Below are 72,089 nucleotides of genomic sequence, written 5' to 3' on the forward strand. Positions count from 1 at the left end.
CATGGCTGGGAAAGTTAAGGAAATAAATGATAGCAAGGTAATATATGTGTCACCAGTGCTATTTGCAGACTTTAAAAAGCAGGCAGAAGAGATGACTTTGTTGGTGTTTTGCCCATTTGCTTAGAAATATTAGAGATGCTGGAGATCCAAGGCTAAGGGCAGCTGAAATGGGTGGACCAGACCCTTAAGCATATGGGATCATCAGAAGTGATAGTGAAAATAGCAATTCTACTATGATTTGTTTAGCCTGATAAAAAAAGCACTGTGAAACTCTTATTAAAAGACTAAAAACACAGGCATGTTTTTCTGTTAGCCGAATAAGTCTTGTCCCTGCGTGGGTAGATATGTCAGATTACATCTAATATGCGATAATATCTTCAAGTTTTGCTTTGATTTGCTGTTTCCAACTTGCTTTGCCTTCTGCTGCCTTAATAGTGTCTCCACTGAGATTTCATTCTAAGTCTTTGGGCAGGGCTAACAGCTTTAAACACGAAGCATCCAGTTTATACCAACTCATTAGTGCTACGTCACATAAATGTGCAAATAATTGATTTGGCAAGTTTCAAAGAGAAGGGTTTTCAACCCTAAAATCAACCTTTAAAACTTCTAAAATCACTATAGGGGTTTCTACAGCCTTAATAAGAAAAGCCCAAACTATTTCTTCTTCTTCTGGAATTGTCTTGCCTTCCACCACCTCTGAAATTATAGAAATTAGATGTTGCTACATGTATGGCTCTGGCCTCCAAGTAATAATGCCAGTCTTTTTCTGTTATGTTTTTAACTCATGAGTTGCATTCAGGCATCATGCTGGATGGAATGGTGGTTTTATCCTGCAATAAGTAGTCAAGAGATGCTTCCTCTGATGTCCAACAAATAATTAAATTCAATCTTGGTCTCATCTTTGCACATGCTTTCAGATATCATGAAAATAAGAGAAAGAGCCAGGCACATGTCCTTTTGTCACCTCTTGCTTTGCTCATTCCTTTCTCTCCTTGCTCACCTCTTGCTTCTTAATTTCCAAATGTCCATAACAGGCAGGGAACCAAAGGTAGGGCCACTGGGGAGCCATGTCTCTTCTAGTGTGTTTCTGGATGTGGGGTCCAGTCTGAAATATCTGGATCTTGTACCTTCAGCATAATAGCTGAAGTTATTTTCCATCAGTAGACATAAATCAGCTCACCTTAAGCTATGTTTTCACCCCCTCTATTCCTCTCCAGGAACTCCAGGACCTAGGGGCTGAATGTAACCCTCCAGGCATCTCTGACTAACCCCTGTGGCTTGCATTATACTCATTGGTTCTGCTCTGCACCCTCCCAAGTACTTTTACCCAGCTAGAATGTGTGTATACTATGAAAACACTGCTTGCTTGCCTGGATGGATGGAGGTGTATGTTTGTGTTTCATGCTCCTATGTAACAACCCAGTTTTCCCATCAAGTGTATGATCACCAGAGAACCATTACTAATCCAAGCTTTGGATGATGTTACACTTGCCTGCCACATTCACACTTTGCATCGTTAGGTGTGCACTTTAATTAAAACACACACACTTAACCGTGCTATTAAAAATGTAATGTGCAACTGAAGAGGCCTTAAGTAGGGGATGGTAAACTATATTTTTTACAACAAGCTTTAATTGCCTTTTTTCCTTTACAACATACAAATGCAATCATGAAGCATGCACTGACAAAAATGTACATGCTGTTTTTGTTCTATCTTGCATCAAGAACATTCACTCATGGTACAAGTAGCACAGCAGAGGTACAAAGATGTTTGGTGTTTAATGTGAAAACAGCATCAGTTTTGTCAGCACTGTGGAATTCTCTTTTATTTAAAATTACTTCCCACCAGAAGTGGCAAAGTGGATTGGCTCTTTTGTCACATTTTCCTCTCCAATGAAATGAATTTGGGAATCAACACAGGGGTCCAGACCAGTGGCTGAAAGTCGCTGTACTAGTCTCCATGTTGTTTAGTGATTAAACATAGCTGTACTTGGGGCTAGGCTGAAATGCCTGGTAGTAAGATAGATGAACAGCTGGCTAGAGCAATTAAAGTCAGAGCAGATATAGACCTTGACATCTTCATGTCTGCGGTACTGGATATATTACTGACTTTTCCACTGGGAGGCTGAAAAGAAGCCCTTATCTTCTTCCTCATCTGATAGTCTGAGCACGTTCACTTGGAAGCAAGTCCCCAGAATTCATAGAATTGGAAGGGACTCCAAGGGTCATCAAGTCCAACCCCCTGCAATGCAGGAATCTGAAAACCTGGTTTGAATCAACACGTACATTGTGCATTGTGTTGCAACTAGCCCCTTGTCCCCTTCCCGTCAGCATACTCTTTCGAAGGCTAAACGTATTTCTTCAGATTTACCCACTGGTTCCCAGTGGCTTTTGCTTTGTATATCTCGAGGTTTGCCTCTAGTTCGCCTATTGCTCATGATCAGCAAAATCACAAACCATCCCCCCTCTTCCCCGTTCCATTAATCCGCCAAGGACAATGCTCTCTTCCTGCCTAAGGTTCTTTGGCGACAAGGCTCGTCCTGCTACAGCCACAGATATTGCACGTCGCCCTGTCTAACGCCGGAGCCGTGCCCGTTTGCAAATGACATCATACCAGGCAGACGACGATGCCCGCCCACTTGTCGGAGACGCGCATGCGATGCCGGGCCAGAAATCCAGCCGCGGGTTTCTCCGAGCTGCCTGTAGGCGTCGCGGTGGGTAAATGCCTCGCTTTCTGGGCGAGCTCTTGCGGCTCCGCTCTGCAGGCGGCAGGTGGCGCCAGATCCCGCCTAGAAGCCGCCGCCCCAGCTTGCGAGCGTTTGCGTTCCCGCAGGCTCGAGCTCCTTTCTCTTGCGCACTCGGTCCCAGCTTCGCCTTCAGTAGCATTTGCAAGCAGCCGGGCTGAGGAGCGAAGCGCTGTCCGTTCAGCACCACCTAGGCGAGAGCGCGGGGGGAGAGCAGAGCCAGCCCTTTTGCGCAATCCGGACAGAACCTCCTTCTGAGCGCGCGGTGTGCCCTGCAGTAAGTAGCCAGCGCGGGAGACTGGCGGGCTCCGAGGTGGGTGGGCTGGGCTGGGCTGGGGGTCTTGCGTGGGCGTTTAGATCGGTCCTTCCGCTGGTGAAGCGCCCGTTCGCTTGCGTCTCTCCCGCCCAGCACTCCTGGCGCAGATTTATCTCCGGAGAAAACGAGGGCTTTCCGATTCCCTTCCTGTTCAAAATGCAGCCCCAGACGCAAGCGTGTCCATCCTCGAACGGCAGGCTCAGAACAGGGGGGTGGCTAAAATAATGATTCTGATTAAACACCACACCCCAAGGGGTTAATGCAGCAGTCGTGATTAAAACAACAAGGCACAGCGCAACACACACACGCACACACAAAAGCCCCAGGCCAGAACCACCCTTTCCTTGTGCAAGTCTCCTGGTTTCCTTGGATTTCGAACAAAGCAGCAAGGCGGGGTTCGCTCATCTGACATGATCGTGATTTATCGCTTTGCTTATTATGTTTGGATCTAAGCAAGGGGAGGCTTGATCTGGGCTCTCTTGGAAGGTGGCTCAAGAAGCATGCTTGGTAATGATGTTCTGTTGTTTTAAATGGTGCCCAGAGATTGCTACCAAATGTGAGATGCTTCCCCCGCACCCACCAGTAACTTCCCCCAGCGATCTAGCAGAGACATTCAAATGGAAAGGAAGGGGTGATAGGCAAGGTTGATGGAACCAAGGCAAAGCCACATCTCTCTTCCTTAATTTCCAGTTTCCTCCCTCTCTCTTAACACTAGTCGTCTCTATATGTTTTTAGGTCTGGAAAGTGAGGTCTAAGGATGGTGAAACTTGGGAGCAATTTGAATGACAAGAACAAGCAGCAGCCGTCCAATGAGGATGGCTTTCAGACGGTTCCATTGATAACACCCTTGGAAGTAAATCATTTGCAGTTCCCAGCTCCGGAAAAGGTAAATGGAACAGAACAGAACAGAACAAAACAGGAGCAGGCAACACTGTCTTCCCACTAGTTTGTTCTGTTGTCCCTTGGAAGCAATTTTTTTTTAAAGCACAGCTATGGTTCCAATTAAATGCTACCTTATAAAAAGGGATTGACTGTTTCCTGTGTGTTTGTGTGTGTGTGAGAGAGATTTAAAGCCCAGCAGACACACCACCTAAACCTGGGAAATGGTTCGTGACTGAAGTCTGCAAAATGGCAGAGTCTGTTCAACAGATTCTTCACTCAAATTTAGTGGGGGAAGAAATAAAGCTGCGTCTGATCCGCTAAAATGCTTTTATGAATCATTGGCGTTCTGTGCCTGCTCTGAGATTGTGATGATTTGGGGTGTTTTATTTTACAATTCTCAGGAGTGTGGTTAATATCTGTAATCCATATTGGTTATTCAATATTACACTAACCTTCTATAGATGAGCAGGTAAAATAATGCAGAGAGGGTCATTCAGTGCCTTCATCTCCTCCCTCCCCCATAAATGGGCTTCTGGGAAGTGATCACTTTTGTGAAACTCATAATCAAACCTTGTAGCTTTCGACTGGCATGCTGAAAAGTGGGCATCATTGATTAGCTTTGCATCGACCTGTTATCTTTATATAGCCTGTTTTGTATTCCATACACATTGTTAACTCCCAACTGTACTGTATTTGGAGAGATAATGCAATGCCATCAACACATCTCACCATAATACTATGTGCCCAGAGCATCTATGTAGCATTAATCCTTACTGGAAAAAGAGAGCCACTGCAGTGCTGCGTCTTTGTATTTTAATGAAGTATATACAATACAAAGAAGGTGTTGCCCTCATGCAGTAATGACAGTGTAAATACATTTGATTCTCAAATTGCACATGTCATAAATGTTCAGAAAAACATGTTGATATGGGTGATGTAATGCTAATATATCTGTTGGCAAATAGAAAAGGGGAAAGGTGCAAGCGACTGGGCTCGATTACTTCAGTAGAATCAGACTTGTGGCAAAAGCCTGTAATATGCCTAGTGAATCATTATAACAATATAGAGGAACTCCGTTAATGCAACCTGGGACTATGCTATGGTAACTGAGGGAGGACTGAGTTTGGTATAAGCAAGGAGAGATGAAGACAAGCTGAGCACCCACAATTTTGGTTGCAAGAAGGTATAATCCAAACTGATTTCTCAGAAGCAAAGAACACACAGTTTGCAAGATGAGTGTTTGTAGTGTGGTGTTAAACTTCTGGAAGCAGGTCTGACATTGGGGTTTAGAATGGAATATTTCTTTTCTTTTCTTATATTTTTTCAAAAAATAAGGAAGAGGGTTGCTTCCTAAGTGCTAGTTTTTGGGAGTTGTTCCTTTCCTGTTGTCGCTGCAAAATAAGACTGCGATTTTTTCTCCATCCTCTACCTCCCAAATCGTATAAACCAAGGCACACATTTTGCCAAGTAGATTAAACATTTCAACAAAAATAAAATAAAAATGTAGAAATGCAAATCTGCCCCTCCCCCCATTCTTTCCTTTTCTAAATGAAAACAGTTCCTCTGAATCCACAGGAGTAGCCTAGTGACTTACACATCAGTTGTAGCATGTAGGCAAGAGCCTGTCTGCTTCATCAGGGGCATGCAGTGGACTGTCTCCCTGTCCACTTCAGATATATGATATGAATAAAACCCTTGCCTATGAAATCTATTTGCTGCAGTTTTGCATGAACCTAAATGGTTGGTTCACCAAAAAGCATGTTTTGCCTGGGACTTCAAGGTCCAGTGAGTAGCATTAGCTAATCATTTCATCACCCTCATCACTCCATATCTCAAAATGGGAAGAGGAGGCAACTGCTGCTGGCCTGGCTCTATTTAGGCAAAAGCTCTTGGACCAAGTGGATGAACCAGATCTCAGAACTGCAGCCTGTTGTAGGTTGTGCAGCCCCAAGATCTGGCAGGCAAGCGCTTAAGTAGGTATACACAGGGGGACGGAAAGCTGTAAGGTCAGCATGGACGGCAGCAGCTTAAGTAGAGTCTAGGGAGCTAGGCTAAAATAAGTTGTTGCACAAGCAACTGCTGGGTTCACACTGACCACCTTCATAATGCTGCAGCTCAGCTGTGTGATTGATGACAGTGTGAGTCAAGAGCTGAATCAGAGTCTTCATTTAACATTTGCTGCCTCATGGGTGGGTCAGATTAATTTGGCCTCCAGGGCGTGTAAGGCATAACATCCTGGTTGTTGCTGTTGTGGTGGTGATGCTTTTTGGAGGAGTGAGAAGGATCTCGTGGTTTTGGGATGCAGAACCAAGAGGTTTGGGGCGGGGATGCTGTTCGAGGGAGATGCACTCCACAGTGCAACTAAATCCTTATGGTGTGAGGACTCGGTATCTGTTGAGGAACCAGCAAGCTAAATAGTATGGAAGGCTGTTTTGGAAACACGACTAATGTCTCAGATAAAGGCAATTGTTTTATCATTACTTTCCCAAACCCTTTTGTCTCATTCCAACAATTTCTTCCGGTCCTGAACGCATCAACTCATGTAAGGGCAGCTCACCTTCTATTTGATTGGCAAGGTGGACAGCAAAAAAAATCACACTTGAAGCTGGCCCACCTACTAGGATGGAAAGAGAGCTTAAATTACCTTGAAGCTCCACATGCATCTTTGAACACATGTGGAGCTTTCGACCGAGGACTGAATAATAATGAACAGTCATGATGATGATGCTAATAACAACCAGCATTACGTTGTTGTTATACTTTAAACTTTCATATCAAACAACTAAGAAGCTTTTAGTGAAAAAAACCTTTCTCTCCTTTAGTGACAGCACAAGGCAAAACAAAGTGTTAGATGTATCACATTTTATTATTTTAAACAAATTAGCAGGTGTTTCTTCTTGAAAATGCAAGAAAACTTTCCATTATGTGCAGCCAGGCCACTGAATTTTTTTATACTGAAAAAGAATACTGTTGTACTGAAGTACTGAAGAAGAATACTACTGAAAAATCACTTGAACAGTATGGATCTGTTGTCTGGTTCCCCACTCAATGTGACTTCTGAGAATAAATGTGCTGTTCTCATGCAACCATTCCATGGATGTGTAGTTAATAAGTAAATATTTCTTACAGCCAGTTGACAGAGCTTTCATATGTAGGAGCTATAAGAAAGAGGTCAGCTCTTAAAAATACTGAGTATTTCAAAGTAGGTTGTGGGATGCTCTGGCCCACACTATAACTTACTTAAAATGGATTAAATTGATCATAGGCACTTGAATGGTGAATAGCCAAAGAATAGTAACTGAAAAAAATGATGATGGAATCACCATTGTACATTCTAATTGTTTCCTTTTCTTTTGATAGATCTGAAATTGGTCAGTGTTGGAAACATGTTAGTAGGTGAGATAGACTTAGCTAAGTGTAGCTCTTATCTATGGGAGCTCTGGAGCTGATTGGAAGCACATTGGTTTGTTTTATATTGAGTGTGGATTGGTATCAGTTGCCCAGGAGACAGATCCTTAAGAAGTTCCTATTAATTAAATGAGGCTTTGTTTGAGAAGAGGTTAAGTAAGGAAGGAAATTTCCCCCAACTAGAAAATCAGCATGTCCTCCAGCAACCTGTTGATGCCCATGAGGGTTTTCCTGTAGCTGAACTACAATGGCCTTTCCAAATTCTCCATGCTATTTGTGTGTGGCAAAATTGTATGCATGTGGTTAGGGGCATCTTTCCCTCAGAAAACTCTTACAAGACATTTCCCTCAGGGGTAGTGCACATCTGCTTGGGATGCAGAAGGTTCCAGGTTCAGTGTGTGCCATCTCTCAGGACCAGTGGCGGGAAAACCCTTCTCCCAAGACCCTGAGGAGCCATTCCTAGTCCCAGCAGGACCAGATGGGCTAATTCTTGGACCTGATCATAGTCTTGCCTCTGTTCCTGTAACCACGCTCCTGTTCTGCAGAACTCCTAATTCATCTGTTTTCCAAAATCCATCCCTCTTGTTCTGACACATCATTGTGTACTTTTTAGATAACCTGGGTTTCAAGTACAGAATATATTAAATAATAATAATAATAGCAAAGCAGAGATGTGTATGTTTGCTTAATTTCCACAAAGGACAGTAGTGGCTGATGCAAAATGTTTGTATTTTTGAAGGAGCTCTGTGTGCAAGCCAAGGTGGGGTGGGGCCTCTCTCACCAAGGCCTCCCTTTTCTAAGCTGAGTGCTTCTTTCTCCTCCGTGTGTCACTGAGCAGCAGCCTTTGGTGGACATTTTGTGAGCATTTGCACATGAATATGTGAACAAAAATGTGGCAGCCACAGAAGGAGTAGAGAAGAGAAAATGTGTGCATGAATGTGAGAAAAGAAAAGGGGGTGGTGGTAAATGAGAGAAAGGCAGTGGTTTGTTAGGGCTGCAGGGTTTTTGCTTTTGTTTCCCCAGTGATAAGTGTTTTCTCTTTTCAGTTTTCCCAAACAGCCTCCTTAAAATGGTACTTTCAGGTTTCAGTTCTATATCTGCTTTCCTGGGAGTAAGCACCTTTGAACTCAATGGGGTTTACTTCTGAGTAGACTTGTGCTCTTAGAATGTGCTGTTAAAGCACTTGTTGAGGTTTCATAATCTCGCTATCTATCCTGACGATGTGCTTTGTAAGCTTTTCTTTCTTAGAAGCCCAGTGTTCTCCCAGGCTACTAGCCTATTGTAAATGTGTGCAATAAATTGGGTTGAGCATTATCCCCATGGCATTTCTGAATGTGGATTTTAGCTGATGAATCCATTTTTCATCTTGTCTTAATGGGGATTTTTACTGTATCCTTCTTTAGCTCTCCCAGTGCAATTGTGACAATCCAAAAGGCATTTAAACCACTTCAAGAATTTTGTTGTAGAGCCAGAGCCAGTTGATACCGTTTGTTAGAGGCTGTTATCTAGTGGGTTTGTTTATGGATTTTTCTGCTAGGCTTATTTATGGGTTAATGCAGGTGCGGGAAACCTCCAGTCTGTGGGCCAAATTTGGCTTGACACAGTCCCCAGTTCAGATTGTGAGGCTGATTAATGCAAACCATGGCCACTTGTCCCACACCTGGTGTCATATATGATTGTCAGATGCAGGGCAGGTGGTAGAGACCCAGCTGATCTCAGCAGAAAGCAGGGTTGAAGTCACCACCCATAAGCATCTGGGTTATGAGTTTGAGCCTACTGGCTTGTCTGCATGACTGAGTTTCCTGCAGCTGATTCAACCAGAAAGCAGCTTTGCCAACCCTATGGGAAGTACTAAGTATCAGTCTAGTGAAGGGTTTCGCAAATGGGTCTCCAGCTGTTTTTAGACTACAATTCCCATCATCCCTGACTACTGGGCTTGCTAGTTAGAGATGTTGGGAGTTGTAGTCCAAAAACAGCTGGAGACCCAAGTTTGGGAAACACCAGTCTAGTGGTTCAAGTGTTGGGACCTGGAAGACCAGTGTTCAAATCCCAGCTCAATCACGAAACTTCCTGGGTGATATTAGGACTGTCATTTCTTAGCCTAACCTGCCTCATGTGGCCATTGGCAGGATAAAGTGGGGGGGGGGGAGAGAGAAACTATGTATGTCACCCAAAACTCATTGGAGGAAAAGTTGGGATTGAAATGAAATAAATCATAGGGAAAGTTGCCAACAACTGAGTCCACCACAGATTTGTTTTTAATGGAGAATTAATGAGAGCAGTGCTCCATGAATTTTGTGTTCCGGTTGTGTGTCCTTTGCTTTGGTGGCATTAAATGCCAATACGTTGTGATGATAAATGACCAATTCCCAGCTGATTTGCAACATACACAGGCAAGCAGTTTTCTGACACTGGTGGGTCACATGTGGAGCATGGGTAAATGCATGACAGATTGTAGAACAGAACAAATGGGCCTGCCCTCAAAAGCTCCGTAGACCTACCAGTGTTCAGTTCCAGGTTTTGATGGAGAGGCAATGTGCTCTTACTCATTGGGCCCCATTCCCCGAGTGTCCCAGCTCCTTATCTTCACCCCTGCTGCTGCGGTGGCACCCATTCACTTGCCTCCCATGTGTGCAGCATGTGTGCTCAGATATTTCCATTCAACTGGAGTTGGTCTGAAGGAGAAGGTGCACAGTGTACTCAATGTGGCTCTGTGACTGATGGAACATGCAGCACATGACACCAGTTCCTACTTGAATGTCCTAGGAGACAAGGAATCTGCACTTTGACTTCAAAGTATTGCTTTTTATATCCCCTGTTTGTTTAAGATATAGGAGCATTATTATTATGTTTTATTCAAAAGGATAGTGCCAATCTGGTGGTGTTCTCTGCAGGTTCAAATGCACTACACCCCATATAGACTTTAGGTTTCATATTGCTTTCTGTCAGATTAGGAAGGCTCTCTGCACATGCCTGGAGGTATTCCGAGCTTCATTTCATTTTTAATAGAACCTGGGGCTGGATTCATCTAATGAGATCCACCAGCATAAATGTTCTGCTAGTGAACTAGGGCTTTTTTTCCTCTTCTCTTTGTCTCACATGCCCCCTGCCCCCCAATTGGCTTTGGGGTGTGTGTATCAAGGAAACCCTCAGAAGAGTGCATGGGAGGAGGAGAGGAGAGATAATTCCATCTGGGAAAATGAAACGCTTGCATTGATGGAACAATCTCCTTAGTGCTCTGCTGAATTCCTTCTGGTGTTCCTTCACAATGGAGCAACATTCTGTTCATGTTCAGAGGAACTTTGCTCTCCTAGTGTGTGTGTGTGTGTGTGTGTGTGTGTGTACAGACACACACACACACACACACACACACAGTTCCGTATGGGGGAAATATTTTGTTTGTGCCCAGAGGCATTCAGCTCGATATACTGAGTTGGCAAACTCCCTATTCATAATAGCAGCCAGAGGCACATGCATACTTATTATGAGAAATAGATGTGTGCTTGGTTCCCTTGAAAGCAAGAAATTGCTTTCTCTGAGGGCCAGGTGAGATGTTAATTAGGTTGGATTCATTCCAACTAGAGAGGGCTCCATTCCATCCCCTGCCCCAACCCTAGCACATGCTCCCGATAGTGTGGGTACTTCAGGACTGCAGTTGATGGAAGAGTAGGCCTCAAAATGGCCAATAATGCCCGTGCTAAAAAGTACACAGTGACGTAACTTGTGAAAAAAAGAAAAAGAAAACCGGTATCCTAGTTACATATCAATGATGACTGCTTATACATGAGTTGCTACCCCTCAAAAAGAAACCTTGAATAACTTACTGAATGTGATAGCTCAATGTGTTGCAGTCGCCAGAAACCTGAACAAGCTGTTAGGAAGAACTGGGGGGGGGGAATGTCATAAAAATAATCAAAAGGTGCTTCTGCTATAAACTGCTAAGGTATCTTTAACATGAAGTAGGAATGGGGGACCCTGGTGTGCTACAGATACTGGACTACAACTCCCATCATCTCTGACTGGCTAAGGCTAATGAGAGTTGGAGTCCAACAACATCTGGAGGGACAGAGTTTCCTCATCCCTGACCTAGAGCCATCCAGTTTAAAGAGGAGATAATAAAAATGAGAAATACTGACATACTGGGGGATAAAAGTGAATAGAAACTAGCACTTTCCTCTTTCACAATACAAGCGTTAGAGGGCCAGTGCTAATAACATACAACAAAAATACTCCCACACAGGTTAATAGCATGCATAGCATGTATAGCTCATTCACCCAGGGTGCAACCTATAGCAAAGTGGAGCGGGGGGTGGTGGTGGCGGAAATAAGTCTGAATAAATCCATAGGAAAGAGGAATAGTTAACAGGGGTGGATATTCTTGTGCTTAAAGTATCTCTGCATGTTAGAAAATCCTATCAGAGTGTCCTCCTGTGGTTCCTCTATCCTTTCTTTCTTATGTCTGTCAGCACTTCCTGTCAGACTCTAACAGCCGATTGTGGGCGCAGGCAAAAACGGCTCGCTTGATGTTATAGTGATGGCAGGTGAATGACAAGTGGATGGCCCTATGGTGTGTGGGGGAGACAAGGAGCCTGCCCACTGGCCGTATCCAGTTCCCTGACACTGTGTTAGGGAATTGATGGACCAATAGGTGCTTCACCTGACTCTGCGGTGCTGTCTGTACATTGCTGTGCAGACAGAAAACGTTTTCTTTAAAAAATGGAGATCCTCCCCGCAGCAAACAAAGCATGGAGTCATGTTTCAGGATATGGACTGTGGATTTGGAAATTGAAGTACTGCGTGAGGCAATGCCTTTTCATACCAAGAACTTCAAACTAGAGGTGATGGGATTGTCTGCGGCCAGCTTTAGATATGCAGCAGAAGGACTTGGTAGGATTCTGAGATGACAGGGTGGACTGTACCACTTCTGGCTGCAAAAGGTAAAGGTAAAGGGACCCCTGACCATTAGGTCCAGTCGCGGATGACTCTGGGGTTGCAGCGCTCATCTCGCTTTATTGGCCGAGGGAGCCGGCGTACAGCTTCTGGGACATGTGGCCAGTATGACTAAGGTGCTTCTGGCAAACTAGAGCAGCACACAGAAACACTGTTTACCTTCCCACCAGAGCTGTACCTATTTATCTACTTGCACTTTGATGTGCTTTCGAACTGCTAGGTTGGCAGGAGCAGGGACTGAAGAACGGGAGCTCACCCTGTTGCGGGGATTCAAACCGCCGACCTTCTGATCGGCAAGTCCTATGCTCTGTGGTTTAACCCACAGCGCCACCTGTGTCCCTCTGGCTGCAAAAGGGGGTGCAATTTTGTAATACTTCCCTGACATCAAACACATGCACCCATCCTCCTCCCTGCACATAGCATATCAGGGAGAAGGAGTCTAGCATAGCCACCTCCTTTCTGTGTGTATCTCCTTGCGGGATTCAAAGCCTTGATTTCAACTCCACTAGCCGTTCGAAAGGAATATGGTCCATCCTCTCAGGACTCCACCACCTCATCCTCTTGTGCATTTAGATCAGGCCTGAGACTCTCTAGGAATAGTAACAGAGCCATTTTGAAAACAACTCGTATGTTCTGTCACTCAGACCTACCTAAGGAAGTTGCCTTGTACGGAATCAGACTATTGGTCCATTCAGCTCAGTATTGTCTATACTGACAGGCAGGCTTTCAGACAATGACATCTCCCAGTCGTACCTGGAGATGCCAGAGACTGAGCTGGGGATCTTCTGCGTGCAAAGCAGGGGCCATGAAGCTATTTTGGGGCTAATGATGTGGGTAGGACTGCTTTTGTATTAGTCTCCCTTCCCTTGAAGGACAAATGTCTTTCAGTAAAACCATAAGGGAATAATTCAGCATTCCACTAAGGAGATCTTCCGCCCGTGCAAGCATTTCAGCTTTCGGCTGTGCTGGAGATTCTCCCAATCCCCTCAGCGCCAATTCCAGAGGTGCGGGAGGGGTGCAGTGTAGGGAAGCCCCATTGTGCAGGTGGAGGTCCTGGTGCAGGGCTTTTGCTGATGGGGCTCATTAGGTGTGTCCCATCCTAAGGTTGGGTATGTTTAGCCTGTAAAAGAGGAGGCTGAGAGGAGATATGATAGCCATCTTCAAATAGCTTAAGGACCATCTCATGTAAGGTAGAGCAAACTTGTTTTCTCCTGCTCCAGAGGGTTGGACCCAAACCAATGGCTTCGTTACAAGAAAGGAGATTCTGACTAAACATCAAGAGGAACCTTCTGACATTAAGAGCTGTTTGACAGTGGAATAGACTCTCACAGGAGGTGGTGGAGTCTCCTTCCTTGGAGGTTTTTAAGCAGAGGTTGGATGGCCGTCTGTCATGGACACTTCTGCTTTGGAGAGGGTTGGACTAGATGACCCTTGGGCCCCTTCCAACTCTATGATTCTTTGCTTCTTCATCAAACACCAGATGCAGCAAACACATAGCATTCTACTTAATAGAGAGTTTAAAAAAGCAGCATGGAATTAGGTCCAAAGAAGACCACACTATCTGAAGTCACATATTAGGTCTCACTTCTATTTGCTGCAATACTAAGCTGCTTATAAGGAGTTTCTATATGTCCACGGGCTCTTTCTAGTGCTACTGTAATATAATTCGTGTCCCAGGCCCAAAGGGTTGGATTATTCTGAGGCTTCTGCAATTCACGATAATTCGGGGACGCGTGGCTTGCCCCATCCCCTGCAATGAGGCAAACCCTGCTAGACCTGAAGATGCAGTGTCTGGAAAATAATGAGTCGTCTTTTTCTGAAATAAGCCTCCTCCAGCAGTTAAGACTGCAGCTTCTGTAGGCACTAGCCAATTGCTGATATCGGTTGTAGTCTTGTGTGCAGTTCAGTCTCTGTCAATCCACTACTTTCATTTTAAACTGAACTTCTTGGTGTGTAGCTCAGTTGCACACTGCAGTCATGGGCCATGAGCAACGGATACATGAGTGTGTGCTTAACTTTCTCCTGTTGAAACTTTGCTGGATTATGCTTATAGTTAGGAAGACACTTCCTGCAGTTTAAACCCATTGCATCTTGTCCCTGGCAACAGAGAGGACAAAATGATGCCTCCATCCTGCCAAGGAGATCCATGTGTGGAGCAAGCATCTGCCTGCCTGACTGCCACATCTTGCATTATGATCTGTGGGTGTGAACAAGCTGTGCATCATAATATACATCTGATTGTGCATTGGGCATGCATGCTTACTCCCCACATGCCATAGCTTTCAATGGGATGTGCATTTTGAAACCATAGTCCCCCAGTACATATTCAGGTACATATTCAGTCATGTATCAAAATACCCTTTTACCTCATGGTTAGATCAAAGTTGTTTATTCTATGAGGTTTTCAGTGTTCGCAGATTGTCGATGCTTGACTTAAGAGATAGCAAACATATAACATCATGAAATGGTATTACTTCCCCTACCTCGGAGGGGATGCATTTCTGATAATGTGTTCTGATAACAGTATTTTTCTTACTGGCAGCAACAGTTCAGTTTTTTGTCCAATAGAATCCTCCTCCCCCTCAAAAAAATAACACAAAAACCTATTTTGTTGTGTTATCCCTTTGGTTTGTGGTGGAAAGCTTAATTCACCCTTACCCATCCACACCGGTTCTCTCACAGTCTGTGTTTGCATTTGTTTTTTTGCTGATTTCTATATATTGTTTGGATCCAAAGTTTCCAGTTTGCCTTCATAGAATTGTAGAGTTGGAAGGGACCCTGAGCGTCATCTAGCCCAGCCCCCTGCAATGCAGGAATCTCAACTGAAGCATCCATGACAGACGGCCATCCAGCCTCTGCTTAAGAACCTCCAAGGAAGGAGAGTCCACAACCTGTTGTTCAAAACGTCAGCCAATCTTCCCATCACCAGTCCTGATGGGCTTTCTGTGGTTTTTAAAAACGTATGTGGTTCATAAAGATGAGCTGTGCAAGGAAATAGATTGCCTTTTAAATTTACATATAATGACATCCGTTCTTGGGAAGAGTTGTAGCTCGGTGGGAGAGCACTTGCCTTGCAGGCAGAAGGTCCTTGGTTCAATCCTCAGCATCTCTGGGTAGGGCTGGGAAAAAGCCCTTTCTGATACTCCAGAGAGCTGCTGCCAGTCAACTGTTCAGATCTGGGTGGACCAACAGACCGAGTCACTGGAACGCTGCTTCCTATGTAAGCTGAGTATGTACATGAATCCATGAGGGCATGTTGGTCAGGGGATGTTTGTGCTGTGTGCCTCAGTAAATCTGACTTTGGCTCAGATGGAGGATTGATTCATGGACTCACTTTTCTCCGATCATAAGGCTTTTTTTTTGTAACCACCCCTTCATGAGTTCCATGTGGGACTGGGTGTTGTGAAGAGTTCAGCATACACTCGGTTTTTCCAGACATCATGCATTATCAGAGGGATAAGAAACTCCCGTTGCTTCCTGCCGCTGAGGAAATGCATTAATAAAAGGGCTTTGAATTATTTTATTTTGGGGGGTGGGTAAGTGAATTACTTGAGTATGAGAAATGGAAGGGATGAAAGCAGAGCTTTATAAAGTAGTGTCATCTAGATATTCTAGATGTCAACATAGCACCAAGCATTGATGGGCTCTTCATAACATGGAAATGTCCACTGTCTCTGCCTAGTAAGCACATCTGCATTGGATGGAGAAGACTGAAGGAGAGATCAAGGTCAGGGAACATCACATGGCAAAGAGAAGGCAGGCAAGATGAGGCTAGGATAATCCAGGCAGGGATTTGTTGTTAGAGAAGTGGGTTTCTAGAGAAGTAACATGGAGGAGAAAAAGGAGAGTGAGCAAAAGAGATCAAGCCTGATGGAGAGAGAAGAAGAGGCTGTTCTAGGCAGAGGAAGTGCAGCCTGGCAGATGACATGGAGACTCAGGGGATCAGAGAGATGACAGAGGGGTGACTTAGAAAGGCAGGGCCACCCCAATATATTTTGTTGCCTGAAGTGGAAAAACCCCCACTCTCTCTAATTTAGATACCTAGTACCCAATGTCAGCCAAGATATTCTGGCATCCAACAAGTACCACTCATACTTCCGGACAATAAAAATAAAATAGCAACAACATTATTTGCTGCTCTTTCATGACACCCCAGATTGGTTGTTTGAGGTGCCTGTCTCACTCTGTCTAATGATAGAGCTGGCCTGAGAGAAGGGGTGTAAAAAGAAGTGGGGAAAGGGATGCAGAGCTGACCCACAATGCTGATTCAGACTGCAGATTGTCTACTACTATAAATTTGAATGCTCTCTTCTTACAAAAACGTACTGCCTGTGAAAAGCTCACATGCCAAGGGTCAAGTCTTTCTACAGGCAAGAACAGCTTGATGTAGGAAAGCATGTCAAACACTCTGTGTGAAGTGATGTAGACTCCGGAGGGGCAGTACTGTGTGACACTCTTGAATGTATAGTTCAGCCCATAGCAAGGGCTTGAGAAGGGGAATGTTATAGGGCTCAAACTTTCATGTCAAGTGTTACAAAAATATAGTGAAAAGACTTAAGGAGCTGAATGACATGGTCATAGTAACTGGAGAGAAAAAAGCCTAATAGTGACTTTCTGAACCAAACTGGAGTAGAGATATTTGGCAGGAGGGAAGGACAGTTAGGAATATACCCCAGGAGGTTTGGTAGGCAACCACAGCTTGGACACAGGCTTTATTGGCCAACAGTAAAAGAGAAGTGTAGGTATTGGAGATGCGTGAAACTATAAATTTGGTGACTGAATGGACATGGGAGAAGGAAAGTGGGAGGTCATTCATTGATGAATCTCAGGTTGTTTGACTCAAGTGGTAGATAGATGACTATCTTATTCATTGAGAAGGGAGGGATTGGTTGAGGAAAACCATAAGTCCTGTTTTGACCTTCTTCAACTGTTGACATTGATGGAATATCTAAAAAGAAATCTCTAGAAATTTCTTTGCATACCATGTGAAATATTCTCAGAACTTCCAAATGTTACTCAGAATCAGGGATCCAAATTTCCTGCTTCTTGAGCTTCTGGTGCAGTATGTCACGTTGGACCTCATGCGTCTCCCATGCACTCACATCAGATAGGAGATGCAGGAGTTTCACCTTCAGATGTCACACTAGGAACATATGAAGAGGAAGACTGAGACATTTGAGAACATAAAGAGAAGCCACTCAGTTTGGCTAGAGGAAAGTCACTGGAAACAACAAGCAAGTGAGAATGGCAAAAACTAGACAGAAGAGGGTCAAGGTTCACGTTGGAAGATAATATATGATGGCCATGGTTTTGGATAGGATGTATGAAGGATTTAAAGGTGAAACGAAAGATGATGTTGGTTTGTTTGTGTACTTCTTTTCAGCCCAAAGTGGTAAAGATGGGGACAGCATGGCAGCAGCAGAGAGAGTCTGTTGTTTCTTTATTCCAGATGGAGGAAGACAGAAGCAGAGAGGAAGGAGCCAGCAAGCAGGAGGAGAGAAAAGATGAGGGCGAGATGGGGGTGGAGACAGAGGCAAAGAGAAAGGACATTGCATTTTAATACAGCATTTTACTATTTTATGCTTCTGAGTTGCCCATTGGATGGCTTATCATTGGATGGCTTATATAAATGCCACAAATTAAATAAATAATAAATGCAAGCTTCGGGGCGAAACTTAACTATGTATCTAAAAGAGGGGTGCAATCCTATACATGCTTTCTCAGAAGTAATTCCCCCTGTGCTCAGCCGAGCTTTTCTTCAGGAAAGTTTGTGTGTAGGATTGCAACCTTGAGGGAAAAGTTATGTAGGCTGTCTCTTGACATCCTTCTGTGGGATTCTGAAGGTGAAATTCAGGTGACCTCTCCCTCATTACCCCCAAGCTGGGCACATTAAAACCTAGAGTCCAGTTTGGCCACAATGACTGTCCTTGCCACAGAGATTGCAGCTGGAGAACAACAGAAACATGCAGCCCTTTGCGAAAGCAACATGAGCTTTGAATATAGAGTTAGATGAGTCAGAATTCACCAACAAAATGTATGAAAACCCTTAGTTTGCTTTTCTCGTTCCTGCTCGGGGAATGCCCTGACCGTGAGCCTTGGAACAGTGCACAGGCCAATCCTGAACCTGGAAGCAATCAATCTCCTTGGCAGGAACAATGTGTTTTATTTATCAGTCTTGCCAATCCCCGGGACTCCTGCAGCGAGCGAGACTTTCTATTATTAATAATCCCGAGGAGCAGTATTTTAAAATTTCATGATCTGCACTTTTTTTTGCACCACCTGACCTACAACATATTATATACTCCTTGGCGGCAAAGCGAGAATTACATCAGGGCTACATATCCTTTCCTGAAATGAATAATTTAGGAGCATTCACGATGCCCAGCTCTGTTAAATGTTATCGCTCTATCCTGGGCAAAGAAGGAAAGGAAGAGTTTTAAGTGCAAGCATAAATGATCCTGGATTTCCTCAAGTGATGGAAGGATTCTGAATAATTACAAATCAGAGTGCTGGGTCTTCTTATTCTTCAACATGGAAAGCAAGCTATTGTAATCCTTTTTAAAGGTCTCCTATCTTCTTTCACTCATTTGGGTTTCCATCAAAGGGCTATCAAAGGAACGTCCTTGTTTTGACCTTGTTCATTGGTCCATTAGTACTGTTGCTTTTTAATTGGGAGACTTCTCCAAGGCCCCAGAGCTCTTTCCAAGCCCTGCTAGCTGAGAGCTTTCAAGTGGAGAATACGAGAAAGCCTTATCCCTTCCCCGGGGAAATGGAGTTGCGGGCTGGACACGATCCTGCCCCGTGCGCAGGGGTGTGGCTAGCCCCTGCATCATAGGGAGCCCCCCCCTCCATGACATATCCTAGGCCAACCAATCCGGTTGGCCAGGGGGCGTGGTGTGCAGCATTTAAAGCAGCCCGCGGGTGGGAACTTGCCTCCTTTTTCTGGTTCGAGTTGGTTTCCATCGACGGGGCTCTCCCTACTGGTGTTAACCTTTTTGAGACTTCCTGCAGGTGGGCAGGAGTCAGATATAGTCGGTTCGGTTCCAGTGCCTAAGCCAATACCACTCACCTTCTGTACCCAATAAAGTTGCGGCCCTTTTTAGCCCATTAACCTAAAATATTGGTGTCAAGTGTCTTTATTCCAACATAGGGGGAGGGTTCGGGGCCTTGCCATGCAATTGAGCTCATTGCTACAAAGCTGGTTATCTGTTGCTAGTCGTGGGGCAAACTGCTCCCCCAGTCAGAACTAAGCTCAGAAAACTCAAATATCTACCCTCCACAAAGCTGGAAAATAAAATCTGAGCCAAACACTCTTAACCACCCCCTGCTCCAGACTGCTGTTCTATTGTGGGTGTACAAAGTAATACGTTGTGGTCCTAGTTACAGTGCCCCCCTACTTCTATGTGAGGTGTGGAAACCATGTGCTGCCAGCCTTTTAAGCCTTGCTGCCAGACTGGGCAGGGCAACAGCCGATGCTTGGCCAGCCAGCAAGGCACCACCCTCCACTGGGGCTTCCTTTTGGCCCATTCACAATTGCCCTCTTTGGTGAGAAGACCGCTCCTTGCCACCACCGGCCAAGGGGAATTCCCCAACAGTGGCTGGCAAGTGAGCAAGCTCTAGTTGCTGGGGACGAAGGCAGAGCACGAGGAGGCCGCAACTGTTGCCCCCCGTAGATACGTTGAGCGGCCATTGTTGATGCATTAATAGTTCATTTGAAGTGGATTTATACTGGATTGTCCAGACATCACCCCACTTTTCAGTTGTTCTGCGATGCTCCCCCAGTGTTCCCGCATTATTGCAGCAACACTTCATTGTCTGTGTTCCCTCCCTGCTACTCCCCCACATTAAGCTACCGTACTGTCATTTGTGTACTTTTTATGCTTTTATGGCCAGGCTGTGGTTGCCTGTGCTAAAGCATTGCTCATTTCCACAAAAATATCCCCCTCTTCAGGGATGCCAGTGTCTGGCATCATCAGGAAGCATGTTGGAATGGGTTAGAAGCAGATACATTTTGGCACCTTGCAGAGGTGCTCTTATGCTATGGTGCAGTAAAAGTGTGACTCTATAGAGAGCTGGAAGAGTTGTAGCATAAACAGTTATGGGATTTTAGCAGGAAACCAAGGGGAAGCTGAAGCCATATAACCACCCTGAAGTTTTTGCAGGTACAATTGGCATTGAAAATGCGATTGCATACAGCCACCCTGATAGCATCATGAGCACAAATGATAATGCACAATAAAAAGAACATCTGGAGGGGCCCTTAATGTAATCAAAAACACAAAGGAGAAATCCTTGCATGGTGGAACGTTCTTAGAGCACCCTGTTGCATACAATCCATAGTTCTGAGACTATGAAGTAGGTATAATTTAGCAAGTTGTGAAAAGGAGAAAGGAGAGGTTGCTTGTGAAGGATCCAGGGTGGAGTGAGACTTGCCAGCCCCTCTGGGATTGTTGATGGGAAGGGCAGAGGACTGCAGCTTCAGAATGAGATTGAAGTACATGCCTTTGGACCTCATCACCATCAGCTAGTTAGCAGGGGCTCAGGTGTTAGTGGAGACTGGCCTGCAGGTAGGACACAAACTAGCTCTGAGGGAATCCTGCAAAGTATATGGGAGACATGCAAGAATGTGGGACTCCTTTTTGAACATCACACAGTACTGAGGCCTTTAACCGAGTCAACAGGGAAGTAAGATCTAGAGTTGGAGTCAAGTGATGTGACATTTAAGCCTTATTAATGACCATGATTTTGGAATGACACTAGTTTGGCTCAGTGAGTATTGAAATCAGGCTGAACTGCAGATCTCTTGGTGACTATAGGCAAGTCACTATCTCAGTCTCCATTCCTTGATATGAAGCATTTCTGTCTCATATTAGTCACCGTAGAACCTTCTTGGAGAGGTTATAGCAGAAGTCATTAATGTTCTTTCCTTCAAAGAGGAGCAGAAAACCTCTTAGATAATAGTCCTTAATTTAGCCTGGCCTGTTTTTATATCTAGGTCAACCCAAGTTTATTTTTGTGAATGACATGTTCTTGTTCTTTTTACCTACCCAATGGTTCTGTAAAGGGGAGTTTAGCAAACATTCCACGTGTTACTCAGCAGCAGGGACCCACACCTGTTCTTGAGCATCTGGTGCAATGTGTCTTGTGGGATCTCCTGCCTAGCGTCAGATGTCACACTAGGAGCATACGAAGAGGAAGCCCAGAACATTTGTCCTATCCTGATCCTGTTTCTTTTGTAACACCCATGACTTCTCCTCCTGTGAGCTGGAGCACTTCGTAGCCTAAGTTCATAATAAAACACTTCCATCATAGGTGAGGTTCTCTCCTTCAAGTCTCATGCTGAAACAATCCCTTATGTTTTGTGGCTCCTTGTGTGCACGTTAGCTTCAGTTTCTACCCGGCTATTCATAACTTCATTTTTATTAGGTTCTTTCAGGGAGCATTTTAAGTTCTACCCTTCTGCTTCAAGGGTGTTGGGCAGGTGTTAATTGTTTTGCCTTGTTTGAACAGCCTGGGCAGTATCTAAAGGGAATCAGTAGAGTGAGCACATACAACATTATCGTCTAACCATTGGGCTCCGTCTCTGGAGGGGCACTGCTGTGAGATCGGAAGAACATAGGGGCTTAGGGAGCTGCCTTACAATGAGCTCCATCTACTGCAGAGTTGCCTATTTTTATTTATTTCATAAATGTATATACCGCTAGATCGTAGTTTACAAAAGCGGTTTACAAAAAGAATAAAACAATAAAACTATTGGTGAAAACAGCTACTCAAAACATTCAAATAATAATTACAAGAAAGCCTAAAAGACATGGAGCACATGCTTGCACTGACTAGTAGTGGCTCTCCAAGGTTTCAGGCAGCCAGACCTGGAAATGCTGGGGACTAAACTGGGTCCCACCTGCAGGCAAAGCAGATGCTTTAATGCTGAGCCTTTCCCTAGGGAGGAGAAATGGAAGTATTGCCTGCTGGATCAAGTTTGGGAAGTGGGAAGACAAAATGGGTGGTGGATGAACGGAGTGGGACATAAGAGGATCTCCAGGTTGCAATTTGGCGTGCTCATGCTGGTTGCAGATGAGCTACTGAATGTCAGGAACGGAGCCATTGGAATCCATCAGGCATCATCAAGTGTCATATTAGCACCTCTCCCGCCCCCAGGACTAACGGTGGGATGATGAACAGCTTGAATGAAAGGGGGGGGGGGGAAATACAACACTCTGAGATTTATTACATTTGGTTTCCTTAAAGGGAATTCTTCTGGAATGATTAATTAAGTTCCAAGTGAGAGATCTGAAAATAATTTGATTCTGCAAATGTATGTGTGTACATGATATACGGGCTTTGAGAAATCAGGTCTAATAAGAGAGAACGGTAGCCGCATTTATTTATTTAACTTAAAACCGTGCTAGTCCATTTTCTATAAAAATATTCACAGTGTGTCTTTCAAAAGCAGTACATTAACACGGTATGATACAAACAGCAGACAGAAAAAATAAACTACGGTGAATAAAACTCATTAAGATCTTAAAAAGCAGAGGAGCAGAGAGCAGTAAAATCTATAGGAGCGGCAGTAAAATAATTTGTAAAAAAACAATGAGCCTGCTAAGAGCCTTGAAGAACAAAGAGATTTTTATGGAGGCAATGAGCTAAAAGTATCAGGGCTTCCACAATTGGTTGGGGGAATAGTATTCTGTATTCTTTACTGATGAATATGAGGTTCATGAAACTAGTTTTGGAAGGTTCAAAAGACCGATGATAGCTCATAATCCCTCAAGAACAGAATTCCGCTGGTAACATTTATTCCCTGTCACGAGAACAGGGAATAAGATCAGGTACAACTCCATGCATGTGCTTCTGGTTTATATTGCTTCCCAACCCCCCAGAGGAGTGTATACTTGAGGAAGGCTCCGAACTGTTTGCATGTTGTAGGAAAATTAACTGTGTGAGATGGACCACCATGTCTGTTCATTGATGGGAATTGGATATAGGTAAGCTGGCAGCTGCTGTAAGTTGAATGTATATAAACCTGCTCACAACAGAAAACATTGTGGGTTATAATGGTAGCAAGGATGGCATGCTAAATACAAGTGTACAATACTATAGAGAAATTTTAATGGAGACCAAATGTAACTGAATGGAAGGAAAGTTCAATAATTAAATTCTGTTTAGGCACTTTAATTATAAGGATAATATGAGCATGCAGCACACCTACAAGTCCAGGGTGAGGCAAGTTCCTTGTGCTCTCATGTAAATTACAGTGAATCTGGGTTGTTGAATGGATCTGGCTAGCAGGCGGGATCCTGAGTGACCCTTTTGACTGGTAGGCAAGGCATCTGACATTATAATATAGTGGTTATCAGTCATCTGATGTCAGATGACACACGGTCAGAAGACCCTTTTCAAACACTAGTTTGAATTCAGAAAAAGATGCTGATTTTTCAGTTTGATAAAGATGTGACTCCTTGATGCAAAGGAAGTATTAATCTCCATAGCTGCTTCTTAACTGTGACATTTCTCACACTTAACATAATATATGATGTCAGCCTGGCAGAACAAATGACCCATGAGCTAGAGGTCCACACCAGTGTGCTAAATGGTAGAAAGTGTGCAAATGGTAATGAAACATTTGGGGAGGGGTGTCAAGGCATAACTCCTTCTTATGAATGCATTTGATGAAGCAGACGCTTTGCCACACACATTTATGCAGTTCAGTTTCTGCTGTAATTAGGCAGTTTCTTCATGCAGGAAATTGAAGCATTAATTAAAGGCCCTGAGTTCAACAACAGTCTATAAAACAAAAGTTCATCTAAACATGTGCAAATGCACCCCCCTCGCTGTTCAACAATCTACAGATGTGGTCTGCCTTTCTAAGTCAAAGGCAAGCTTTCAAGCTGCCAACTCCTTCTTGAGAAATTATTCGCTGGCTATATGCTCTCTAAACATACGGTTACATACGCTTCAGGTTACAGACTCCGCTAACCCAGAAATAGTACCTCGGGTTAAGAACTTTGCTTCAGGATAAGAACAGAAATCGCGCAGCGGCAACGGGAGGCCCCATTAGCTAAAGTGGTACCTCAGGTTAAGAACAGTTTCAGGTTTAGAATGGACCTCCAGAACGATTTAGGTTCTTAACCCAAGGTACCACTGTACTTGCAACGTGTGCAAAATTCAGTCCTGGTGTGACGCATTCCCAGGTTAGTGTGCGTAGGAGCCTTAGTACATCTTGTATCTCCTTGATTTCCAAAGTACATTAATAGATGCTTGATGTCCTTGAGTATGGGAGGGAAGTCCTCCTGTATCGATTCCAATAGGTCATCTACAAACCAGATATAAATTAAACAAGGGAATAAAAGATTTAAAGGGAGACTAAGGGATTAAACCTGGAAAGGAGTCAGGCACTACAGAGGGAAAATGGATGCTCTGGCAGAGCTTCTGCATTGCATTTCATGATGAGATAGTGGGAAATGTGCATCCACACGCTGCAGAGCTGCAAGGGCCTGGGTGATATGCCTGATTGGTTTAGAAATAGAACACAGATGCATTTTCTGAAGAACATTACTTAGCAGGTGCTAATGGGACACTTCTATAATTAATGGTCCGGGCTGCACAAAGGGCATGGAGAAAACAAATGGAACGCTGCCTTAGGGCCCAGCTAGGAACAGAAGACACTGCAGCAAGGAACAAAGCATGAGAGAGGGATGTGAACACTGCTTGTTGCCTTTACGGCTGGCATAACCAGCAGGCAAGACTGCAGAGGTCAGAGATCTTAATGGTATTTCAAAAGCTCTATATTTTGGCCATCTGTGGTTTTTTGTTGGGGAGTTTTTGGGTGCAGATTCTGCACAAATAATCTCCACATGCAACGAGCAGTGTGGAATTCTCTTGTTTTGTCAAATCGTTCTTAATAAAGGATAAAGCTCCTCTCATGCTACGCTACCTGTCAGACCACATAGTGTGGTGGTGCTCTCAACAAGCTATTCCCTACTGATGTTAAAAGCAAGACAGGGTTGTTCCTTCAGATATTTGGATCCTCCGCCATTAAGTTTGTTTGCAAATGGCAACGTGCCAATTACATTTCTGCAGCAGTATTTTAGGGCCTGTGGTTCATATGGAAGACACTTAACTATGTTACAGCTGGTTTCAAGTATACGGCTGTCTGATCTACAGTACTGGGAACAGCTACATGTAAGCTAGGGGAAATGAAGTCGAAAGCATGTCAGCAACACATATAAGGCAACCTGCGTTTTCAGGGTCAATCTGATGCATGCTGGAGTCAGGATTATCATGCTCATTCAGAATGCTAAAGTCAAAGGCCAGGGGTTGACTAGACAAATGAGAATAAGGCAGTACTGGATAGTTACTACTAAAGTGATGCAAGTTGTCAGGATCCACATGAGTACCTGCTCAGTATATGAAGGTTTGCAGTCTGTGATGGATTGGTGGTGATAGAGGTTTTTCTTACTGGCAGACTCCCTTTGTGAAGAAGAGGTCCCTTTTAAAAGAATGTCAGTAGGCTGCCACCAGACAGGATAAACATCCAGCCCCACCCTCTGGTTTGTCTAACTGCTTGGGGGACTTTCTGCTCCCCTACATCCAGCCCAGCTCTTGGAGTTTAAAAATATGCTTTGAAATTGCTCTCCCAAAGAACACAGAACTCTGCATGGCTTTCTGCTTGTGGTTCAGAGTCCCCAGCTCCACCACCCAAAGAGGAATCTGACTCCTGGCCCCTGACAAAACCAACAGATGAATGTTCAAATCTTTGCTTAATCCTTTTCATTGTTGTTTTACACGCCTTCTGACTTCTGATCTGGATGCTGCCATTAGCGCAGAACGAGTGAGATCCTGCCTGCAAATAACCGCTCTGCTCAGAGGTGTGCCCACTTGCTGCCAGAACAAGTTCAAAATGTTACTGTTAGCATTTCATGGATCAAAACAGAACAGGGCCTACATCTGAGTAGCTGGGCATAGGATTGCACTGCCAATTAAAAAGCAGATAACTTCAGAGTGGCAGGAGGGAGACCAGTTACGAAGGGGCAGGGCAAGGGGAGAATTATTGATTGATGATTTTTAATTATAAGCCACCTTTCATCAACGAATCACAGGGCGAATTATAAAATATGACAGAGAGGAGATTGCTGTCAGTTCATCCTACTTAAATCTCTCAGCATACTTCTCTCTCTCTCTCTCTCTCTCTCTCCCTCCCTCCCTCCCTCCCTCCCTCCCTCCCTCTCCCATTTGCTATCTCTCTCTTGGCAAGGTGAGACATTGAAAATGACTTCCTTGTTGATAAGTCCTAGTGGTTCACTCCTTATCAGTGCTCACTCTAAGAGCTCCTTTTTCAGAAAAAAACGAAAAGGATCAGCAGTCACTCCTGTGAGTTCTCAGTTGTAGGTGAGAAGGGTGGGCTACTGACGATAAGAGCTTTTCCGGCGCGTGGGTTTTAAAACGATTCAAGTGTTTGGAACAAGGTGAAAGCAAGTAGCCAGCCATGCTGCTGAGGGAGGTTCTTATGAACAACACCATGTAAATCTATAACACAAATCCTGGATGGAAAATAAATACTTGCTTAGTTATTCACACAGTGGTGTTCACTGCTGGGAAAAAAAAAAAGACTTTCTCCTCTCATATATATTTAATTTTATTTTCCCTTTCAGCTAAAAATGGGCTCCCAAGGTGACCCACTGAAATTAAAATGCAATACAAAACACAATGAAGACCTGGGAAGCATGTGTGTATTGTATAAGTGAACCAAAATGATCAGCATTAAGGCTGGCTGCTCTTTGGGGTGGGGAGTCAAGGAATATGGCAGACAGGACCCAAATTAGTTTTAAACAAGAGCGGAGGAAGAAGGATCTATATCAGGGATGGGGAAGCTTTTTGAACCTGAGGACCACATATCCTTCTGGACAACCTTTCAAAAGTCACATGCCAGTGATAGGCAGGGCTAGAGGCAAAAGCGAGATGAGCGAAACATGCAAATTTGCCTTTGAACATTAAGCTAGTTTCGCCACACTCTCATATACCCATCTCTATCTTTCATCTGGACAAGCAAGTTCAGTGACATGCACCAACCAGGCCAAAATGCTTGGGGTATGAAGCAGGGAAGGCTGTTGCCTGTGGAGAGGAGGTGCAGCCTCAGAAGAATTCTGAGGGCTGGACAGAAATGTATGGAGGGCCGCACCTGCTCCCCAAGCCTGCGGTTCCCCACCTCTGGTCTATATGGAGCCTTAAGGCTTAAAATGGAAGATCTCTGTTCTCTGACATCTTTCATCTATGAATTTCTGCACCTCTGGTCTCTATGGAGGCAGGAAAGACACAGTGCAAAGAGGCCAGGATATGGTTTAGTTGCACTACATGTTATGGAGGGGAAGAAGGGGACTCAGCAAAGAGGCCATCTCCACCAGTAGCTCCTTGTAACGTTTGGTTCCAACCTTAATTAGACTGCAAATTTTCAGCACTGTTCTGGATTCAGATTGCTGAAATATCCACAGAGGGCAGAGCAGTAAATGAAAAATATACAATAGGATGCAGTTTATTAGGAAGACAAAGCTGGAGATGACAGATTATTACTACATTTGCACCCCACCTTTCTTCAGAAGAGCAGAAGGTGGCATAGATGATTCTCCCCTCTTCACTTTGTCTTCATAACAACCTTGTGAGGTTGGATGCACTGAGATACAGTAACAGTTCCATGGTCACCCAGTGAGCTTCAGGGAGATAGGTTTTTGAGAGCAGGTAGATGGAAAGAGTCAGTTGGAATGATGCTGGCTAGCATTGCCAAGTGGTTGCAAGGCTAGCGCCACAATCTGGATCCCAAGTAACTTGAACAGTATCAAGAGTGTGGAGCACCCAGATCTTCCATGCCGCAAATCGCCCTGGCATGCTGTTTCTGCATAGCTATCTGGGGGAGAGAAGACGCAGGCTTCTGTTGAGCCGTAAGCAGATCCTACCACATGTAGGATGCTCATGCACTTAAAACAAACATTCCATCTTTCAGAGTTGTGAGGTTTTAATGATGCACTTAGTTGACCTCCTCCTCCTTGCTTTTTACAAATAAAAATTATGCTGATTGCAGTATACATGAGGTTATCTGAGGAGAGGGTTTGTGGGAAAGTAACATTTCTGCCAACAAAACCGTGCTTGCTTTGTTCTGAAAGCTTAAGATGTCAACATTTGCTCCTAGGTGATTGTGAAAACAAGAACAGAATATCAACCAGACCAGAAGAACAAAGGAAAACTCAGAGTGCCCAAAATTGCTGAATTCACAGTCAGTTTCACTGATGGTGTAACAGAAAGATTAAAGGTAAGAAATGCTAATTGCTAACTGGCTATATTCAGTGCTAATTACCATGGAATAATTAATAGATGACAGTTGCCTTGATTCTGGTTTTAAAATAGCACAACTTGGTCCCATAGTCCATTATGTTGGGGTCATGGGATTAGAATTCTCAACGTGATTTTGTTCTTTGGATTTATTATTATTTTCTTACATTTATATCCCACTTTACTTCCATTGTGGAACCCAAGGCAGTGTACATGGAGGGTTCTCAGGTGGCCACTCTTCCAAGCACTGGCCAGACCTGCTCTTCTTTAGCTTCAGCTTCAAGTTGTCAGCCTTCAGCCCCTACTCCAAGACCTAGGCAGGGACTAGGTAAAGGTAAAGGTACCCCTGCCCCTACGGGCCAGTCGTGACCGACTCTGGGGTTGCGTGCTCATCTCGCTTAAGAGGCCGGGAGCCAGCGCTGTCCGAAGACACTTCCGGGTCACGTGGCCAGGCAGGGACTACAGCTGCACAAAAGCAGCTGTGGGGTGGGGAGGAGATTGGATCAGTCATGACATGGGGGAAAGGGGTTCAGCCCACCCCCCATACTGTGGTCCCAGCTGCTAGCTCCCTCCAGCTGCTGCTAGTCACAGAAGGGGGAGAATATGAGCACAAAAATGTTTTGTGTAGGGCAAGGGAGAGGAGAAATGACCCTTCTCCTCCTGTACTGCAACCCTGATCCAGATTACCCCTCCCTTTGGCTGCTTTTAGAGGACCAAACTGACATTGGAAGCAAGCAAGGATCTTGTGGCACATTAAAGACTAGCACATTTGTGATGACATAAGCCTTTGTGGACCACAACTCGCATTAACAGATACATTGCAAGATCCAATCCCAGAACTCCAACATAACATGACGTGTGGCCCTCAGTGCTGGTCCAAGGTGTTTGATTTTGCTTCCCTTCCCAAACATGGAAAGTGAAAGGTACTTGGCTTTCACAACACACTTCCAGAATTAATTTTTTTCGTGAAAGAGCCAGACATTAGCTCTAATGTCGATCTTACAGATGCTTTTCAGAGCAGGTGGTTGAGTGATCCAGTGAGGAAACTGTGTGTGAAGGTCAGGGTGGGCCTTTTTAAATGGCTAGGGAGCAAAACCAATCGAAGCCTGCAGGCTCAATTGGTCCTGCCCCCTGAGGAGCGCCTGCCCCAGAAGCTGCCTGCCATTGGCCAATTTGGCAGGTGGGATCAATTCTCCTGACTGGCAAAGAAGCCCGTTTTTGACCCCTGCCAACCAAGAGAAGAGTCTGCACAACCCTCCTCTGCTGGGTCAGTGTTCGGGGTGGCCAGTGGCCAGCCTGCAATGCTGTTTGTAGCTTTAAAGTGGTAAGCAGACTTCTCTGACTTCCTCTATGCCAGTGATGGCCAAACTCGGCCCTCCAGCTGCTTTGGGAATACAATTCCCATCATCCTTGACCACTGGTCCTGTTAGCTAGGGATGATGGGAGTTGCAGTCCCCAAACAGCCGGAGGGCCAAGTTTGGCCATCACTGCTCTATGCTATGCCATAATCAATACTAAAACTGTAAAGCTGTGCCAGAGCAAAGAAGGTTCCCCAATTATCCTGGTGCTGCTGCAGATGATGTCATAATTCCTGCTCTGGAAAAACACACCCTGGAATTGCACTTCCTTGCATTCCACCTCCCCTGCACTGCTGCTGAGATCAACGAAGCATCAGATTGACTACAGAAAGGAGTTCTCCCTTTGCTTTTTTATGAGTGCAGTGGTAGAATCAACTCTTTCCCCTCCTCAACCTGACAGTTTCATTTCCAAGCCCTTTCCTTTCTCCATAGTCCATATGATTTCTATTCCATGCCTCTCAGTGTCACTTATTAATCGCCCATCATAGCAACTGCCAGCAGATAAGGTTGTAAGCTTCTCCTGCCTGTTTTTCATAAGGCTCACATGCACCATATTAACTCTGCGGTATTATTTCCTGACCAAAATGAGCTGAGATAATAGATTATATTTTATTGCCTTCTGTACTTCTCCTGTACTGAACCCAGTGCATATTTTAGGCAAGTTATTAAATATACCTCCCTCTGGTTATGTGCATATCTATTATCTAGAGCTGATGAAATCATCTTGCATTTGTGTTTTTGTAGCGGGAAGGAAAAGAGTAAAATGCTTAAGTTTTATTAACTCAGCTTTTGGTGATGGGTAGATAGATATAGTCGTAGAGACATTACAAATGTGATCATCATATTTTCTGTTGCTGGGTGGATGCTCTCTCAATGGCCCTCCAGTGAGCAATGTACTAGAAATTTCATTTCCACCTTCCTGTAATATTACAGTAAAATATGAAACGCTTATACATACACAGAGGCCATGCCTTCATCTTCTCTAAATTGGAGTATGATTTGGCTCTATAGATTTTCTAGGCCAAATGAGCCATCATCCCATTGACTGGAATAGGAGTGACAATAATCCAAGCTTTCTAGAGAGATCCCTGAGTGAAGGGGGGGGAAGGGAAGAGATTTTTCTCTTAAAGTTCACAATGATATGATTTTGAATTTGATTAGGGGTGCAATTCCGGACATATTTTACTGAGAAACATGCCCCCCATGCTTAATGGAACTTACAAGTAGGAGTGTATGGAATGCAGCGGCGTAGCGTGGGTTGTCAGCACGCGGGGCAAGGCAAGTAATTTGTACCCCCTAACCCCTAACCTGCTGCCGCTGCCAGCTTCTTCTTGCTGCTACCTGGTCTGGTCTGGTGTGGTTCTCTCCCGCGCTGGGTGGCCGCTGCACTGTCCCTCCTCCAGATAGTCCCTCGCTCTCTCTCTGCACCGCACGCCTGGCGCCCACCTCCTCCACAATGGGCGGCAACCCAGCGGCTCGGATCGGATTTGCACAGCCAGCACTGCAGTGAGAGAGAGTGAGTGAGCCAGGTAGGGGCAGAGAGCTGCGAGTGCGAGCGCCCCCCCCCGATGTTGCGCCCGGTGCGGCCGGCACCCTCTGCACCCCCCACGCTACGCCACTGATGGAATGGCATCCTTAGTTGTGCTTACGTGCAGCTCTAAATCATTTCCAGCTCTTGTAAGAGAATCCTGAAAGACAGTGTCAGTAGAAGATAAAAAAGGAAGGGACTTGCTTCTGGCTTTTCCTGCCATGCCATTGCCAAGTGAGCAATACCACTTCAGGGGATCAGTGATGTAGGAATACTGCAAAGTCTGCCTCTTCTCCGTTACCATGAAGGGAAAGGAGCAGCTGACATTGCTTCACCTCTTCCTGATGAGCTGTTGAAGCCTTTCCCCCTCCCTCTCTTGAGAAAATGGTTGCCAGGGTTCTCTGCACTCTGCAAAATATTCTGCACCAAGAAAAGCTGCATTCAAGCCTGTCTGAAATATGCAAATCAAGACAAATGTTCAAATTTGCTTATTTTGCATAATGTGCTGCGGTGTTGTTATCAGGGCGGAAGGGCAGGAACTCTGGAGGGTTTTCATGCTCCCCTGACTCCTGGAGTTCTTTTTCAAGCTCCCTGTGCCTCTGGGCCTTCAGAAATTTCAGCTGATGGTACTTATGCATTGTCAAGCATATCTCTGCTTTCAGAAGCATGCCGTTTTTCAAAAAACCCAAACCTGAGGCTTTGCACTCACAATTACAGGGTGTGCTTCATGTGCACGTTTCATGGCATAGACACTCCCTTAACTATTGCCTTCAAACAGCCTGACATACAAGAATGGCTATATCTTTTATTTAGAAAACTCCACCCTTCGCAGAAGTGAAGACAGAAACCCCAAGTAAAGCTCCCAAAGCAATAACGTGAGAACCAAAAGTCTCTGAGAGCCTTTCATGGCTAAGAACGGCAGTTGTAGAAGCGGAAGTAGGTTTCATGCATTCCCAGGATGCAAATTGGCACCTTCGTTATATCTCAATCTGTTGGCTCTGCTGGAAGAAGAGCTTGCGGAAGCTAGGGAGGCAAAGCGAGAGGGTGTTTGCTTTCCAGTTTGTTTTCTTCCAAGTGTTTTGTGTCCAGCTTTTAAAATAAGTTTGTATGGTTTAGATAAAAAGAACACCAACAATAAAAACACACTTATTTGTATTAAGAGCATAGCAGCTTTTAAAACCAACATAAACTGATTGTCCAGAAAGAGAGAATTCCATAGCTGTGGTGCTACCACTGAGAAGGCCCTGCCACTGGTCTTCCCCTCCTTGAATCTCTGCTAAAGATGGGCCAGAGAAAAGGGCCTGTGACCCTAATCTTAAGATTGGCTGGTTCATAGGGGCAAAGCTGGTCCTTAAACTAACCTGACCCCAGGCTATTCAGGCCTCTAATTGTTAAAACTTAAGACCAACATTCACATTGACCCTGGAAACAAACTGATAGCCAATGTAATTAGTGCAAGATTGATGTCATGTGCTTCAACTGCCTTTTCCCTACCAGCGTTCTGGAGGCCCCCTTTTATACCACTGTCTTTAAAGGCGGCCCTGCAATGGTCCAGTCTGGATGTACATGGGCAGAACAAAGCATTACAAGAAGTGTGAGATCGCTGCTGAAACTGGCAGCTCTGTGTCAAATTCTTTCCTCCCTGCTCCACAGCACCTAGTGCAACTTGCCTTGATGTCCTTACGCCATGTGCTTTCTCGCCTCCACATCATTGGTTGCCCCTACTAGGGGCAAGGAAATAAGCAGCAGCATCACGCAAGGACATGGGCTAAATTGCAGTAGAAATTACAAAGAGGGAGAGGAGAGAGTCTAGCAAAGGGCTGTTTTCAGTAGCATCCCTTCCCCACCCCCGACTCCTGTTCCAGGACTAGAAAGATAAAATGGCAAGAAGGAAGTTTTGCTTTTCCTGGGAGGGTGGCTTCACCCTTGCAGGAAATTTCAGAACTGTATGTGCTTGGTAGGTAGCGCTGAAGATGACCTCTATCCTGTGCCCAGTGGCGATCATTTATTGAACAAGCTAATGAATGATTAGACATCCTTCTATCACGAAGAGGCTGGAGTTTTCCATAGAAGGGAAGCTTACGCAACTGCATCTGTCATCCATCTAGGATAGCACTGATATGATCTCTTTAATTGTGGTAGCATCTGACAGGAGCTGTTGTCCCTAGGCAACTGCTGTTCGCTCACTCTTCCTCTTGCTGAAATCTTGTGTAATTTCTGCTGCTTGTCACTTTTGAAATATGATACTATATTTTTCTTGTAGCTCAGCTCAATTACAGAGCATCCCGGAACTTTGACCAATTACTCTGCAACTGCATGACTCATCTTGTACATACATTATGACAAACATCATTGCTACTCTGCGTAGGTGGAGTACAAGAAAATGATGTTAAAATGACATTAAGGCCCAGCCACCAATGCCCCAAAGTAATTTCTTTCATTGCCGAGTTTGCCCTGCAGAAAGGCATGTCAAAATGTTCTTAATTTAGAATTCTTTACTCCTGCGCTGCAAGAATGCGCTTGAAAAGGCAGTCTAGAACAGAGATGGGGAAGTGAATAAAGAGAAGTTTTTCTCCCTCTCTCATAATACTAAAACCCAGGGCCATCCGATGAATCTGAATGTTGGACAAGTATCGTTTTGTCTGGCCTGAATCTCCCTTCTTCACACAGAACATCATTAAACGAATTCACTCCTGTAAGATGGCTGTCAACTTGGAGGGCTTTAAAAGAGGGTTAGAAAATTCATGCAAGACAAAGAACATACCTATGATGGCTGTTTTCTACCTGCACTGTCAGAGAGATAATGCTTCTGAATTCCAGTTGCTGGGAATCACAAGTAGGGAGAGTGCTGTTGTGTTCAGAGTTTGCTTGTATGTTTCCCATAGACATCTGGTTGATTACTGTGATGCTGGATGAATGGGCCTTTCAGGGTTCTTAGTATGTTGGTCTCCAAATCCCATCAGCCTTAGCCACATGGCCAATGGTCAGGGTGCTCAGAATTGTAGTCCAGCACCATCTAGAAGGCCATAGCTTCCCCATCCCTGCTGAACAAGGTTTTTGTTCTTCAAAAATGTTCTACTTTACAAGGAACCCATTGAACAAGCCAGGCTGAACACACAGTGAACATACATTGGATACTCCAATTGTTGTTCATCTTACTCAGTGGCGTAGCATGGGTTGTCAGCACCCGGCAACCCAGCAAGGCAAGTAATTTGTGCCCCCTAACCCATGGATTTGCGCCCCTAACCCATGGATTTGCGCCCCCTAACCCTAACCCCCAGATGTTGCGCCCGGTGTGACCGGCCCCCCCTGCACCCTCCACGCTACGCCACTGATCTTAATTGAATCACTTTGGAGTTACTTGGTTTGGTTAGGGGTGCTTGAAGGTGTTTTGAGTCTTCTGAAAGCAGTTTCCTATGGTTCCCTGACCAACACTCCAAGGGTTTACACAGAAGGCACCAGAAATCTTTGATTCCCTTGACCCTTTGCATTGCAGGGGGTTGGACAAGAAGACCCTCAGGGTCCCTTCCAACTCTGAAATTCTATGATTCTATGAGCCGAACACATAGGCAATTTAGCTGTGCTGTTAAGCATCACCGTTACTAATCACTAAATCCTGTCAGAGCTGTTCTGTCAGCCTTGGTCTGCCCAGCTCCATGGTTTCTTGAATCATTTGAGGTGATGGCCTGCAGATTCCAGCCTTCACAGTATCTATTCTGGCCTTTTCCTCTTCTGGATCTTTCTTTCATAGAAGCCAAATAGTCAGGCCTCTGAACTTGATGTAAACGAAAGCCACAGTCTTGGGACAGATGGCAGCAATGTACTGAGACAGAATTTGGAGACACAGAAAGCTCCCTTGCCACGAATCAGACCACTGGTGCATATATCTCAGATTTGTCCACACTGACTAGCAAGCAGGGTTCTCTCCCAGCTCTAGCTGGAGATGCCGGAGACTGAAATTGCATGCAGAGCAGGTGCTCCATCACTGAAGGGTTAGAAAGCCCTTCCCTCTTTAGTCTTTGCTGTTCTGACTGGAGAGAAACAGAAATAGAAATAGCCTGGTATGAGTGAATTTTCTAGAGTCTTTTGCTTCAAACCAGGTTTCAAGGGGTGTCCTGAGAAGCAAATTATAATAGGCAGGCATCTCTCACTTTCATTCTGGTGTATGTTTCTGCCCTCCCATATCATTTGTTAGAATGTTGAACAATGGCAGTACTCCATTCAGGCATCCTTCAAGGGCGAACAAAATGGATGAGTCAATTATATAAGGAAAATACCCCTGAAGTGCAGGCTTGTGTGTTTTAATCTGTCTATTCAGTGCAACTCATTTAAACAAATAGTTACAGGCTCAGGCAACAACCGGTTCATGGTAGGAAAATAAGTTGATGCCATGACAACTATCAGGCCTTGTGCCCAATGCATTTGAGGCATAGAGATACTGCTGAAAAATCCTGTTGCTTCTGGAAGAGGGCATAATCAAACGAGCATAGACTGTCCCCTCTCACTTAGGTGAATTGTCAAGCACAGTTGGGTCACTTAAGCACAGGGGTTGTGTATTGTGTTCAGTTTTTCCAAAAATGTTATTCTAGGAAAGTTAGGGGCAAAGGGAAGGGGGTGAATGGCACAGAAAGGGCAGTGAGGCTACTGAACAGTAAAAAACCTGATCCAGTAATACTTTTCATGTTCTTTTTACTTCCTCATCCAACACATTTGTGGGTGACATTTGTTGTCACAAGGTGTGAGCCACTGGCTTTAAAAGGGGACCAGATATGATGGATAGATCAGCCAATGGCTACCAGTCATGATAAGTAAATATAAATTATCCATGTTTAGAGGCAATAATCCACTGAATACCCATTGCTGGGAGCTATGACCTTCATCCCCTACCTATGGAGTTCCCAGGAGCATCTGGGTGGCCACTGTGGGAAATGGAATACTGGTTTTGATGGGACACATTCCGTGCACATATTTTTTTGCAAAGCAATGCTCCTAATATAATGCGTTATTGTATGTTATTTTCACTAGTAAATATGTTTTTGTACGCATTGCTTGGCTGGCAAACTGCACAACAATATTTGGAGAAGTGAAAATTTTGCAGGAAGGCTGCACGTTGGTTTGTGTATTGCTTCGGAAAGTACAAATTAGGTGGATTCACCTTTAAAAGTGAGGTGAATCAAATTTATGCTCCATCCATAAAGCGGAGCCTATTGCCAGAGTTTCATGGCTTGGACTGGATGGCCTTCAGATGCCCTCCATGCACCTATGATAATGTGTTCAGTAGAAGGGAAATCGGTGTACCATCTGTGAATTCAGCTTTTTAAAAAGTTCTGCTTCATGACCTACGATGATATACACAGAGCAAAGTGCATTTGATTACATCAGCTTTTTCAAAACAAACAAACAAATCTAAAACATACTTCAGAGTACTGCCTTTGATTTCATTCCAAGTGAAAAGATCACTGGCTTTGGGATGGAGGAATGATTCCTCTGCATTTTTGATCTGTGTACAAGTTTCAGGCTTTTCCAGGGCTCTTGATATTGTGGCCCCACTTCTGAGGGATGTCGTACTAAATGTCAGAGGCACATGAACAACTGAAATGTTAAAATGTGATCTGAGGACAAAACCCCCTCAACCTCGGAAAATTCATCTTGGATTCGTATGGTTGCTTCGTTGCTCCAAATAGTGACGTGGCAGGAAGAAGCAATCCATGTTTGGGTAGTTTTATAATCTGTATAATGTGTATAACATATATAATGAAGGCCGGGTGTAGAGTAATGGAAGAGTCAAGTCAAACATTTGTAAATTAGCAGTCATTCATTTTTGCGTTCCTGTTTTAGCTGATTCAGTGCTGTGAAGTCGCACTCCCAACTGTGTTCTAAATGGATCTTTTGATTTCATAGCTGCACTTTATTGTTTTATTGGTGTCATATTTATTCTCACCCTACCTCGGCTGATTTGTCTTGTAATGCACACAATGAACTTGTGTTATCAATTGCACATACACACACACACAATCTGTTGATTCACCCTTGTTGCAAATATGAACCCCTTTCATGGCCAATGGTCAGAGTTGATGGAAGTTGCAGTCTAGCAACACCTAGAGGGCCACAGGTTCCCCACCCCTGCTGTAAGGTTTCTGAGGCAATGCCCCTATTCTCAAGATGCCACTGAAGGGTGCATACTTGCTACTACACTTGTGGACACCCCCCCATCTGTGCAGCTGATCTGTGATGAGGAAGAAGTTCAGTCTTCAAGTTGAGCATGCTCTGCTCAGGCCTCCTACTTGTGAGAGTTGCGAACTGTATGTTTGAGAGCTCCCCTGTTCGATTTTTGCATAACATACTTAAATTGTATTTCATTTATGTGAGGAAGGAGGCACTGGTCTTTGAAAGTTTATGCCATGATTAATGTGTTGGTCTTTAGAAGGTGCCACCAGACACTTTGCTATAGGTCACCCTTGCTGACTGGATTGTGTTGACTGCTGATTATTTCCCCTTCGTTTTATTACTATCATTTTGCAGCAACAAAAGCTTAAAATGGACTCCTTTCAGTAATTAAATCTGAGATTCTGGGAGATTGAGCAGTAATGCACCAGCAGCCAGATGTTGCAACTCATGAGCTTCCCTCGTGGCCACAGAGGATTCTAACTTCCCTAGACGTTTCTTTGCTGAGCTGTAGTCACTGTTGCATCTAAAAAGGCTCCTTGCAGCTCTGAGGCTTCTGTTAATGCAAAATCCCAGATGTAGCCAGGGTGGCAAAGTGCCACATTGCACAAGCTGATGGGAAGTTATGAGATGTCACTAATGAAAGGTCAGCAGCAGGATGATATGCCCCTATGCAGTAATCCCATTAATTGAATCACCTGCTCAAATTAGTGATTTGAAAGGCAAGTCAGCTCCAATTTTTCTCAACACGCTCCCCCCCCCTCCTAATGATCCACTTAAAAAAAAAAAAAGATAAAGCTTTTCTGCACCTGGGCATTAATTGGGAACATTGGCAGGAAATTCTTAGCAGGAAAAACAACAGATGCTTTTCAGATCTCAAAGACCAGAAACCCTGAATTTAGGGAGCAAACTGCATTGTTCACATATTGAGTTCAAACTACTCATCCACTTGTATTAAATCTAAAGGATATGTAATATTCTTGTCAGCTGCATGCATTGTAGACACTTTCCAGAGCCACAATAGTGGTCTTGGAGGAAAGCAGCTGTAATAATGACAACAAAAGACTCTCTGATATTATCTCCTACTAACAGTTATTAATGTTTCTCCTGTTAATAGTTACTAACACTGCCACAGAGATGACTGTGAGTAGCAGAAATAACCCTTTGATGCATGACAACAAGTCAGCTTCACAGAGATCCGGCATATTTGCATATTTCACAGCAAAAGTCACATGTCAGGTGGACAGTGTCTAGCTCTGGTATCCGTCACACCAACCGAGTAGATGGGCATGCTGAAGCCCTTAAGCTTCCACTCAAAAGACAGGTAATGCAGGGCCGGCTCACCCATGAGGTGGGCTAAGGCAGCTGCATCAAGCACAGAAACACAAGAGGGGGTGCTACCAGCTGAGAAGCAGCACCAGTAGGGGGAGCCATTTCCAGTGAAATCGCACTGAGAGCTCTCAAGAGCTCCACAAGATCTTGTGGGATCTTGCCGGAACCTATCGCTGCTGCTGCTGCTACTTTGTGGGAACCACCACGTGATCTGGGTAAGGGAGGCTTGGGGGGAGCAGGGTCTCCTTTTGTTTGTATGTTCTTATAGCTGCCTTTTTGACTTTGCCAGCAATGGGGCCTCATCCAGCCTGCAAGCCACTCACTGCTTTTCACTGTCCAGCTGCATTGTGGGAGTAGGAGATGAGACCCTGCAGGAAACAACTATGAGATGCTGCTGCTTTGTAGATATTCTCCTTGCCTCTTCCTAGTATGTAGTGCTATGATGATAAAAGCATAGCCACTGCACCAGGCCTAATGATCTACCTGTTGCCTGCTCAGGAGGCATAGGATTGCAGTCTTATTAGAATCATAGAGTTGGAAGGGACCCCAAGGGTTATCTAGTCCAACCCCCTGCAATGCAGGAATCTCAGCTGAAATATCCATAACAGATGGAGTATTATTGGAGTAAATGAGTTCTTAGATTCACCACCACCCAAAATAAATGTTGACTTCTTTCTCTCGACCCTTCATCCACACTATGGGTGGAATAGGAATAGCTCAGGAATAGGAAAATCAAACCCATTTCCACACTAAGAAATCAAATTTGCTAAGTAAGTTTAAAATGTGAAACTGTACCTGCACAGAATATTTTTGTGATGTAACCTGGCTGGCTAGATGTGTATGATTTATCTCCTATATTTTTTTCCCTGTAAAGTATGGACCATGACCATCATCAAAGCATGGAATTGGGGGCAGGGAGAAACCAGTAGCTCGCTTAAGAAAATAATGTGCTCAGCAAAGAATATTTGCAGCCATTCTGACACTGTCAACCTTCTCCTTCAAGCCCACAATACGAGAACAGATTGCAGGAAAGCAAATCCCATTCCATTTTTTTTAATGTGCTAAAACTCAAAATATTTTAGGCTACTTCCCTGCTTGAATGATGGGGAGCAATATTCCAGGCTGTTCAGTGACAAAGTGGGGGGGGGGGGAATCAAGCTGTTAACATTAAGGACTTTAAAGCATCTACCTAGAAATCACATTTTAGGACTTCTTTGGTGCTTGCACAGGGAAATTGTAGTTTTTGTTTGTGCCTAGGACTTGGCAGTGCTGTACATCACATGGCTGCAGCTTGGCACTGCAAACATTTTAAGACTTCAAATCCATTAGGACTGAAACAGCCTCTAGAAATCATATTATGTGATGGAGATTGGCCAGTCTAATTGAGCCAGCTACTCATTGCCCAGGCAATTTAATGATTTGACAAATTGCTTGGAAACATGGTGTACTTGTTTGTTTTGTGCTTTCACTGTGCCCACGGGACAGCGGGGCAGGGGAATTAGCGGCGGAGATGTCACCTCAGCTGATAAGCTCTTTCTTAATTACAAAATGTGCGGAAGAAGTAGGGCAAGGGTGTCGTGGGATAGCTACGTAGGAGGGAGAAAAGTTTTTTTGTAAAAGTGGGAGGGAAATGTTTCGGAGAGTAAGAGCTTTAGTTTACACATCGAGTGCTTGGCTTGCAACATATTTCAAGTCTGTCCTTAACATTAAGCCTTTGAATTCTACCGATGACCAGTTTAGAAATCATCACAAGATGTAAGCCACCATCTTGGCTGGGATTGGAAAAAAACATGGCTGCTAGTCATAATGGCTATATCTAACCTCCAGTAGCAGAGGTGGTATGCCTTTGAATGCCAGGTCCTGGGAAACATGAGTAGGAAGAGTGCTATTGTACTTCTGGGCTTCCCATAATCCTCTGTGAAAACAGAATGTTGCCCTAGAGAGCCCTTTGGTCTGATCCTTCAGAGACCTTCTTATGTTCTTAACTTGCTAGCATAGCATCAGAATTTCTCAATTTAATTTTTAAAAATATGATACAAACGAAATACCAGAGAAGTTCTAGAGAGTTACCAACTGTCCAATATTAGATAAATAATGTATCATAATTCTTCCACTCCATCATACATGGATTATGCTTTATAAATTAAATATTTTTCTTTCTTTCTTTTTTTACATTTTCATTTCTGTGAATAATAAATCATCATAAAACTTCTAGCACATTTTTTCATATTTTGATACTTATTTTAAGCTTCCAGTACAGAATGAATTCATCACATTGTTCCAGATAATATTGTTTTGCAACCCACCCTTTCCAGATGAACTTAAAGTATGAAATCTTTTAGTACAGGCTATACATAATTTCCCCACTCTGAATAATTGTATTGTCAGGAGTCAGAAAACAGAAAGGACTGGGACAGATACATGGCTATGTGGAGGGAAATAAGATCATTAGGTATAGAGAGTTAGTTCAAAAAGGTATTTAAGAAGTCATTTTTAATTTTTAAGAATTAAAAACAGCCATTGCAACATAGCTAGAGCTAATTCATGCTCATTGCAAAATCAAGCTCAGGTAAGGTTTCCCATCTCTAAGCATTTATTGGGACAAGGGTGGAAGGATCTGCCAGTTTAGTTTCTCGCATTTTTCCATTTTTCCAATCTTAAGCTCAGATTTCCACATTTTGCAGCTGGTTACAATTTTAAAATAAAAATCCTCTTGAAAATTCATCAGCATTTTACTACAAATTTATCCCAATAAACATTTTCTTATATGCTGTTTTAAGACATATGTTTTGCAAGCAACTTTGTCCAATAAATTGCATTTCTGTATGTTTTCACTAATATCTTCATTTTTATGCACACTTACATTTTTATGTCCCACTTACACATGCATTTTTGTAAATGTTGTTCGGCCGGAGAACTGCATTACAAAATTCAGATAACTCTGAATTTTGAAGGCTAGCTGTGTGTTGGTTCACATATGGTTTCCGAAAGTGCAAATACAACAGTTTTGACCTTAAATATGTACTGAATAGAATGTCTCCTCGATTCCTAATTGGAACCCCTACCAGTAGCCGTCAACTAAAGTGCCAATGGGATTTTCTGCACCCTGTATGCTGTATTTAGATTGGGCGCCCTGCTGCACTTGCCAAAGGAGACAAAAATTAGCATCCATTTTATGTCACTTGCAGAATTGTACCTTCTTTTACAGGTGGGCTGAAACACTCACAAAAATATCAGAGTAAGGAGACAGAATATCAAAAGGTGGGAAACTCCCCATCACTGTAGTTCCACACTACAAAGGATCATTGTGTTTAGTATCTGCCCTGCTCTCTACCCATGCCAACCCTAAACCAAGTAAAGAACTCAAACCTCCTGAGCTGTAGATGTGTTATGTTACTGTAGGACTTTCACCTACTGATTTTAGGCTGCGATACTACACTCAGTGCAACATCAGGCGTAGAGGGGCTCAAAAGTGATCTAAGATTTACCACAGTTCTGTTCAGATGTTCATTCTTGGATAAATTCAAGATTTAATTAGTCAGAAAGCAAGCCGTGTAGTCATTTGTTGTGGCTATTTAATAATACTTCATAATAACAACATTTTTTTCTTTTTCATTTTTGAGCTAAAATGCTTCGAAATCCCCACTCAGCCAAGAAGCTCACTTGGTGCCCCTGAGCCGATCAGTGTCTCTTAGCCTAACCAAGCCTAGCCAAAGCCAGGAAAACAGGCATGCCTCCCTCCCTCTCCTCCTTAGTTTGGCTGCTGCCATCCAACTCTGATGTTTCTTGCATCAAAAAACAAAACAGAAAACAGTTTGCCAACCCTGATATAAAAAGTACTCTAAATACATACAGTTTTGCAGTATAAATTGATTTCGCTCATCATTGTTTTGCTCACTTCCTGCTCACAACCAGCAGCAAAACCTACCTTACATTACCGTTGTGAATCTATAGAGGGAGGTATAAAATGGCTGTGAAAGGGGACTTAATGTTTCTATTAGAAGCATTAATTTTTGCTTTACTTAACCAGAATGATGCATCTTTGTAAAAGGACATATTTTGCTCTCTCTTTCTGCCTGCCACCTTGCCAAATTATTACACCTCTGGGGCTTCAACCAATTTGGCCTGATTATTGTGTGTTTAAATGTGTAAGTCCCAACTGTATTCAACTGTGCTGATGCATGACCCACTTTCTTCCCCTTCCTCACAAGAAAGCCTAGGCTGCTGCAATCCTGTACCCACTTACCCTGGAGTAAGCCCTATGAAGCACAAGGAAACTTACTTCTGAGTGTCCTGTCTAGGAGAATCTGCGGAAAATAATTTGTATGGAGATTACATACAACAACCAATTTATGCACGACCAATTGATGTGCAACATGCACATGCACACATTTTGGCGACCCAGAAGTGGGTGGGAATGGGGGAGGGGCATAATGGGCGGAGCTGGCTTATGTGTGCTCTGCTGTCGTGTGCAATGACCTGGAATGCAAGCCCCCCACCCCACAAATTGGGGGTTGCCTGTACAAGGAGACAGAAGCCACTAGACAGAAAAGAACTGAAGGTGGGAGTGACATTCCTTTTGTTCAAACAGCTCAGCTGTCAGTCACAACCCTGATTTCATTTATTGACTAAAAACACTGAAAGGCAGGAGCAGCTGGATCACAGAAATCATGGGTGTATTCTGGTTAAGACAAGTGCCCGAAAGGAAGCCCATCAGTTTCTGATTGTTTCATATTCATATTGTTGTATGAATCAAGAAAACTTGTAAAGGAGGTTTCTTTTGAGCTAGAATGCCACTAAAGTTGGTGTGGAACAATGCTTTGATCTAATGTAAAACAATAGGAATTAGACAATGGCATGAAGGGGAAGTATCTTGGTTAGCAACATTATCAGGGCTACTTAGTTTAATAAATGTACAGGTCTCATAAATCTACACCATGTATTCATATTTGTTTATTTAGGAGACTCATTTAAACTCCCAGGATGGTTTACAGGAATGAAATATAGCAAAAACATTTCTGGTAAAATACAGCCCATACCCCCAGAGAGCAGCATTATACAATATGCAAGCTAGAACTGTGTATCACAGCAATCAAGGTTTTATACATAGCTGCAAGCCCATGACAACTGTTTTGGCAAAGAGAGTGATAAAATTAAGGCTGAGTACTTCCCCACCCCAACTGAAGAGACATGGAATGAGGGCATTAGTTTCCATAGCAATCCAGTGCAGCAATTAAGTACCACCTTTGATAAATCTTTGCTGATAGGGTAAGGGCAGTGTCTGCCTGCAAAGAATTTCTGTCTATAATGTCTGTGAGTTTTATTTTCCTCCCTAATTTTTTATTTCTCTTATGTGGGGATTTATATTGCTTTGAGATTTGCCAAGGTTCATACACTTCTTTAAAAAACACACCCCAACCCTGAGTTTTATAAGGTAGTTCAGCTGCCTGATCATGCAGAATCTGAATGCTAATGAAGTCCTGTATTTCCTTGAGTACCCAGAGAGCTGTAACTCACCCTTGTCACCTTCCAGTCCGTGCCCCCCCATTTTTCTTTCTAGTTTTAAATGGCTGCTGACATTTTAACCCAGATCAATTGTGTGTTGTGCATTTTTCAGGTATAATGCAATGCCACGGAATATTTCTGTGGGTGTGTAGAAGAGGGAAGAGAGTAACCAAGGATGCCCGGAGGGAGAGGAGGCTAAGAACAGGAGGGAAGAGGGAGGGTTTGAATCTGGAAGATAAAACTGGAGGTTCACAGACAGATACAACAGTGCTAGAGTCCCTAAAGAGAATGTTTAAAGCCATAGTTGTGGCAAGCGTTCTGTGCTGGTAGCCATGGCACTTTTATCAATCATCAAAAGCTGGTGTGCAGGAAGATGAATGTTGGAGGAAGATGGGGCCTAGTGGGACAGAGAAGCAGGGACTGGAGGTTGGGATGCGCTAGTGAAGGAGGGAAGAATAGCAGACAAGTTGGGAGGGGAGAAAAACGTGGCTCAGTTTTGGAGGGTGTGTTAGGGACTCTTAGGGAGGGAGAAAAGCAATATTGTTGGTGGGGCAGGTTTTGGGGATGGATTGATAGGGGCAGGGGCTGTGGTCCTCAGCTGTTTGAAGCTTTGGCCATGGGATTTGTTGGCTGCCCTCTAGGCAATGCAACCTAACGTTCCCTATGTTTGGATTGTACTGCATCCCACGACACTTCATCCTTCTGCCACCTTGACTGTCCCACAAGGTCATGCATTCTCCTTGATCAGTTCCCAGAACAATTCCTTTTACGCTCTTTCAGGGATCACTTTTCTTGTTTCCAGGTGCTGTAGTGCCCCAGACGCAACCTGGTAATGTTTAGCACAACCCAGTAATATTTCAAGTGCTGAATTGCACATTTTCTGCCTACATACTAGATGTCAGCTTGCTCATTTTATATGTGCTAAAGATTCAAGGAGTTCATAACTTCAAAATGTTAATAACTCTGACATTTCTCCTTGAATATTTGCCTGTTATTGTAACCCTTTCCAATTCAGCTTTCTATCCCAGCAACAACTCTGTATTTCATTGCTAATCTGCATTTTTATGGCAGATTTATACATTCAGAAAAAGCATGCCGTGCAGTCCTGCTGAGGGTGCACCACTTTGGAATGGAAATGGAGGGATCACATGAGTTAAGAATCTTCCCTAATACAAATAATATCCACCCTTTCTGTCAAAATGCCAGCCTGCCTCTTCTTCTGAGATGCTATTAGTTAGCATTGTGCAGGGAGGCTTTTACAAATTACTCTCAGACAACAATCTCCAGAAGCATCTTGTAAATAAAATATGCTTTTATACATTTGAATATGCTTTTGGTGTATTATTTTCATTGACTGTCCCTTGACTCCCTAAATTTGTCTTGTGTGGGTTAGACTTAGCCAATTCTCTGAGAGTTCCTATTCTTTTTGTGCTCTTGTGAATGCATATTTGAACAACTGATCCTTTGATTTATGGTGAAGGAGGGTGCAAATGCACAAGCCAACAAGCTCATGACCACATTTCTCTGTGTTAGGGTTTGGCTATCCCTGGGTAATGAAAAGTGCTGCTGCCTATACATTGTTGGACTACAACTCCCATCATCGCTGACCAGTGGCCACGCTGACTGGGGGTGATGAGAGTTGTAGTCCAACAAGATCCGGAGGGTTACTAATTGGCTATTCCTGGATTACATCATCTTTCACAGCTGGTCAGTCCTAGTGTCAGTTACCACATTGGATTGTGATGGAATCGAGTCACATTGGCCAAATGGGTGCCCCTCAGGAAGCACCACATGGTCCTAATTTGGTCTCAAAGGCATGCAGCGAGTGCAAAGACCTAAGGCAGCCGTTTTGATATTTATATTTATCAGACTTGTTCAACCTTTCCCGGCAATAGCTCTAGACAGGTGCAGAACAAAAGGTTTCACTATTCTTAGATTGTTGTAGGTGGAAGGAACATACTGACCCTTTACTCATCTCAACTCCCTGTTCTTAGCACAAAAATACATTCAGCCAAAGCAAGGTCTGGATGAGACGCTCCTGCTTATGTGAGAGGGCTCCATAAGAACAAGATAGGTTGTGTTTTTTTTAACCTGGTTCTGAAGCTACTAACAGTGGCCTGGGATTGTGTGCTAAATAAAACAGCACAAAAATGAAGTGTTTAGTTCTGAATAACTCTTTATTGCCTTTTTGTGTCTGCCAATAGTCAAGCTCACCACAAACCCATCTGCCATCAACAGTCACTTGCTGCACAATTCAGACCAGTGTTTATAACATTTAAAACCCTAATGGTTTAGGACCATAGCTGTCAACGTTTTCCCTTTTTTAAGGGAAATTCCCTTATTCCGAATAGGATTCCTCACAAGAAAAGGGAAAAGTTAACAGCTATGTTTAGGACCAGGGTATTTAAAGGACACACAAATGTGACTACTCATTAAGATTGCCTGGAGAAGTTTCCCCCCACATCCCTTCAGCATCTTTGACATTGGAGATGAACTCCCTGCCAAGGGAGGGGCGCCTTGCTCCCACTCCCAATGATCTTCCACAATCAAAAAGGCTGTCCATGTCTTTTTTAAATGCTGCAGTGTTTTACTCTTTTAAATGCTGCAAGCCACCACAAATCTTAAAAAACCCCAAATAAAACAGGAAGGTGGAGTGTCAATATTTTGAGAGGGAGGAAAAGAAAAACACCCTCGCCGAATTCCAGGGAAAGCGTCCTTTGGCTATATCTAAAAACACATCATAATTGTGCTTGGTCTGCAACAGAAGACGTAAAAGGAGGTGGTGAAGGCTTACAAGATGCACTTGGCTGCTTTTGAATGGACCGTGCTTTGTTTCTCCCTTCCCACAATGCCACTAACAGTTACACGCTTGGTAGCACACAGGTTCTTACCATCAAGTGCCAAACAAGGCAAAATCTTCAAAATACTTTTTCCAGTGTGAAACCAGCAGAAGTCAAAGGAGATGCAGCAGCAATTTTTGGTTTATAGTAAGAAAGCAAGGTGGGAGAGGGGCAAACCTAGGTTTTATAGACGATGCATAGAGAAAAATGCACATCATCAGGGCCTTAATTTAGAGGGGAAATCGACATAAAAACCTGGGGATATTGGATGTGGTATTCATTTAATTTCCATGCTTAGTTAAGCACTGCAAAGTGTGATAAAGACTGCAGTCTATTAGGCTGATTGTTAATATAAGTCATTTAACTGTGAGATGCTGCATATGTCAGTAGACTAATATTAGCCCTCTTTTGCAGGTCACTATTCTCATCAGTTTGGCTCTTGCGTTCCTCGCCTGCATAGTATTTCTTGTGGTATACAAAGCTTTTACCTACGACCACAGTTGCCCAGATGGATTTGTTTATAAGGTAAGAAGTCTGAGATGGATGAACTGTCTCTGCTAATGACAGAATCTAATTCACCGCACGGCTACAATTTCGTCCTGCATTTTCGCATCAGGATCAAAGACATCATTTGTCAACAACATGCTGAAAAGCAGTTAGTGATTTAGGAAATAGGGGTTGGTAGCACCCTCTGCCAACCACAATTATTTTGAATTTGACAGGTTTAAATCTGCATGAAGCCAACCCCACATATTTCTAAATGAGCTCACATAAACTGGCCTTTAGAGTTCGCTCACTATGAAGATTAGCCACTGAACATTTTGGGATGGAGACTGTGTGCAGTGTCAGAGGTTTGGTGGCAACTCTCTGTAGATGCTGGTTGTGTGCCCTTGGGGAGAAGTGGGAGAAACGTGTGCTTATTTTAGCAGGATATTTGTCTTGAGGGTTGAGGCAACATAGGATATAGAAAACAAAAGGTGGTGGTTACCATGCCAGTCCTCTAAAATGAGAGGGATTTAGTAGGAAGAGGTGATTTATTTTGCTGGATCAACTTGTGGATGAGGTAAGCTGGAAGAGCAAATTTCAAAGTCTCATCATAACCGGGGGGAGGGGGGAGGGATGAGGGAGTGACGCTGGGGAAGGTTAAGTATGGACAGGTGTGAAATGAACACCTGTCACCCAGTGAGTTTTCTGGTTGACTGGAGATCTGAACCTGTGTTCCACATCCTAACAAGACAAGCTGGCACACGCTATATTTTATTCTAGAACCAATGGAGACTGTGTACACTATTTGCTTTTTCTATACAGTCCACACAGAATCAAATCTGTTGCTTTTGGGGGGCGGGGGGCTGGTTTCATTGTGAGAATAAAGGCTCAGCTTAGCTGATAATGCCAAGGTTGCAGGTTTGATCCCCATATGGGACAGCTGCAAATTCCCCTCATTGCAGGGGGTTCGACTAGATGATCCTCAGAGTCCCAGCCAACTCTATGATCTATTGATTTCAGATTGATTCTGCATTACCCCGCAGTGTGTCCATTTGAAAACGGATGTAGGTGGTCCTGGCAATGGAGGGTATATCCACACTTTTCCAATGATGTTGTCGGTGGGCATTTACTAAGATTTCAATCACCATGTCTTTATTTACTTGGGACATGTGAAGGGAGTAAAAGGCATGGATAACCTGATTGAGGGGAGGTTTTCAAACATGTAACAAGTCACCACCCACCCACCCTTATGGATGGCAGGATCTAGAATCAATCTGGATTGAAAGCATCATGTTGAGGATGAGCATGAACAATTCAGGACATGAAAAACTTCACTTTTTGTGCTACAAACGGGTTAGTGTACGCAGCCTCTGTCCCTTGCCCTGATACTGAATATATTGGGAGGGAGGGAAATGTTCAAAATTTCCTGGATCAATGCAGGATGAATAATGTTTATTTTTTTAAAAAAAAGTTTCTGTAAATGAGATTGCCACTTACTGGTCATGCTTCTCTTCCTTGCCTTCAGCATAAGCGGTGCATTCCAGCCTCCCTGGATGCTTACTATTCCGCTCAGGATTCCAACTCCAGGGGCAGATTCTACACCGTCATCAGCCACTACAGCATGGCCAAGCAAACCAGCTCACGGTCCGTCTCTCCCTGGCTTTCCTCCGGATCGGTAAATCACGAAGCCAAGGCCGCCAAGACAGAAGGCCATTAAAGCCAGCTGGTGGCCTCGGGATGGAGGGGAATGGGGAAGAACAACATCATGTCTCTAAAGCATTGCTCTAGTTCAGCGAGGGCACTGGGCAATCAGTGCAGCAAGAATAAAGCAACTCCAAGTGCAGGTGTCATCTTAATGGATATTTCTCTCTCTTTCTTCTCTCTCTCTCTCTCTCTCTCTCGCTCTTTCGCTCTTTCTCTCTCCCCCCCTCCTTTGGTGCATTGTTCTCGTTGATTTGTAACTAAGTCAAAATCCTGTACAAAGGCATGTTAGGTGTTGACTATATCTTAACAATGTACAAATATTTTTAAAATCATTGCTTAAGATTTGTTAGAAAAATGAAAAAAAATAATGAAAAAACACACAAACAAAAGCAAATCCAGAGAACATTTGCGAGGAAGTAGAAGAAATCACAAGCATAGTTTCTCAGGCCTTCCTTGCCCGCCCCCAAAGGGAAAACAGCAACAACACACAATACTGTGGAATTTGTCTGTCAGATTAAAAGGGAAACTTGTGTTGATGGAGGGACACAATAGAATGTTACACTAGGCTGGGCAAAAGGGCATGAGCCTCTAGCCCAACTTAGGGCTTTGCAGATCTGATCTATAAAATGAAAATGGATGTGGAAGCCCTTGATACAAGGTAACTCGTACGTTCATTGGAGTCCCCTGCATGTGCAATGACCTGGTGGATCATGGCTACCATTTCTTTGGTTTCTCTCTCAGAGGGAAATACTGAGGAAGGGCCATAGCTCAGTGGCAAAGCATTTATTCTGGATGCACAAAATCCCAGGTTCAGTGCCCAGCATCTCCAGATAGGGCTGGAAATGTCCCCTGCCTGAAACTCTGGAAATCCACTGCCAGTCAGTGTAGACGGTCCAGAACTAGATGGATCAGTTGTCTGACTTAGTAAAAGGAGACTCCTTATGTTTGTGCCAATTCACATGTCTAAATTGACTAACAAACTCAGTTTAAAATGTTCACCCCCAACCCCCACCAGGTAAATGCCCCCAAAGGGCAGGCTACAATTGAGCTGGTCTGATGGCAACCTTCTTGCTTTCTAAAATACCTGTCCTATTAGATGTCGGAAAAGCTGAAACAGGAATATCTTAAATGACCTCTTTCTGCTTCAGAGGCCACAGGAGGATTGATTCTCCAGTGCAGTGAGCAGTATTTTGAGGAAGATAAGCCCCTGAAATTAGCTTATTCTGTAGATAATTAGTAGCTTACAAGAAAGATTCTATGAACACAATCCAGAGGTGAGCGCCTCTCAGACTTGCAAACCTAAATGGGTTTTTTCCTACTCTTTCTGCTTCAGCTGTTCCTCACCTCATTCAACCTCCAATTGTCTTATTTTTCAGACAAAGTGATTATTTTATATGACCCGCCCTCCCCCCTCATAATCTGCATGTTACTTGGAGCTGTTGGGGAAAGAACAGGTAGACAAACCCCTTGTGTACCATATGCATGTTTTTCCTTGCTGGATCATAGCTAGATTCCTTAGGATGATACGTTTTAATCCCTCTAGATTCATATTTTCACCATGAGCTATGAAGCCCAAAGCTAAAATACTCAACTATCACCATGCAGATGGCAAAGAGACATGGGGCCACTTTGCATCTACCATTCCCCACTCACAAAGAAATAGTCTAATTCCTCTAATAGTCGGGGTGGGGGGAAGCTGAGCCTGGATAGCTCAGTTGGTTAGAGCCTGGTGCTGATAATGCCAAGGTTGCAGGTTTGATCCCCACATGGGGCAGCTGTAGATTCCTGCACCGCAGGGGGTTGGAGCAGATGATCTTCAGGGTCCCTTCCAACTCTACAATTCTATAAGTCTATAAGTGTTTATTTTGCCAAGACTACTTGGCTACTGCATCTAGGAATCTGGTTTATACTGGGTCAGAGCACTGGTCCATCTAGCCCAATTCTCTGACTGGTAGCAGCTTTCTGGGGTTTCAGGCAGAAAGAGAGCGAGTTCTTTCACATCATCTGCTACCTGATCCTGTACTTGGAGATGTCAGAGAATGAACCCAGGACCTCTTGCATGCAGATGATGTGTGCTACCACTGAGCTATGGCCTTACCATTTTCCTGCATAAAAGCCAACCTTTAATTGGTAAGACTTCAGGAAAGGGTGTTCATTTCCCATAAACAAGTCTTGCTAGGCTTGTCATTGGTGGGACGGAGACAAGTATATTTTGACCTCATCAAGAAGAGTAGATTCCATGCCAGTCTCCGTCACCAGCTGACTGCACAAAACCACCTCGTTGTGAAAACAAAGTACTTGTGTGAATTGACCCTTAAGCCCAATATGCTTTACATGGTTTGGAGCAGGGGTGCTGCTTCCTTGGAGTGGGTAGTGGTCATCAGGGCAGGGTATGGCGGCATTTCTGGCTTCCTAGTGTGGAGGTTGCTGCTGATAACTGAGAGGGAGAGGGTTGAGGCAGCTGGGAGGTTGGCACGGTGTGGATGCAGCGGCAGGAACATCACATCAGCTCTGCTGCTGAACCCACAATCACACTCAACTTCACTGACACCTCCCCTCTTGGTTAGCAGCAGTGATCTCCTCGTTGGGAAGCCTGCTGGGCAAAGCTGTCCCCTGACACTGGCTGCTACTGCTTGCATTATCAATTAAACATCAAGGCTTGCTAGCACCACCTTAGATGCCCAGATCATATGGGCACTTCCATGCAATTTGACGCCGGTGCAGGAAGTCCCAGGGCATAGTTTGAGGGCATGTAATGCACCCTCCTTGTTAAAGCTAAGCAGGTCTGGGTCTGGTCAGTGCCTGAATGGGAAACTGCCTGGGAACTCCATGTACACTGTCTTATGATGGATCACGGAGGGAAAGCAAGTTATAAACATACTGAAGAAATATTATAACTTCTTTGAGTGAATGATCATTCAATTAGATGTGCTGGAATTTGCTTGGGAGTGGTCAGCGGGAGCAATGTTTCGATGATTATGCCCAAAGTGAACCAAATTAAAAGGAAAACTAAGCAAAGTGGAATTGAATCAAACCCAATCAAAGTGTTATACTGACTGCAAGTGAGAGTCCTAAAAAATGAACTCGGAAGTCTTATTTAAGTCAAATATGTATATTTTGTTTGCAAAAAAAAAAGTCCATTGAGTTGGAGCTGGAGTACAAAAGGAGTTATGATAAATGGTTGTATAATGTAGCCAAAACTGTAGTGCCAAATCTCATTGTCTGACTTTTTATCCTTATCTCTCTACCCCCTTCCTGCCTCATACTTCACCTGTAAATCCATTTCTCACCTGAAATGTACAAATCCATGGGGAGGGGGGGCTAAGCCCCCAACAACAATGCCCAGAACAACTACTGGACAATTTATAATTTTGTGGTGTATTGTATGTCAGTAGGTAGAAGAGACTGAAGTATTTTTGGTGTAGTTCTTGACCTTTTCTGACAGGACAAATAAAGCTAGATGTGTCTGAGAGTCTCAGCTACTATGGTACGCTTATTTTTATTTTCTTCACTTAAAAGATGGGGGAGGCAAATAAAATGTGGGTGAATTAGTATGCTTGGAACTGCAAAGCACTGATTGCTCACATTTGCCTTATCTCTCTCTCTCTCTCTCTCTCTCTCTCTCTCTCTCTCTCAAAACATGATGGGCTGGCCTAGGGATGTAGGAAGCCGCATTATATTTAAGATTCGGTAGGATTCTTTCCTTGCCCTACTGGTAGATGACAGAGATTGGACCTGGGACATTCTGCATGCAAAACACGTATTGTCCCACTGAGCTATGGGATTCATGAGCAAACATGCATAGGGTAGTACTGCATGTTGCAGCAACCAAATGTAACTGAGTCCATAATTATTGCTTATCTAGCATGAACCCAGTGGCACTTGTGCCCAGGAGATTTGCTGCCTCTGCTCAATGCATAGGCCAGCCCATAGTCAAGTAATATGTTGTGAACCACCCTGTAATACTTGGATGTAGAGCAGTATACAAATTAGGGGGGGAAGTTGTCACACCATGATGTGACCTTTTTAGTTGACAGCTAGGATTATTTACTGCATCAGGCTGCCTGCTGGTCCTCAAACCTTTCTTTCCTCTGACATGCAAAATAAGAAGGGCTGCATTCATAAGAAATCATTGCCTTGTGAAACTGATAAGCTTCAGTTACTTTATAGCATCAGAAGTGAATGCCAGAATGGACCTTAGCACAAAAGGTCAGTTTCAAAAAGATATCACAGTCTTGCCACAATCTTATCAGTGTTGCTGCTTAATTCCAGGATGATTAGCAGACATTTAGAACCAAGCTAAAAGTCTGCAATGCAAGGCAGTTCTGCTTGATGAGTCACCGGCAATGATTGAGAGATGATAAAATTGTCCCTTTGAATCAAACAATCATGTCATGAAAACAGAGTTATATAAACCAAAGAAGTTAGGTTTCAAAATTAAGCATAGTGACAAGGTCTGTGGCAAAACTCTTTCAACTTTCATAGAGGAGATTACTTCCTCAGAACTCTAGAATGATAGAGCTTTAATTTCCCTAGAGATCCAGTAGAATTGACCTAAGGTGGCTACAGGCTTAAAAAAAAGTCTACCCTCTGGTGACATGGAGGACTCAAAAAATGGAAGAAGGAAACTAAAAACCCATCAACAGGTGCAAATGATTGGGCTGTTTGTCCAGCTGTGCCACTCTGCTCACAGAAGGCTTTGCGTGGACAGGCGGAGTCCCCAGATCCCGAGCGGTCGTCCCCCCCGTCATGTGTAATAACGACTCAAGACAACGTGCTATGGGATTAAATTGGCCATAACTTTATTAAATTTCAAATGTGGGTAGACCTTGGCTCAGGCATTGGGCCTTCTCACTCCCCAGTCCCCAGCCGGGGACCTAGGGAGCGTCAGGGTTATCCAGTGTGTGTGTGGGGGGGGGGGGATGGGCCGGCTCTGGAGAACATATGTTCAAGCAGAGATAGCCACCCCCGTTACGCCGCTGCCGCAGGGGATAGCAATGACGACCTTTCGGCGTACGGTCAAAGCCTCCCTTCAGAAACCCCTTTAATGGGGAACCCTAGTATCGCCGCCGCAAAGAGGAAGATGGACTAAAGGATTCCGCACAAGGCCTGATACCGCCAAAGTTGTGACGTTTTGCTACGGGAAAGGCGAAACCTGCCAATGCAGGGAAATTCCTTTCCGGCCCTTTAACAGCGACCTTAACGTAGCAGCGCCCGCATACCTGTGAAGAAAAGTTAACCTGCAAAACCTATGAAGAAAAGTTAACCTGCAAAGGAAGACATTAACTGAGGGTGGGTAGGGTGGGAGAAGCTCTGGAGCCAAGTGAGGATTCCCAGGTAAGATCCTCCCTCTATTGTGTGGGCAGGTAATCCCTCCCCCTACCTGGCCTGGTCTCCATGGCAACGCTTCCCCCAGGTGGGATTGGACAACTGACTGAGGTAGGCGGGGACCTCCAGGTATCCCACCTGAGGGAAGGCAAAGCCAAGCCTATGCTGATGGAGCCGCTCCAGATCCAGGGCTGCGCGTGTCCACGCAAAGGGCGCCCCCCGTTTTAAGCGGGGAGCAGTCATTTCAATCCCATGGAGGCATCTCTAAAAGGAAGGCAGAAGGAGGCCATTTCTGTTGAATTTATTCCAGAAGAACACTTTATGGGAGACAGCACAGAGAAATGGTGGAATTTGTGAGAATCACACACTGTCTTCCATTTGCGGAAGTCCCTGCTGGAGCAAAGAGCCTTTCATGAGTAGAAGAACACATTTGAGCACACTTCTGATTATGGAAAGTTAGAAGGTGAGGCTGTAGCTCCATTAATGATTTTGCAGGCAAAGGACAATAGATCGGAATAGGTGTCATGCTTACGGTATGGAGGAGAAATATAGCTGCTTTGAAGAGTACAGTGAATCACCTGTGTGGAAACTAATCAGCCTGTTTGAATGTGGTTGTCATGGAAGCTAGTGTGGGAAATAATCTTTCTGAATCTGAATTTCTGTGTGAATCAACTTTTATAAAGGCTGCTTAGGGCAGAACTATGAGGGGAAGGACTGCAGCTCAGTGGCAAAGTGCAATGTGAAATTGGCCCCTCAAAAGACAAAGAACAGGTGCCTTCAAGGAGGTGCAGAAGGCCTTTCCCTTATTGCAAAGCAGGGATGGGGAGCCTGTGGCTATTCAGACTCTGAATTTCAGAGGGTGCTGGGCTACATCAGCTGAACGTACCTCCCAAATAAAGATGCTTCAGATGTTAGTTAACTTATACCTGATTCCCAACAAGTGTTCAGTCTATGTCTAAAGAACCCAAGTTTCTCATATCCCAATGAAATCACATCCCAGACAAAAGAACATCAAAAAGCATTCTTTGTTATTCTCTGTTTGAAATTCCTTTTAAAATGTAGAACAGCCAACCATAAGAGAATAGATTATCTTGTCAAAACCGATACAATATCCCAGTTACCTTACCAGTTGCTCAATGAAAGTATAATGTGAACACTTTCCAAAATGATAGTTCTGATTTGCAAGTAATACATGGATGACAATGTAAACGTGTGTTAGAAATGGAGTTTTGTAAGGTTTTCCCCTCCCTAACCCCACTGCAGAATAAATAGGTGGAGGAGGACTGCTTCTAATTTTCATTCTGCTTCATATTTTTATGGACTCCACTTCCCCAGCCACCAGCAGAAAGTCTCTGTGGCTCAGTGGTGTCTCTCTATGACATTATTAAAAGGGAACATTTTTCTATTTTCAGCAACCCTTGGGATTCTATAAGTGCCACACTTTTGACTTTCATATTGAGTATTCATAATAACTTGACAAAAAGAAATTGAGACCGTGGAGGGACCCAGACCCTTGAAATAACTGATATTGCTGTCAGGGGCTGTTTCTGTGATAGGTCATGCCCATTTAAAATGTAGAATAATTGGGATCCCTTGACTCAAAGCAGCACTGGCTGAATTTCTCAGCATCTAATTTCTCTGCAACAGCAAACTGCCAGGATAGCCTGTTCTTCACTGGGTGGTCCTGGATAAATACTGCAGAATGATGGAACCTTTAACACATATCACAAACCACACACACCCTCCCTCTTGCACTGTCATTATTTCCCCAAATAACAGAACCAAGCACATGCCTCATTACAGCAAGAGCTTTTTTGTCTCCAAGGTAAGTGAAGAATTCTAATTTGGCTTAGGGAGTTAGGAATGGTTGTACCCATCCCATTGCCAAGTGCCAAAGACATTGCATCTTCCTCCCTCCTCCTGGGAAATATTTATTTATTCATTCGTTTCGTAAGTTTTATATAACACCTATTAGAATAGAAGACCTAACAGTGGTTTACAATACACAACCCCCCAAAATAATTAAAAATACCAATAAATCAAGTGATGTTTTAAAGAGTTGTTTAAATATAAAATACAACCAGCAATTATGAAACACCTATGCTTATTACTATCATGTATCAAGATGACAGGTTAAAGTTACATGCCTGGTTGAAACAAAGCAGTTTTTAGCAGGTGCCAAAAACAATTGCTTAGTATCATTGGTCAGGAACAAGAACTTTGTTGTCTCTTTTAAACTAGAACAGAACAGCAACAGGAAATTTCTGACCTTGTGCTTCCTAGTACCTAAACTACAGAATGGCACTATCCACGCAGCTGCCATGCAATGAAATGGTCAACTGGCAGGTGAGCCCTATCATCATTGAAGGCTTCCTGTCTATCTTCTCATATAGCATATTGTATGAATGTTGTAAAAAGGGGAAATCTGATTTATGACCCAACCTCATACCCTTTAATGCAATGCTACAAATGGAGCTTGGGCAGTAAATTTTGGGTGTAACATTCTTCCTTATCTTCATGGAATCACTTCTCTGGAGTGGGTGGTAGTGATGATTATAAATATAAATTTCATGTGGTGTTAATGTCTTCACCAAAGCATCACATACTCTTGCAATCACAAACACCATGTGGACAGTTTTGAACTGGTGTAGCAGATAAACCAGCCTACTTGACTTCTGGGGCATTAAAAATAAATTCAAGCTCCCCTTCAATGTGAAACTTAAATCTAAAATAGCAGCATATGCAAAAATGCAATATAGAGGAGTACATTGTCATTGGAGGCTCAGGTTACTAGGATCAGGTTCTGGGTGGTTTGCCAGCTCTGGCACCTTTTGGACAAAGATGACTTGGTCATTTAGTCTAGGCTAGGGTAACTTTCAGACTGGATTATTGCAATACAGTTTAAATGGAGCTGCCCTTGAAGATCACTCAGAAACTTCAACTTATCCGAAATGCAGAAGGCTGGGGTTCAGTTTAGAGCCCACATAACACCTGATGTTAAACAGATGCATTGGGGTGTGTGTGTGTGTGTGTGTGTGTGTGTGTGTATATATATATGCTTTCGTAGATTTTCACGGGTACAGGAATGCAGGTTTTGGTGTCTTCGGGTGTCTTCCCGTGTAAGAGTTGGGGTGTCTAGGCGACGTTTCGACGAGGTCTCACTCGTCATCTTCAGGCTGGTGCTTTCGGCTTCTTGTTACTGGAACAGAGCAGGATCTCAGTGTTTGAGTTCCTATAAATACTGTTGAGGGGGTGTGGTGTATAGCCTCCAACGTTCTGGGCAGAGAGGAAGTTCCCAGGTTAGTGTGCCTTTTCTTCTTTTGTTCCTTAATTACTTGAGGGATATCTTGAGTGATTTCTTGAGTGATATTCTGAGTACCACTTAGGTGGGTCATTAAGTGTGGATTAGTTGCTAAAGCTTTCGTGTCTTGACCTCTTGAGCTTGTGAAGAGTTTTTCTGAGAAGATGGCTGTACTGCACTTAGTTGTGCTCTGGCTTGGCTTCGTGTATAGGGGCGAGCTGTGGGCGAGCTGTATACACGAAGCCAAGCCAGAGCACAACTAAGTGCAGTACAGCCATCTTCTCAGAAAAACTCTTCACAAGCTCAAGAGGTCAAGACACGAAAGCTTTAGCAACTAATCCACACTTAATGACCCACCTAAGTGGTACTCAGAATATCACTCAAGAAATCACTCAAGATATCCCTCAAGTAATTAAGGAACAAAAGAAGAAAAGGCACACTAACCTGGGAACTTCCTCTCTGCCCAGAACGTTGGAGGCTATACACCACACCCCCTCAACAGTATTTATAGGAACTCAAACACTGAGATCCTGCTCTGTTCCAGTAACAAGAAGCCGAAAGCACCAGCCTGAAGATGACGAGTGAGACCTCGTCGAAACATCGCCTAGACACCCCAACTCTTACACGGGAAGACACCCGAAGACACCAAAACCTGCGCATATATATATATATATATATATATATATATCTAGTATAACACTCTCTCTCTCTCTCTCTCTCTCTCTCTCTATATATATATATATATAACTGGTATAACTCTCTCTCTCTGTAGAGAGAGAGAGAACTGTGTGAACTGATTTTGTATTTTTAAATTGCTGTTACTCATCCTGGGACCTTATTGATGAAGGGTGGGTAAGAAATCAAATCAAAACAAAACAAATCAAAACAAATCCATTCATTCATTCATTCATTTCCCTCCTCTACTGAATGAGCCCAATCCTCTGTCTTTTCTGTAGCAAGCAGAACCTTGGAGGCAATGGATTTGTAATCCTTTAACATTTGCATTTAGAAAGGCAAAGAAGAGGCTGTACAAGACTGTTGCCAAGTACAGAGAGCAAACCCTGATGTGAGCCCTTAAAAAAAGAGAACTTGTTACAACTGAGCGGAACCTCAAGCAGTGAAGGCAAATGATAATAAGAAAGCAGATAACTTGGTCTACTCGCGTGGCTTCCTCTTTCCACTATTACTCAACTCTGTCAACAGTATGCAGAATGTAATTAACTGTAACAATTTGGCTGTGTTTATGAAAATAAATAAAAAACCAGGGAGCAGCTCAGATAGAGTAGACTGCTAATTGGTTCTGAGTTGCAGGGAATTGGTCTGGACAATGCAATGCAACCTGCATGAAAATGCAGGTCCTTCAGGGTTGGTGCTCACCCTCTGCCCTAAAACATCAAACTCTACTTCTTCTGCTTCACAAATGCAATCAGAAGGGAAATCTAAACCAACTTTTTATGGTGGTGGTGTTTTTTAATTGATTTGTACTGATGTGTTGGGAAATCAGCCCAAGCAACTGACAAATGACCCCTTGGTTTGATATAGATTCAGCACAGAATCAAATTGATTACAGGCAGTTTCATATGTTTTGCTAGCAGTTTCTACCTAATTAGAAATCTTTAAAGCAGAAAAAAACCTCCTTTGTAGACTGTAGCCCTGTTCAAGTGTTATACCATGGGGTGTGGAAATGACATGAGAAGAGGGAAACCAGGGTCACACATGCAGACAGTGCTGCCAACTTGCCCCTGCTATTGAGGGGCCTCATTTACAACAGCATATTTTCCTGCTCTGGTACCAGCTGGGAGTCAGCGAATGATCTAAAAATTCAGTTTGAGGTCTCTTCAGTGCACTTCCTTAAAAAGCCCTAGATTCAGTGTGTTCTTAAAAAGAGATCATTATAATAGAGATGAAATGCTCCCGTGCTTCCCCTCAGAAGGAATGTCTTCATTTTCCTCACTAGCAGCCATTTTGCTTGCTTTTCAGGGAAGCTCTCTCCCCCCCCCCCCATTTTAAATGGAACAGCCACACAGGCATTGTCCCCTTTTTCGATGCTGAGATGTATAGAGAGACAAAAGGCTTAGGATATGTGGGGAGGAGCAGTGAGGGAAGCCCCCACTACTAAAGATTCGCTTTGCGTTATTCGCTGTAAGAGATTTTCCTAGCAGGTGACTCTCCATGGAAACCTTCTCTCCAAGCTGCTGCTTGCATGATGACTGAGGTAAACAAATGTGCTACCTTCAGACAAAATCATTGCAACAGTCCTGCAAGTGTGTATATGGTAATTATATAGTGCTGAAACAATATGTCCCCGCTCCCTTAGCCATCCTGACATCCAGGGTGTGATGTTATGGGGGACATTTCCAGACCCTTCAAGTGTCCTGAATTTACATAAGCTGCCATGGCTCCTGAACACGTTCCGGGATGCCCCAATTTTCCCAGAATCTGGTCCAGGCTGTGCTGTGTTTACTTCTGAGGGCCACTCTAGGACTTGCGGCATCTCTGGTTGTTGTGGGCAGTGTTTTTTTCTGGGGGTACCCAAGTGTACACAGTACAGACACCTTTTTTCCTATGAGAAAATCACTGGTTCAAAATGTGGCACTTACTGTAACAACTTCATGGTGAGTACCAGCACCATTTTTTCTAGAAGAAAAGCACTGGTTGTAGGGATTAAATGAACCCTGAATGCCACCTAGAACTCACTGGATGAAATTATGGGATATCGTAGTAGTGGCAGTAATACCCTGTGCAGCTGAGTCTCCACCCCTGAGTTATTAATATACACTGTTAATTGAGAGGACACCTTTGAAATGATACTTCAAACAATGAATTGCCCTTGCTCAATTCCACTACTTGTTTATTGCATTGTTTCCTCTCTTCATTTCTCCTACTCCGCGATTAAAATGTAGCGTTTGTGATGTCATATAAGCCAACAGGCTGCCCAGTGCTGCCATGTTCTTTTCTTGAACTTGACAGAACTTTCCGTTGCTTGTAGTAATTCTAAGAAGTGTCTGGAAAATGCACGAGCAGTCACTAAGGGTACAGAAGGAAGTGAGAAGTCAGACCAAGGAAGCAGTGAAATGAGAGTTGAGCCAGGACTGCAGTTGGATAGTGTTCTACCTATCCATTCTTATTTCTTTGTTTTGTGACATTGACTGTGGTTTGTTTTATTTGTGTGCTATTCCAAAACATGTCTTAGTGAATATTTATAAACCCCGTTCCACTGAAAGTATAATATAAAACAATATTATGTGCCATGAAGTGAAAAGCACAAAATTAATTAGAAACAAAAAGTGTTGTTTAATAATGTAATAGAAAAACAAAGGTGACGCAAGTTACTAATTAACACATTATTATGCATTTAGCTCTGTTGTATTTTCAGACATAGTCATGTTTATTCAAGTGAATTAATAGGGCCCCCAAATGAGCTGTGCACAGGGTTCCATGGACCATAAATCCATCACTGGGTCAGTCTAGAGATGGGTCTGTGCCATGTCTTAAGATTGTTGCCTAAATAGATGACTGTGACATTTAGCCATTTAAGATATAAAAAGCTGTGACTGTCTTATTCCCTTAATGCAGAGTACATAATAGTAACCAACATGGCCGCAGCTATAAATCAGCAGCAAGAGAGGGGAGTGAGTGGTGAAATATCAAGATGAGGATGGAGTTCTAAAAGAGCTAAGAGTTCGTGAGACATGAAATGGCCTGTCTGAATGAGGGACTTTTGGGTCACTTTACTGCTATTTTGTTAGGACCTGGCAAGTTTCAGGAGTTGAAGATTAAAAGAGAACAGCTTCATGTAGCTGCCCAACGTTTCAGTGGAATGAGCAAAGCCAGTCGCTTAAGAAAAAGTCTGCACTGCAGTTCTGTTCTGTCTTCATTTCACACTCTGTAAAATTCTATTTCCACCAGAGCTGCCTTCACGAGTGTTTCTGCAATGAACACACAAGCAGGCATCATTCAAGATAACACCAAAAGGCAGTTTTCCAATGTCCCACGGCTTCAGAAAGCTTATTTTTGAATTCCATTACACACAGTCATTCCAGAATTCAAAACAAGTGATTCATTTCTAAAAGGCTCTGCATTCATAAGAAAAGCCAGGTTGGCAATAAATGCGCGTTGCAAATTTTGGACATTGTGTTTACTTCATTCATTTGTGCTCATGTGAGCCAGGCTCACCAGCTTAATAATTCAGCCACTAACAAGAAAGGTCTATGATTGTCAAAGACCTTTTGAAGGATCATTGACCATACCCTTTCCAGATTCTCTCCTGGGTCTTCTTCTGACCAGTTAGAAAATTTCAGATTCTATCCACTCAACCATTTATTTGTTAATTATGTGCATTTAATTTTTCACATGAATAAGTTGCTTTTTTCAGGTTTGCGCAAGGCAACCTACAGAATTTGAGCATGATTATTAGCTTGTCTCCAAACATTCCTTCCATACATAAAATAGCGTTAATCATATTCACGCAGAACAGGGGTTTCTTTCCTCCCTGCTGCACTTCCTGGGCCCCTCCCTTGTGCTCTGCAGCCTGGGCTCCTATGGGGTGGGGGTACCCTTGGAAATGGTGTGAGACATGATGCATAGGGGCTGCAGATGGAAAAGGCTCTCACCAGAAATCACCTCCTTCCCTAATTGGGTGGAAGGGTCCCGGGATTGCAAACACCTTGCAGTAAAAGACAGGTAATGAAAGTATCACGCAGTGAACAGGAGCTATCAAAAAGTGTAAAATTAAACAGTTCATGCAAATGCTAGCCAACATGGTGACCCCAGAAATTGTTAGACTCCAGTTTCCATCAGCCCCAGTCAATATGGCCAGTGGTCAGGGATGATGGGAGTTGTATTTGGCTGTCACTTGTTTACTCTGTAACTAGGAAGCCAAAAACCAAAACAGGTGCAGCTTATTTTCACAAAAAATAAATGTTAATCTTTTGTTGCACACCAATACAAAAATGACAAGGGTGCAAACCAGTCAGAGTTAAATATTCCCAGATCTCATTTGTTTTCCGTGGAAGATGTCAGTGATGCTGAGCACACATTCCAGAGAATAAATTACGAGATAACAAGGCAAATGGCTCATGCTTGGGGCACTGAGGAGGTAGAAAGTGTGTCCGGGTTTGGGAGCAGATTTTCTAGTCGTGGAAAGAAAGGGGAAGAGTTACTGAATCTCCAACAGGTTCCAACAGGGCTATACTTTCTGGGACCTTACTTGATAAGGTGATTTGTCTCCATTCATTCAATGACATGGAGCCCCCATGAACAACAGGCATATAATGAGGGAGGTGCCGACTGTTACCTTAAGTACTCCAAGAACTCTCCAATAACTCTAATTCAGGAGTGACTGCAAAGCTTTCTTGTCAATATGGGAAGAGAGAAAAGGGCCATGCCTGCTCCTACTGAAACACTTGGCGATATAGATGTCAAACACATTGGTGGCCAGCAACGATGTCCCAGGACATCTTGGCAGCTAGTGCACTGAAACTTCACCAGTATTTGGTATTGCATTGGCAGCCATGGGTAATGTAATTAGCCTCTCAACAGAAGGAAAGAAGACTGCTACTCCTCTCACCCACCCAGGGTGGACCTCCAGTCTAGGCCCATTTGCCCTCTGCAGGTGGTGAGTCCTACAGGAACTTGGCAAAAGGAGGAAAGCAATGAAAAGAAATGAGAGAACCAAGAAAATAGTTCTTGTTCTCTTTGATGTGCTGCATGGTGATGGATGTCACCCAGCTGCTAATCAAAAGCGATTTATAGGATATTAAAGAGCATTTGCACTGCTGCTAACTACAGGAGACTCCAAATGTGCTTGGGCTGTCTGTCTCCCTCAATTAAAGTCAATGGGAACTGTGTACATATTTCACTCCTAGCATGGCCAGCTGATGCAGAGGTTATGAGTGCTTTAGAAGGAAGCAGCCCATTACACTGAAAATGGGGCTGTTTCCTTGGCTCGAGAGAGGATGAAAAGAGGCAGTCAGGCTATGTTATTCTCATCCATTGAAAGGAAAAAGAAGCCTCTCCTAGCACTGATTCTGCCTTTGAGCCAGACAAAATTCCCCTTTTTAAAAAAGCATTTCAATGAGGCCACAAGGTTGGTAGACAAGGACAAAAATGACATTTGAGTACTTTAATTGCTCTTAGTACACCACAACATCTTGGCTCCACCCTCTGAGCAGGGTAAGCATGTGGACAGTCTGTAGTCTTTTGCTCTTGCACTTGACAGATTCATGTTCATCACTGAAGTCCAAGCTTGTGACATTTAATATTCTCTGCAGCTGAGAACTTGGTGAGAGGTTCTCCCTGCATGCATAATGTTGATGGTATTCTAGTTGTTTCCAATAAGGATGTAATGCAAGTGCTCTCATTAATGGATAATGGGCATGGCACAGAGACAAACTCTTGCATGGTCAAGATACCCAGTGATGAAAATCAGCAGATGTCTTAGAATCATAGAACTGTAGAGTTGGAATGGATCCCTCTTGACTGGGAGACAGCAAAATAAATCTCACTGGGAGGTAACTTTGCCATGACAACAACCCTGTGGGGTAGGTAAGGCTGAGAGTGTGTGACTATCCCAGTAAGCTTCATGTCTGAGTGGGGATTTGAACCCTCATCTCCCAGATCGTAGTCTGGCACTCTATCCACTGCAACACACTGGCTCTCAGCTGACTGTTTCTAAAGTTCTTAGTATGCAAAGCAGTTAATTTCTTTGATAATGTTACGATGCTGCTTACATTAAAAGAAATCTCAAAGGGTTTTATAAGAATAAAATACTGTACAGATTAAAATAATTTAAAACAGGGATGCCAGCATCATAAGTAAGAGTTCAGAAAAGCCAAGTAAACAAGCATGCTTTTATTCAATGGCATAAGCACCCAATGGTTTGCGCCTCGCAATAACAGGGGGTGGGGAGGGTATTCCAGAGGGAAGGTGCTACAAAACAGCTTTTGTACTCGTGTTAGGCTGAGAGAACCATTACATGTCTTTCCAGTTAATAACAGCCACTAGCTTACTCTGACAATGAGCCACAGGAACTAGGACAAGCTGTGCACCAAATTATGCACCTGTGTTTTAAACCAGTCCTAGTTTCTGAACAATCTTCAAGGGCTGCCCCACACAGAGTGCCTTGCAGCAGTCTAATCTGAGTATTACCAGGGCATGAATACATAGAGAATTCTGCCTGGGACACCTCTCATTCTACTAGCACTTACCAAGGGTATGAGTGGCTGCTGCAAATATAATGGTCATGTAAGGGGGCTTTTCAAGAGACTGCCTTGGTTGACTTTCTTCCCCACAGAGTTCATGGCTAAGTAGGAACCTAAACCCAGTCTTTGAAATTAATGCACTACGCTGGTTTCCAGTTATGATGTATTCGTATCACTATGCCGTTTAAGTGGTCTACAGTGGTTGGCCCAACTGGCACTGGGTAGCACTTCAATTTCCCCATGTTTAATAAAACATAATATGAAGAACAAGGTCCTGGTTTAATGAAATGGGCTTCTTTTCTGCCTGGCTCTCTGAAAACTGATTTAGCCTAATAATTGTGATTTGTAATGACTGCAGCTCCTCTGGGACAAAATATTCCACTTTGCAGAGGAATCATTTGGGCATCACCACATTAAGTGATGCTTAGCCAAGTGTTAAATAAGTCTGTGAATCCGAGCTTTAGTCATTTCAGTACTTGATTGGTGTATGCTTGGTCTTGTGCTCATTGGGAAGTGCTGGGAACCACCATTTGCTAAATGAGAAGATGTGTCCCCATTGGCCACTCTAACCACATAGCTTGCTGGTGATCTGTAGAGTCCATCCATGTAGAGAGCAGACTGTTAGCAGGGGGGTTTAGCTTGGAAGCAGAGAACTTGTTTTGCATACAAAAGATTCCATGTTCAATTCCTAGATTATCCAGGTAGGACTGGGAAAGACTCCTTTCCCTGAAACAGTGAAAAGATATTGCCAGTTGCTGTGGATAATGCTGCGCTAGATGTACCAATGATCTCTGTGTTGGTATAAAGCAAGACCATGTCATGGACTGGCTGGATGCAGAGGAGTGGTGGGAGGCGTTCCCAAGGAAAGAAGGCTCAGAAAAGGAGAAGAGAGAGCAGACTGGGAGGAGAAGGTACCAGATGCTGAAGAGGTAACAGGGTTCAGTGAGCAGGAAGAGGCTGTGGCAGAGAGCAGTCCAGGCTCAAGGGCAGAAGCAGAGGCTGGAGAGGAAGGGAGCCAAGAGGCAGAGATTAGGCAGACTGGTGAGGAAACCAGGCTGTCTCTCCCTCCTGCGACAGGCAGCTCCCCTCCTCCCTGGTCTCCCAGCACCGAAGAGGTATGAAGTCAAGAGCTAAGGAAAACCTGGAGGCCAGATTGAAGATCGGGGCAGCTCAGAACTAAAGAATGCATAACTCATTGCTGAAGCAAGGCTCAACTGGAACAGAAAACCCTCTTATACTCCTTCCTGCCCAGGAGTGTACAGAGTCAATCCACGGTTTGAGAGAACTTCACTGAGAAGCTGCCACCTGCAGCACCATGGTTCCTCATGAGGGACAGTTGTTCACAGATCTCAGTTCTTAATAGCTTCGAGTAAAACGTATACTTCATTTTACACTGAAAAGAATCATTTTGCAGTTTATCTAGTTCAGCTATCCCAAAGTTATTACTCTTTCCAATGTTCTCCACCTCTTGCTTTTTGCTATTATTTCTGTTGCTGGCATGTTTCTTTTTCTACCATGCTGTGCCGTAACTATGAGCCAGCACCTGTATGGAAGTCAGCATAAGGCTGGCCAAAGTCAGGAGAAGGAGGAGATGAGGAGAGGAAAGGAGGCACACGGCACAGGTAAATTCACATTTTACAACTTGCAATGCTCTGCATGTTTCTAACATCACAATAGGAAGTGACATTTTTCCTCCCTTGACATACATATTTCATTGCTGAAGCAATGAAATGTTCATATAAGAATAAATGTTCTTCATGAAATATGTGTGCATTGTAATTATAATTGAGGTTTGTACATAGCTTAAGGCTGGTCCACACATGCACATTTATCATGGATGCCTTGCACATGAATCAAGCAGCACAGACGACTTGATACTGGTAGAACTTGTATGCCAACTGATGTCATCTTGGATGAAATTTTGTCCAGATTTCAGTAGGGTAAGCGTAAACATGAGCTACTTCCTGCCAATCATAGAAAGAGATATCAAGCACATTACCACAAACTCCTTGCCTTGTTGATAACACTTTGGCCCCACCCCTCTAACGGTGTTGGCCATTTTTTCATAGGTTGCTGCTCTTTTTCATTTAATGTGCTCGACTGAAATGGTGCAAGGATGATCCAGTGGTAAATGGTATCAGACCCGGTAGGTCAGCAGCTGAGTAAAAGTAGCTGACTCTCTGGCATATGGAGAGAGGAAGCCAAAAGGGCATGATTTAGCCCAGGAATGGGCAGCCAGTGGCATCAGGGCAACATGTGGCCCATGATCTAATGCCATGTGAATGTGGGTGATCCTGTAGGGAGAAAACAAGGGCAGGAGGGGGAAAGCCACAGGGAAAAAGCCAAAATGGGTGGCATGGTGGTAGGAAGAGGGGGTGGAAGTCCTTTGCAACTGAGACCTCTGGCAAAAGCAAGCTGCTCTTTCCCTGGCAGCCTGCTGGGCAGAGAATGGGGAGAGGGAGACAGAGGATGCGCCAGGAAGAGAAGAGAAAAAGAGTGGCTTCAGCTACTAGTAGCTCTGGCCCCTATCTAGCAAGCAGCCTCTGATAGGTTACACTTGAGGGAATGTGGCCTTTGATAGAAAAATGGTTCTTCACCACTGGGTTAGACAAATTGTTCACTACATGGCAAAGCTGTTCCTAAACTGTATCACTTCAATCTGCACATGATGGGTTTGCATGAGTTGCTGTCAAAAGAGTCTCTGCTGAAGAATAGGTTTTAATGTTTTCTTTTTTTAAAAAAACACACTGTTTTTATTTATGTTCATGGCACAGAAGATAAATTTTGAGAAAGGAATTGTTACAACAGTAAACAACAATTAACTTGTCCTGATAAAATTACAGACTTTTATCATGCCAGTTTTAATGTTTGTTAAGACCGGATCAGAAGCATCATCTAGCCATCGAGTGATGAGGGATCCTTTTTTCTGATGATGTTAATCCATGAAGCCAATGCTGCTTTTGTCTTGCATTTTTTTTTTAACATGGCAACCAGCCAATTATTAATGGCTGTGGGACCCAAGTCCCTGCTTTTAAAAGAAAGTTATAAAACACACACAAAAACCCCCTAAGCCTGTTTATCTTGGTGCTTACGTTCTGCCAGGGCCAGGACAGCAGAACAGGTGACACCAGCGGGAGGATAAGGGGATACAGGTAAGAATATCCAGATAAGATAGTGAAGTGAAAGTACTTTTCCCATTAAAATTATGATGGAATCATGAAGTGAAATTAAAATAAGGCTGCAAGCTTGCTTCCTTGAAAGGTAACCCCCACAAAATAAAAAACGAATATGTATAGGATGGCAGCATTAATGTGAAACATACCATTCTTTTTCTGTCAGAAATCTAACATATGGGACAACTTGTTCCCAAAATGATGTCTGCCCCTTCTCTGTCTCTGCTGATATGGTTTTCTCGTGGCACCACTTTATATCAGCAGCCTTTTGGCATTTCAAAACTGATACAGCGGTGCATATTTAATTTGCCAGGTAATATAGCTTTGCATTTCCTTTCTGCAAATGCCAATTAGGGGCCCAGCCTTTTATATTTCACATTCAGGAATATTTCTCTCAGCATTCCCATCGCCTCCTTCACTGAGCTTTCTCTACCTCTGTATAAATAATTGCTCCTGTGGGGAATCCTCACGGAGGATCGTACATTTGAAGAAACAAAGAGAGACTAAGCCTTCATGTTGGCTGAATAATCACTGGCTTATTGATGGAGACAGGCATATTCCGATATGATAATTCCCCTTGCTCACTGCTGATTAGATGGTGATAAACTGTGACGTTTGGTGATGGACTCAATATGGTTGGTTACGTACAACTGTTTTTTACAAAGCAACTATCCAATTATTTTTTCATGTGCCGGCTGAATTTGAAGGATAATGTAGAGGTTAGGAAACAAATTGAACATAGGGACTTCTAAGCTGTTGTGGCAGATGAAGGTGTTATTTGCACATTCTCAAACCATTTGTGTATGATTTGTCACCTTACGCCTTCTGGAGGGAGGGGATTGATTACAAAAAGCTGAAACCCCAGTGAAGAATGAGATGGAGGCATGAATTGTGACTCATCTGGGGGATCTGATTGTAGGCTGCCGCTCCAAATCTACACACTCCAATAATTGTATCAACTTCAATCAAACTACCTTGCAGCAGTGATGGGGTGCAAATGGTGATGAGATGCTGTCAGAAAAAGATACTCTCCCGGCTGTCAATTATTATTATTTGTTAAACAGGGCCATATGTTGCCTCCACTTTGTGGGTGATAGACAACTAAGGCCACATTCACACAATTTCTTTAAAACCCATTTAAAGCCTATGGCTCCCCTCCCCCCAAATCCTGCCAAATAAGCCCATTTATTTATGTATAAAAATACTTATACACCACAATCTTATAACTATCAGAGCGGCTTAAAACAATTATATGTACAATACTGCTACATAAAACTAAAACCACAGATTACTGGTTCAGTATAGGATCATGATTTCAGTGTCCCCCCCCTCCCCCAATTGCCCACCCTGTCCCATTCTGCCCTGTCCCATTCTGCCTCCTTTTGTGACGCTTTTGGGTCACTTCCAGGTTTGGCACAATGCGTGAGTGTGTGGTTGCACACATATTGGACACACCTAAAATGGGCACTGCCTGATTTTACAATTTCTGTATATGTAATTACATCATCATCTATCCACTTTGATATTTGTCCACTGATTTTAAAACCTTCGTTAAAAAGAAAAGATGTGAGCATGGATATCTTAATATTATATTTAGTGTTCTGTTCCAAATATCTAGTACTGTATCTATAGAAGGATTATACAAGGATAACTATACAAGAATTGACCAAAAATTGTCCTTTTCTCTGTTTTTACCATACCATGGAATAATGGCTTTTTACACAGCTCTACTCTAATTTATACCATGAAGATAACACTGAGACATTTAGTCATTGGGCTACTACTTATAAACGCAGAACTTTATAACAACCTACTATTTGGGGAAATTTTATTCCTCCTTCATTGTAGCCTTTTTCCAAGGTTGCCATGGGAACTCTAGCTTTTTTTATTATTCCACACAAAATTTGTAAGTAGTTTTTGCCAGTTCAATAATACCGTTTTGTCGATCTTTATCACTGCATTTTCAAATAGAAAAAGTATCTTAGGAATTATATTCATTTTTCGTCTGTCAGAAAAAATCTTTGAATTATATTCAATTTTAATGCTACAACTTCCAATCTGGGGGCCATTTTTAAAACATTTTGCCACTGCAACCATCATTGGTTAATCATTTAATTTAAATAACTATTCTATGTTTGAAGATAACAAGATTACTAGATATTTTATTTTCTTAACTGTCCAACTAATTCTGTTTACTTTCATCAAATTTGCTTTAATTGATTACAACACATTTATTTCCAGACTTATATGAGTTCATTTGTAGCCAGAGACTTCACCAAACTTCTCTATTATTTCAAGCACTTTTCTTACAGATTTTAAAGGAGTAGGTAAGGACAGCATTGCATCATCAGCATGCAAACTGATTTTGTAACTTGTAGATTCAGCATGTATCCCAGTCACATCTTTTAATTGTTGAGTGCATAAGGCAACACTGATATGGGGCAACCCTGTCTTCTTCCTCTGTTAACTTGGGGAAAAAACTGAGTTCTGATTGTTTATGCATAAAACAGCATGTGATTAATCAAACATAGCTTTAACATAATAGTGAAATGGTTTTTCACAGATTTAATTGTTCAGGGACTTTAGAAATAAAATAGCACATTGGCATCACTGGATTTATTGGTATTCTTTCTGTTAATAAAGATTGAAATCTAAGCAGTTTGATCTGGCCAGTAACTCCTTTGTGCCACCTCTGCTATGGATCCAACATAGCATGGTCAACAAAAGAGGTTCAAAGACTCTCTCAAGGCAAAACTAAAAAAATGTAGTATCAACATGACAACTGGGAAACACGGGCCTGCCAGCCCTCCAATTGGAGAACAGCCTTTACCAAAGGTGTCATGTGTTTTGAAGACACTCGAACTCAGAACAAAAGAGAGAAACATGTTAAAAAGAAGGCACGCTTGGCAAACCCTTACCCTGATCAACTCCCACCCGGAAACCTATGTCCCCACTGTGGAAGGACATGTGGATCCAGAAATGGCCTCCACAGTCACTTATGGACTCACTTTTAAAACTGTGTTTATGGAAGACAATTTTACTTGGCTACGAGTGATTGTCAAAGAAGAAGAAGGATCCTACATAGCCAGGGCCAATGGGCATGATCTTCAGCAGTATGAATAATCTACCTGTGATGTTCCATTATTAGGCTTTAAGTCAAAGGGTTCTGAAGCCGTTGCTCCTACTTTACTCTGCTTTAGCTTCAAGCTCTTTGGTTTCTTCTTCCTATTGCACTCTTGGAATTCTTGGGCTTCTTTTTTGGTGTGATGTTTTCAGACTCTGCAGCATCCTGGGGAGTCTGGCTCCTGTCACCAGTTAGTTCTCTAGCATCTGTAGCAAGTTTCCAATTCAGTGTGAGTCGTCTATCACACTTCAGGGAACGGCTGTAGCTCAGTGGTGGAAACCTGCTTTGCATGCAGAAGATCCTTGGTTCAGTTTTCTTGGTATCTCCAGGCTGGGAATGTCTCCTGTGTGAACCCTGGAGGGTGGCAGTCAGTCAGTATAGAAAGTACTCAACTAGATGGACTAGTGGACAGTACTGTAT

At 43.5% G+C, this 72,089-nt stretch overlaps 1 protein-coding gene across 2 annotated transcripts; it reads left to right on the plus strand.

Moving 5' to 3' along the window:
* The first annotated feature begins 2,769 nt into the window (after positions 1-2,769).
* Positions 2,770-53,019, plus strand: NSG2 (neuronal vesicle trafficking associated 2). 2 transcript variants are annotated; one of them, XM_083484198.1, is made up of 5 exons: positions 2,770-3,021; positions 3,796-3,946; positions 28,484-28,603; positions 47,766-47,876; positions 49,363-53,019. In XM_083484198.1, the coding sequence occupies exons 2-5, from the start codon at positions 3,818-3,820 to the stop codon at positions 49,552-49,554; spliced, it is 552 nt and encodes a 183-aa protein (XP_083340324.1). In that variant the 5' UTR covers positions 2,770-3,021; positions 3,796-3,817; the 3' UTR covers positions 49,555-53,019. The 2 variants fall into 2 exon arrangements, with proteins under 2 accessions (XP_083340324.1, XP_083340325.1); XM_083484199.1 differs by lacking the exon at positions 2,770-3,021 and adding an exon at positions 3,259-3,567.
* Positions 53,020-72,089: the final 19,070 nt, after the last annotated feature.

This window comes from Podarcis liolepis, assembly GCF_965112155.1.
Source record: "Podarcis liolepis genome assembly, chromosome: 2".
Classification (NCBI taxonomy): Eukaryota; Metazoa; Chordata; class Lepidosauria; order Squamata; family Lacertidae; genus Podarcis; species Podarcis liolepis.

What these genes read in the sequence shown, in the direction of transcription:
- NSG2 (XM_083484198.1), top strand. Translation starts at nt 3,818, where the DNA reads ATGGTGAAACTTGGGAGCAATTTGAATGACAAGAACAAGCAGCAGCCG. An exon ending in AGTTCCCAGCTCCGGAAAAG is followed by an intron (nt 3,947 to 28,483) that starts GTAAATGGAACA and finishes ATTTGCTCCTAG; the next exon opens with GTGATTGTGAAAACAAGAAC. An exon ending in GTGTAACAGAAAGATTAAAG is followed by an intron (nt 28,604 to 47,765) that starts GTAAGAAATGCT and finishes CCTCTTTTGCAG; the next exon opens with GTCACTATTCTCATCAGTTT.